Genomic DNA, 72,089 nt, shown 5'->3' on the forward strand with positions numbered 1-72,089 from the left:
TCTGTTTTTTCCCCCCATAGACCAAGATTGCAAAATCAAAACATAGCTTGACATTTTCTGTGGATGAGAGGATTTTTCCAGGATCAGCAGTCACTCACAGACACAAAAGGGTTGCCATAGAAATAAAGTCAGGGTTTAACAGATAGTGGCTGTGACACTGTGGGATTAACAGTTTAAACTCTGGAACTGTAAGATTCCAAACCAAGAAAATAAATAATATGCATATTTGGGATAAAAAACAATTGGTTAATTAACAATGAGATAGTTAAGACTGTGTCCTTAATTTATTGGATAGTATATAATATCCCTTATGAGGTAATTGGTATACACATATGAAGCAGTGGACTTTAATTTGGAATGTTGTTTTTATAGAGAAGCTCACCAGGAACAGATAGTACAGATACCAACAGAACTGCAACCATGCACAGAGGCAGAATCAAGTTCAGCTCTAACTAAAATATGCCAACTAATATGGGAAACAAAGCAATGGTCCATGGACTGGAAATGATCAATATACATTCCTGTACACAAAAAAGGAGACACAAATAATTGCAATACCTTTAGGACCATTGCACTAATTTCCCATGCAACCAAAGTCATGCTCAAAATTCTACAGCAAAGGCTCATACCATATATGGAGTGGGAAATTCCAGAGATGCAAGATGGTTTTAGGAAAAGAAGAGGCAGTAGGGATCACATTACATACATATGATGGATAATGGAACTCACCAGGGATTTTGAAAAGAAATCTGCATGTGCTTAATTGACTACAGCAAAGCCATTTACTGCATAGAACATGAATAGCTATGGAATACTGTCAAAGATATGAGAGTACCACTATATTTGGTTATCCTGATGCATAACCTATATTCAGGAGAAGAAGCCGCCATCAGACCTGAGAATGGAGAAAGAGAATGATTTCCAGTCAGCAAAGGGGTCAGGCAAGGCTGCATACAATCATCCTATCTATTCAACGTATATGCAGAAAACATTGTATGGAGAGCAGGCTTGCCTGACCCCTTTGCTGACTGGAAATCATTCTCTTTCTCCATTCTCAGGTCAAACAGCTGCCTGGAATCAGAATGAAGGGCTGCAGATCTTCCAGGAAGACCCATAGCAAACAGGGATGGATCTTAATGCATAGTAAGAGGGGTATGGCCTGGCTCTGGTACTGAATGTGCTGATGTTATCCAGTTTGTCTGCACCATAACAACGGTTTGGGTGATGTGTCATCCAGTCTGCCACAGAATCCAGTCCCTTGCTCAATGCAGTATCTCCAGCTAAAGCATCCCTAACAAGTAACTGTCTAGCCTCTTTTTGAAGATGTCCAAGGAAGGAGATATCCACAATCTCTCTAGGCTTCATGGTTCCATTGTTGAACTGCTTTAACTGTCAAAAAGTTCCTTCTAATGTTTAATCGAAATCTTTTCTCCTGTAACTTCAAACCATTAGACCTGGTCCTACCCTCTAAGGAAGAAGAAAACCAGCCTGTACCCTTCTCTCTGTGGAAGCTCTTGGGATATTCAGGGTGTATTTATTTATTTATTTAGCGCTGTAGATTTGCACAGCGCTATACATAAAAACAATAAATAATTGTGCCATCTCTCAGTTTTCACTAATTAGAACATGCCTAGCTCCTTCAACTTTTCCTCATATGTTTTTGTTCACCACACCTCTTATTCTCATTGCCCTTAAAATGAGGTACCCAGAACTGAGCACAGTACTCCAGATGAGATCTGATCAGCACAGAATATAATGTAACTATTATTTCCCTTGATTTGGAAACTATACTTGTATTATCGCAGGCTAAAATAGAATTAGCCTTCTTTGCTGTAGCATCACACCACTGGCTCATGTTCAGTTTCTGTTCAAATATTATCCCATGGTCCTTTTTGCCTGTGGTCCTGCTGTACCAAGTATCCCCCTTTGTATGCATTTTTGTAGCCTAAGTGTAGACTTTTGCATTTGTCTTTATTGAATTACATTTTATTAATTTCTGCTCAGTTTTCTAGTTTACCTATAAACCTCCGTTCTGTTCCTTTCTTCAAATTAGCCACCCTTTCCAGTTTTGTGTCATCTGCATACTTGATAGGGATACTCTGCATCTCATCATCTAAGTAACTGATAAAAATGTTGATGATTATTGGCTCTAGGACAGACTCCCAAGGCACTTCACTTGAGATTTCATTCCACTCTGAATTGCAGCATGGTTTTCCAACCAAGTATGGACCCATCTGACATTATTCTCACCTACTCCACATTTAATCAATTTGTTAATCAAAATATTACAGGAGGCCTCGTGAAATGCTTTGCTGAAACCAGATAAATGGCATCCACAACATTCCTGCCATCTAAACTGGTGACCAAATCTTGAAATTTCACTAACAATTACTCCAAAACAGAGACTTCAATACAAGTAATTGTTAAATAATGACAAAACATTTTGGTTCTTCCTTTTGTAGAAACAGAGAATATAGGGTTCAGTGATAAGGCTTGCATTATAATTTGTCTAGACTCTTTTACAAAAAACAAGCAAACCAACCAACACAAACCAAAATAGTTTTTCTTTTATCAACATAGTTTTGTACATCACGGCTCATTTCTAAACAAAACTCATTTTTATTGGTGACAGCCCAGTATAACTGACCTTTATAGCTGGCTAGAAGGAATACTATATGATTGCTAAATCCAAATTAATAGAGATGCAGCAGCCAGATAAAGAGATCAATGAAACTGCTTACAAGGCACACAACTGCAAAATATATAGCATAAATCAATGTAACTACAACAACATGATTATAGAAAGAAAACGTGGAACTGAATATCCAGGCTGCTGAGAATCTATTCTAAATGTATGTAAAAGCAAAATGGATAAAAAGGTACAAACATGAAGTTATTTACAACAATGTGAGGAGTAAATCAATATTTTACAGAAACATCATGTGGAATGCTGAACCTAATATCGAAAAGAAAGATAGTGAAACATCAAAAGTAAACCACAAAATGTATGCAAAACTTCTAGATGATATCCTGTTTTCATATATATTTCTCAGTAAACTTCCTGTTACAATCATAATAGTGAGAAAAACCTGCCAATGCTTTGAAACATTAAACAGTACAAGTAGGAGTCAGGAATGATTAGTCCTAAAGATCTTGGGGCAGGGAAGTAAATCAACTGAAACACTGAACAACTTTGTCTGCCAAAATGACTGGCTGGGTATTCTATTGTCATGAACTGAGTTTTCTTTTTACAATTATGTTTTTGCAATTACATTGATTTATGTTACAGATTTTTACAGCTGTGTGGTTTTTAAGCATTTGTTTTGGTTTGGCTAGCAAGTCCACCCAGCCACAATTTGCTGACCTCTGTCAAAATATTCACATCTTCAAATGAATTAAAGCTGATTCCAGTATGTTTAAACTCACAAATCACACATTGTAAGAAGCCAGGCAGCTTCTCCATAATAAAATAATGCTATTACAGCGATTTTCCATGTCTTAAACAAATGCAGGGAGGCTGTGATTCCAAAGAAGAGAGTTTTAGGCAGTACTGGAGAACTGAAATGTTATGGCCCTTTTTTCTTGACCCTGGTCCATAACACACTGCAGAAATAATCCAGTTTGAGACCGTTGTAACTGCCCTGGCTCAATGCTAGGGAATTCTGGGAACGGTACTTTTAGCTATTCCTGTCAGAGAGCTCAGGTGCCACAATAAACCACAGTTCCCAGGATTCCATAGCATTGAGCCAGTGCACTTAAAGTGATCTCAAACTGGATTATTTCTGCAGTGTGTTTTGGACCTCTGTTTTTGTCACTTCTCAGCCTTTTGAATTATAACTGTCTTTATGTAACACTGAAAGAAACAAAATACCTGTGACCTCAACATCATATTCCTTTTCCTGCATCAACTCTGTACCATCTTTATCTGAAGAAGAAGCCAGTGAGCTTAGACAGCTTAGAAAACTACCCCCCCCCACTCCTACCTTCAAGTTGGACTAATAAAAGTATTACCAACGTGAATTCTTAAGTGAGATTCATTTTAGCCTGCTCTACTCTTAACCATACCATATCACCATATTATGGCATATGTGCACATCATAACGTTATTACAGCACTCTGCTGGTTCTCTACTCCACAACCGCCTGAAGTGAAGATCGGCTTTTTGTATCGGCATCTAAAAAAATAATCATTCAATTATACAAATATTTTTCCTTCCTTTACTTGTCACAAGCCCAATTTTCATGACTTTTCCAGAGTGTGGCATCCCTGAATTAGGATCTTTTATTATTTATAAATTCTCTCCTTTATATTGTTATATGCAACATGCTATACTTTAATACAATTGTCACCAAACTTTGACCTATAAGAGATTTTGAACTTCAGCTTCCAGAAGCCTCAGCCATGTTGGCCAATAGTCTGGGATTCTGAGCGCTGAAGTCCAAAATCCCTTAAAGAGCACAGTTTCAGGACCACTGCTTTAATACCTAATAAACCAAGTTATTTTAATATTATATTTCGTTATATTTAGAGTAAGTGGTGTCCCTGTCCGGTGTGTCACCCAGTGTGGAGAGGCAGGGCTTCTGGGGGCAGGTCTAAAATGTACTCCCCCACCTTGCTGCCATGGTGCATAAAATGGCATCATGGCAGTGAGGTGGGAAGTGTGTTCAGACCTTGCAGCAGCCCCCTTGGCCTTCTGAGTCCCATGTGGTCATGGGCATGTGGGACCTGGAATGCAGCTGCGTGCTCTCCCTAAGATGTACTACCTCACTGGGTGACACCCCCCTCTGGGGTGTCACGGAGTGCACTCCTCACCACCACACTCACCCTTAGTGATACCATTGTTTAGAGTAATATCAAATTTATTATTAAAGCTCAGCATTAAGCATTTCTCACTAACTACTGTTTATTCCATTTGGATATTGTGAAATTGAGAATGTTGCTGAGTGCAGAAAAGGCAGGAAAACATTTTTCTAATTGTAGGGTAGGAGATTTTATTTCCTGTGTGTCTCCGGGCAGTACATTGCTTCCAGCAAAGCAAGGGGTTGTTTGTGCAGTTAAGCTGGTTGCTATTAAATCTGCACAAGTAATCAGTCCAGCTAATAACCCTTAGGGATTGTCTACACTAACAAGCAACCCTGTACTCACCCCATAGCAGCTGTGACCTTGGCATGCAATGTTCCTTAGGATTTGTAGGCTATGCAGGGCTTTTCTCTGAAAATCTGGAGAAAAAGGAACTGCCTTTTACACCCTGCATTTGCCTGGGAAATCTGGATTGATGGCAAGGACATAGCCATGTTGCTGGAAATATTGTGCACTGTAGGAGACATGATTATCATAGAGCTGCCCTTTTCTTCTGGGTTACTCTGGTCTTGTCATGGTGAGTTTGGTGTTATCAGATTCACTGTGGAATGGGAAACTGCACTGCAGATACAGGATCAGTACAGGGTTTCCTGCTGGTGTAAGCAAGTCCTTAGTTTTGTATGATCTGTTTTTAAAGAAAATGTGAGTTAGGTTTTCTGCTCAAATCTCCCAGAGTTATTGTGTATAAAAGTGTAGGTTGGCTATATTGTTTTCTGTAGTGTTTGTCATTATTTTACTGCTCTAATATATAGAAATATGTTGAAAACTTTCCCATACGAATATAAGCTGTGTGAAAAGTTTCACATCCTAAATCTGATCTCAGTCCTGGGATATTTTCAAAACCATTGTGTGATTCCTAGAATTTAAAAGTGGGATAGAAATATCTCCAATGATAAACATGAGAAATACCAGCACAAATGTTAAGTGCCTACAGGACAAATTTTGTGAAGGTCTTAGAAGACATGGGACATTTTTACATTGCACAGTCCTAACACTATGAGAATGACAGGAGGATAGATGTAGATGTAGCTGAAATAGATGACAACACTTCCTGGTTTTCCATTTCCTTTTTATTCCATTTCCACCTATTATCAATTGTCCCCCTTCCATAGCAGGGGCATTGTGGGACAGTGGGAAAGGACAACAGTACTCTATGATCCTATTTTTTAAAATATCTTTTATGGTCTAAGATACCTAATTCATTCAATGTGGCTAACTTTAAAAGTGTTCATCATTTTCCTTTTCTTTGTCACAGCAACAGAATGGGAATGTCCCACAGCAAGGCTGTAACCATGGTTTCCACACAATGTTGCTGAGAGACATCTGCTCTGGGACAGGAGTGAGGGTGCTGCGGTGCTCCTCCAATGCTTTCTCTATTATTTTTAGAACCACATGGAACAGTGGCTCAGTATCTGGGGTCAGAGGCACTGCCTCTGATGGGTCTCTTGAGAGCTCAAAAAGCAAAGGAGGGTTGTGATGTTTTACACCTTTTCCAGAACAGGCACAGAATACAGTTTCATAGCAACCACCAGCTCCTTCTGGTTGAAAAACTGGTGTCACATAATGAGCCTTCCACACATTTCCACCTGGTGAGAAAGAAAGCATAAGGTTAAGACAGGGACAGACTATGCAAAAATGTGATAAGTTTCTACCTAGGAAACCCAGTTGTGTAGATCTGGTATAGCTATGAAAGAGCATAGAGAAGTTTTAATCAATGTAGCTACTACATTCTGTGCTTCGCACATAGTTCTTTGTTGCCTATTTGTTGCAATCCAATTTTATTTCTTTAAAACTAATTATGTCATCAGATCCCCATTTTTATGTAGGGCCACAGACCTTCATTATCTCATTCCCACACACATGAACAGAAAAACTCAAAAGTTTTCTCCCTGCTGAGTGAGACTGCAAGAGTTTTTGCACATGGTCAATTTTTTTTTAAATGGGAATTCCCACTGAAAATTTTCTGAATGTTTTTTTTGTGTGTGTATAATACACTGATTTTGTGCAAGAAACACTACATTTTGCTCAAAACAGAACACCACACTAAAAGTAAGAAAAACAAAACAAAAGTAGTGAAAAATCTCAGTGATCAACTATTTTTCCAATTGTTTTTTTCTTCAAGAAAAGAAATTGTGACTGTTCCTTGTATTTCCACTTCTGTATCTTTGGCCCTAAGCAGACAGGCAGGATAGCATGGGCTTGTCCTGACCTGTGCCAGTCCCTGGCTGACATGGCAATGGGTGGGTATTTACATGCCCACCTGCCCACCACTGCATCACAGACAACCTACCTCTATGTACCTGCCTCCACCTCATATCTGCTGAGAAAGACCCCATTGTAGCTCTTAAGGGTAGAAACAGGGCATCTGCGTACACCCACATGGCCTGGGACCCTCATCTGACGGGGATCTTCTCAGCAGAAGTAATGAAGGAGGCAGGTATTGGGCACACAGGGCTGTCCAGTCTCCTAGAAACTCCATGGCAAACAGCTGGCCATTTTAGACTGGGTTAAAGCCCTTTGGGTTGGGCTTGAGCCATATACACTTAATCCATGTCCAGTCTGCCTGGTCCCAGCCTTGGGTTAATGGCCTGCATCATCTGGACTGGATGACACAAGGCTGGGGAAAGGCTGGGACTTTTGGCCAGTGTGTACAGGCTCTTTGTTATATTCTAGTTAGTACAGCTGGAACAAAACAAAAGACAATATATTCAGCTGTTCATAGTGTTGCTTCAGTTTTTCCTCTTATTCCTTTTTTTCTTGGACCATGCTGAGACTTCATTTTATCTACCATCCTCATTTCTTACATTTTGCTTACATTTGTTTATAATGTGGGTATAACTTTAGCCTAAACAGCTCTTCTTACATTTTTAAATGAAATTTCAAAACATAGGCAGTGGGACATAAGATGCAGATCTATCTTAAATACAAATCAAATAGGAAGAAAGAAACCACAGTTTCAAATGCTGAGATCAAGACTAAGTACTATGCAAAAAGAAGTCACTTAATTAAGATTTGGTTCTGAAAAATGCTATCAAGAAGTGATTGCATCCTTCATAATTTGAAGGTAATGTATTCTGGAATAATGATCCATATACTCATGATGTCGTGGGTATCCTACCCTTCCTCTAAAGGGCATAGTGTGGTATACTTTCAGCAATCCCATATTACTTGCAGTTATCCCACATTATTCTGTAAGGTAAAGAGTGACTTTGAGTCACATCCTCTTCATTTATTTCTGGAACCTGGAAGATAATAAAACCTTCAGAAAGTATATTATGTGAGGTGATGCTGCAGTTCTGTTAATGGTTATACTTACTGTCCATTTGGTGCCAGCGCACGGCATGTAAATATATTCCACAGTAGTGAAACATGAATTCATGACCTGAGTGCTGAACCAATCCCCGCAGTAAAGGCATCAGGTCCTGACCATCAATTGTCCTGAAGGCCAAAAAGACAGTTTGGATAACCTGTATAACCTATATTTATCTGCAATCATCACTGAGCATTTGTTACACAACAAATGGAAATAGATATCTGATTTAATGTCTAAAATAAAATTGTGAAGTATTGCTTTGTTTGAAAGTTTTAAGATGCTGTGTAAGTTCTTGAGAGATGATTGTAGGCCCTAAGTATATACTGTATTTATCCAGATTATTTTCTAAAATACATCTGTCAGTATATTTCTCTGATTCTCAATCCTTGCATGTGTAGAAAGTTCTGACATGCACACAGTGCTCTCTCTGTGTGTTCTGATACACTCTGACAGAAACATTTATCTGAATGTAAAACAAAACATTCACTGGAAAAGAGTGATGCAAACGGCATTTAGGTTGCCAATTTACAGAGCAACCCTACATGAGAGGGACATAATCTGTTTTGGATGAGCTTCTTCTCCCTATGATCCACGTATTTGTACATTCCAGGGCAGAAAACAGAATATTTGAGTTTATAGGGAATTCAGGTTTTGAAGAATTCTAGATCCCAGTTCTTGCTTAGGTTGTCTAGAAAGATTGGCCATATTTATGAAACAGCATCTAAACATTAATCAATTATTATACAATACTGTCAATTTGGAATTGATTTCAACAGTATCTATACCTGTCCTGAGGTACTTTTCCACCAGCCAGATAAACTAATGTGGGAAAAATGTCCATTAGACTTGTGGGTTCATCAATAACCTTGTCCTCAGGCAGCATTCCTGTCCATCTGAATAATCCAGGGACACGGATTCCTCCTTCCCACCCTGCCATGGCCTTTCCACCTAGAATTATGAAACAATATCAGTTTTAGAACAGTAAATCGTTTCAGCACAAAATCTTCTATGTCCATGATGATGTACGCGTGGCACAGCACCACATGTATGTCACTGAAATGTGCAAGGGCACCAATGGCATCCCGGGCGTGTCCCAGAAAGAACCCACTTCAAACTGGTACTTTTTACACCTCATGGAGGCCACACTGTTTGGTTGGTGCGGCCTCCATTCAGGGTAAAATTGAGCAGCTGCAGACTGCCCTTTTGGGGTGATCTGTCCAGCCCTTTACTAATTGTGGTTGGTACTAACTGCAAGAAGCAGCAGTTTTGTCACCAAGTCTGCTGATATTTTTCATCAGGAAGCCAGCAAGGGGGCCTAATCTGGATCATAAGGTTATTCTTGATCAAAATCCTGTGGCTTGCTTTTTCTCCAAAATCACAGTGGCAATGCCCAGCAAGCTTAAATACTGTATATGATTACGCTTATGTTTCATTCACCCAAGGATCAGATGTAAAGAAGAACTTACAGTTATCAAGATATTAATGTGAAGACTACATATAACAACTTTCTAAAGGATGAGGGATAATCTTACATTATTAACTTCTGGAATCAGTTCATCATGTATAAAGTGAACCGTTGAAATGCTGCTACTATGAATTCCAACCCACACAGCCAATTCAGAAGGTATTGAGAGCAAGACAATCCCTGTTTTTCTCCCATCTGTATCCCTTAGATTTATGGATTTAGGACTACTGGTTCCTACTACTTCTTTATTTCATCTCCACTTTCTTTGAGAAGATAGCCTCTTTGTTTCTTTCTTTCTTTTTTGTGTCTGAGTAAGAAGCAACCAGCCAACACATGAGATCTAGCTTAAATGGTTTTGCAACCAAATACTATTAGGGTTTGAGTCAAGAAATATGTTTTCTTTTATCTTAATACTTTACCTAACTAGTGCATTCTGAATTTTGCCATAAACCTCTTGATTTCATTTTACATAATAAAAATGTTAAATATGCCTTCAGATGCATAGTTGATGATATCAAAGGTTACTAAGAGATCCAAGAGGATTAAGAAAGTCACACTTGCCCATTTTTCTCCCACTTAGTATGTGATTAGCCTTACATCTCACTTTCAAATTTTCTGTTTAAACTTTAAACTTCTTTTACATAGAGATTCCTAGTAACCATTGGAATAATTTTTTCAGTTGCTTCCTGTTACTTTAAACAATGTATGCATGAACATTGTCTGATTAGTTGGCACCTCTTTTGCTCAGGTTTATGTTTTGTATTTCAAATATTTCAAACATAGTTAATACTGTGCTTCCTCCACATTTGCTAGGGTTAGGAGTGAAGGACCCCTGTGAACGTGGAAAAACCGCAAATAAAAAAAAATGCTATTCTTTTTACTTAAGAGTACACCTGTAGGAATCTTCAGGTCCTTCAATGTATCTGCCAGACATTGATCATAGAATCATGCTGGAGGACATACAAGTGCCTAGAAAAGTCTTTCTCTATGAACTTGCAGGTTCTCCAGTACAACTCCATGGTCAACTTCTGGCAAAGTTGCAGTAGAGGACCTAGAGATTTCTAGAGAGAACATATCAGTCAAAACTACAAATAATCAAATCCACAAAAGTCAAAGCTATAAATGTGGAGGGCCAACTGTATTTCAAAAAGTAATATATCCAGGAGTAGCCACATTGGCCATATAGCAAAGTACAGTATCATCCAAAATCCACAAGATTTTGAAGTACCTTTATTGGGCCAACCAAAATGCACTTTATAAATATTGCAAGCTTTCAAAGCTCCACTGTCTTCTTCATCAGGCAAACATGTTAAAATGATACAGGAGGGGAAAAATGATGATGTTAGTCATAGCCCTGCATTTGGTCAAGATGTTGTAGATGTTGTCCTCAGTTCAGATGTTACGGAAAGGTATTTATGCAGGTGGGCCCCTCCTCCTCCTGGCCATGTGGGTGCTAGGAGAGCCAGTCCAGGAAACAAACTTTAAATTCCATTTGAAAGACAAAAAACTATTGCCCAAAGGTAATTTTTGATGGGCTACGGAATACAAAAGACTTTAGGAAGAAAAGTGGAGGACTTGGGAATCTCACCTTTGTAAATGCCATTCCAACCACCACGCTGAATATTTCCTTCTCGAGCCTCTAAGTGTCCACCATTATCAGACGTAAAATATATGAGTGTGCTCTTCTTTAAATTATTACTGTCAAGTTCATCCAGAATTCTTCCTGTAAACCAACAGTGATACATCTGTATTACCAAATCACAAGAGTTGTAATATCCCCTTACCCCAAACCCTGAAACATTTTCTTGTTATATCCCAGGCTGTTTTTTATATAAACAATTTTTAATGTATAAGCAAACAACCACTGCACCTATCCATATACTCCAAGTTTAGATCAGATATATTTTTAAAAACTTTGCATTTCATGAAACTCCTGAGAATGTAAAGCTATGGCATAAAGCACGGATGGGAAACTGAGGATGAGTCCAGGGTCCAATTTTCTGCCAAAGCGAAGGGAGAGAGAAAAACTGAAAGTAGCCAGAAGTACAGTTCTGGTTTTGAAAAACAGGTATTTTATGATGTTAAGTAAATGACATAATATGTAAATAAGATTCCAGAAAAGCTACTCACTATCTCTTATTTTGGGCCAGAAAAAGTGTAATCCCAAGAATCTGCAGGAATTTAAGGATGTAAAAACAGCCTATCAGAGCTTTAGAGCTACACCCTTGCATAAAGTAAACCCAAACATTCATTGCAGCAGATAATTTATTTTAAAATAATTTAGGTTACCAGTTATTCCATGCTTACAGAAGGGCCAGTAAGCAGTGCAGAAGCACTGTTCTTTTCATTTGAAGATTATTGGTGAACTGAATAAATACCTTTGAAGAGGAATCTAAAATGACTTCACATGTGCTAATACCCCAAATGCTTGAATTTTGTTATTTAAAGCCCATGGCTTGGGTTCAGGCTACCCTCAGGATCACCTCCTCCCATATAATCCACCCCATTAACTCAGGTCTTCTGGCAGACATTTACTATTGTCATCCAGGAGTAAATTCACAACTGTCAGCCAGAGGTCTTTTTCTTCAACTGCTCCTAGACTGTAGAATGACCTGCCAGAAGAGTTTTGTCAGATGAATACACTATCTGAATTTAAAAGAGCACTGAAGACCATTCTCTTCTGGGAGACTTATCTGGATGATTTTTAAATTGTGATTTTAAATGATGAATTTTAGATGTGGATTGTTTTAATATGTATGTCTTATTTGTCCTTTTAAACTGATGTCTGTTTTAACTGATGTTGTTTGTTAATTGTTGTTTCCTGCCTCAGGATGGGTAAGAAATAACAACAACAACAACAACAACAACAATAATTTGTGTATTCTGGTACTAGGGAAATTCTTCTAAAAGAACAAGCAGATATTTCTTACATCGCATGTTTTGTTCCCTACAGTGCCAATGGGAATAGGAAATGGGCTATGTGGCTAGGAGAGAGAATGGTTGTTTACTTTAGAGGAGGTTGCACATAATTGATTCCTAGAAGTTTTGATCTCTAGACTCAGGGCTCCCATTCTCTCCAGATTCTGTTTAGAGTGGGAGACAGAAATGCATTTCTTTCCCTAAATAATGTTGGATCCTTGATTCACCAAGCCTTGTCTTCTAATTTCTTCTAGAAGTATTGGGGGAAAGAGAGACCCCTTGAAGATAGGCATTGCTGATATATATTTGATCAAAAGCTTAATGTATAACCCCAATCACTTCAATATATTACTCCCATTGTGCCATAGGCTTGCTTAGCCATGTGGTATGTAATTAGGGTTGCCATAATTGTCCACTTTTACCAGGGACAAAATGTGGAACAAATTCGAGACCAAACTGTAGGACAACTGCAGGGCAAAACTCAGCCCAAAATGTAGGACATTGGAGAAAAATGGTGGACCTTAAATGTCCTACATTTTGGGCTGAGTTTTGTCCTGCAGTTGTCCTACAGTTTGGTCTCAATTTTGTCCTACATTTTGTCCCTGGTAAAAGTGGACAATTGTAATCCACCAATAACACAATCTTGAAAACATTTACTGTACTTGGGATTAAATCCCTTGCTTTTCCCACATGATTGTAACCTACTTATACTCTCTCACATGCTCCCTTGAAATGAATGAAGATAGCAAAATAGTGCAGGAAATGAGGAACTTGCATTTTTGATCCAGAGCTCAAATCCTTTACACAAGGAGAAGTGATAGGAAAGAGCCACATGCTCACTAATGCTAACGTTGACTTGGAATTAGTTTACATGTTAGATTTTTCTAATCTAATTATGCTAATAATGGTCTCACATATTAAAATCTACTTACCTACAATCCAATCCATCTCTTCTACATTATCACAATACAGTCCATATTTGCTCTTGCCAACAAATTTTTCCGTGGTAACCAATGGTGTATGAACATGCAAGAATGAAAAGAAGAGGAGGAATGGTCCTTGTTTGTTTCTAAAAACAACAACCATATGTTGCAATTAATAAGCTTCCAATGGGTTAAAAATGTATGCATAATAATTTTTGTGTCATTGCTTTGTAAAGAATCTACACTGATAGCCACTGATTCATCATAGATTTCTTCTATCAGCTTTGTGCATAACCAGTATCATATTACCTTAAAACCTGTTCAAAGATATTTTCCCCAGATAAGAGGACAAAGTCATCTCAAACAGAGGTGATAAAAACTGATGTTTTCAGTAAAATACAATCCTACTGATTATGTAAGTAACTTTTATCTCTGGAACCTATAGTTGTAAGTTATTTATATGAAGCAGAGGTGCTCTCTCTCTCTGTGTATTGTGTGCCTTCAAATCAGTTCTGACTGATGGTGACTCTAAGGTGAATCTATCATGGGGTTTCTGCTCCAAGAATTTAAAGAACTCTAAAGACAAGGTTGCATAATGAAAACAGAAGCTCTTGTCTCTGCTGTGTATCATATGATTCAGTGCATTCTTAAACAATCAACATGCCACTTCATTTCCTCTCACACATTTGTGTGTTCAGATAATGTTTACACAATGATTTATTATTATTATTTTTTACCTTTCAATAAAAGATATGGCCTCCTTTAGCATAAGAGGTGCAGCTCTCTCTACCTTCATTGGCTGTTCTGTAATTTCATAATTTCTCATCACAATACAGTTCCAGTATCTTATGAATCCATAGCTTGAGAACCAAGAAATAAAGAATAAGAAACCAAACAAAGCGAAGAGGAAGATCACTTTCCAGCTGATGGATACCAGGTGAATAAGTTTTGCTACTACAAGAGTGAAGATAGCAAGAGCAATCATCTGAGTGTAAGACCAAAGTTTTATTCGCAGGGCCCTATCCATCTCTGGGGGCTGTGTTATTTGACAATCACCCATTAGGGAAAGTGGCATGCCATAATAATAATCAAATCCATGACTTAAAGGGTGATGGCAGTAGTCATTACGATGTTCACAGTTCACACCTTGATGCCATTTCCCTGAAAGACAGAAGTGAAAGTTGTTTTCAAAGAGACAGACCTTTAATCTGTTTCAAAAGAAAACAAAAAATATTTTACCATTTTCATTTATTATGTGCTTTTGTGGATTACAATGTCTTTCATCACATGCATGGAATACAATATTAGAGCTTCAGATATATATGCAGGTAATACATGCTATTTGAGATATATATATACACACAATATGCAGTAAGAGGTTCAGAGCAAAATTAAATGCAGAAAATGACAATCATATCATTGGCATAATTGAAGTAACTGAATTGAATTGGGGCAAAAGAGTGACAATATTGTCAATATTGGATTTATTAACAAACCATTTCTAGGTTTTCCAACTCATTTTGAACATAAAATATCTCTTCCCACCAGAATCTAGTCACTCATTAAGTCAGAAACCTTTCTCTATTATGTCTCATTTTCTTGTTCTTGATTTTGTTTTTGGCCATTTTTCAGACTGCTTTTTACAAAGTCTCTAAGTGGTTTGTACTTCTAAATAAAAGCAGTAAACACTAACCAAATAAAAAGTCATACATGTAACAGATCACAAACCATTCAGCTTTTACATGGTAAAAAACAACACTTTGAATTTGGAAATACAGTTGGAAACTCTTACATAGGTGGGGAAAAAGAAACAGTGGGGTCTTTGGTTGTAAACAGAAACCTAGTGATATCATTTTTTACCAGGTACAATGTCCAATAAGGTAGCCATATTGCAGATTGAAAACAGAGGCCCTTTGCTCCTATCTCTGCTATGTATCACACTATTCAGTGCATTTTTGAAACAATCAACATGCTGCTTCATTTCCTCTCACACATTTGTGTTTTCAGATAATGTTTGTACAATGAATTTTGTTTTACCTTTCAGTAAAAGATGTGGCCTCCTAAGAGATGCAGCTCTCTTTACCTTGACTGGCTGTCCATTGTTTGCTAAGGTGCTATTATACTTTTTATATTTTTACAGGCCACTGAGGAAGATGTAGGTCGAAACGCATCTGGCCTTTTGTTTTATAAATAATTTAGTGTATAATTTCCAAGTATTTTGGATATTTTATTCACCCTTAGCATTTTAAATCTTTCAGTGGGGTATTTTTACCCTTTTAGACATTACATTGTTTTTCTGCTCCAGGGTGTTGTCATTCTTTTTTAGTTTTTACCAGAACCCTTTGGTGGTTGTGTTTTGTTATTTCTTTGGGTTTTTTTTTTTGGTTACAGGGACTTTGGTTTGTTTGGCTGTCCATTGGTGACCAGCTGTACACCAGTGATCACAAACTGACTTTCACTTAGGAGTTTATCACACGAAGGAGAGTGGGAGTTTATACTGTGAATATCCCAGAAAAATCACATAATTACACGAAATGATTTCACATGATGTTGCACAAAACCCACCATTAAAGTGGTCAAAAAGAAGCATTAACATGCATCTTTTTACTTTTGGGATTTCAGCGACAATGCATTTTCATTATCACTTTATTTACGCAATTGCATGTGAAAGTCATTCACACAATTACTCACCATTTTTGCTTTATTTACAGGATGCTTTAAATGCACTTTAATCTCATTTTAGTGCTGAAATTAGCCCCAGTGTGATAAACCCCTCAGAGAGAGATCCCAAACTCCAGCTTCACTAATTGATCTACACAAATTGATAACAGCAATGACACCTGATAACCTGAGATAATTTGCCCTTGGTTGACACATGAAGTGAAACTGAAGTGCTTAGCTGAGCTGTATGTTAATGGAATGCTTTATTAAGTTATATTCTGAAGTGTTAATTAAAACTTGTTTGGTAAAAGGTATGTTTTTAATGAGTATTGTGAAATACTACCAATCCTTACAAACTCAAATATTTCAGATAGGTGGATTTTCATTCATGGAAATGTTACACAGCAGTTGTCCTACCTATTAAACCAGTGGCGTAGCCTTGCTTCTGCAATATCTTGGCAAAAGTAGTCTCATTGGGAGGAAGACCACCGGAACCCCCAAGCCAATGAAGAACAAGAAAATCTTCTGAATCAACCATACCTGAAATTTAATGTGTAAACATAAAATGTACTATGACTATGAACATTATCCAGTCAGCCAAATAAAGTTCTAATGATAGGGCCAAGACTATTGTCCTTGTTTCTGTTGTAATCAGCAGAAAATAAATGAAAATGTGGAGCAGACCCAGTCCAACCATTATATAGGGTGAGGCAAATTGTCTCAGGCACCTGATGCTGGGAGTGACAGCAAGAGAGCTGTGTGCTATGTGCCCTGCTTTCTAACCAACTCCTAAGTGAGTTTGTTACCTTTAGGTACTGAGGAAATCACTAGCACATAGTAAGTATTGGGAAAAAGATTCATCTACCAGTCCAGTTGGCTTTCTTATTTATACTCTGAAGCAGCAACATGGCTTGGAGTGTCCCTGATGCTATACTATACTTTGTGCAAGCTGAACAGCGATACATTTCTACCTCTAGTTATATAGTCCAGCTCCTATCCTACCTAGTGACATCCAAAAGCCCAGGACAAATCTTTCATTTCTAATGCAGGAGAGTGGTATTAAATCCAATTGTGAACTAGACAAGACCCAGTGAATCAATGATGCATAAGTGTTTATATACCATGTTTTCATTAATTGATTGGTCTACTCTGGTTGGGACAAACATTTGGATTTTAACCTATATTGTCTTGCCAAACAAACCTGATCTGATGGGATATCTGCCAGTGAGGAAAGCTGCTCTGCTTGGCGTACAAACAGAAGCTGCAGAAATATGCTGAGTAAGTTTCACTCCTTCCTTTGCAAGCTGGTCAATATTAGGAGTCCTGAGAAAAACAGCAGCACAGTGTGTTTCAGACGAGTAGTTTGAAAGCAAACAGAGGATGCCTGAAAAAGTATGGAAGCTGACTAAACAAGTCAAAATTGATTAAGCTGGTGCAACAATGGCAGAGAGCAATTCAAAATACATATAAGAAGCTTTCTCCCCTAATTCATTTTATGTCTGCAATTCTGTGTGGTCCACTATAGGTCAGTGATTCTACAGCTGTCCATTCATTGACTTCTGGATCTACCATAGGTTCTTGCAGCACCCCTTGGCCATTCTGTGAGACCGAAATGAGTAACAATTGTGGATAAAAGATAAAATAAAAGAGGGAGAGAACGGGCTGGCCTCAAGAGACAGTGCCCTCCCTCCATAACTGTCATGCTTAGGCCTAAGAGGGAGAGAACGGGCTGGCCTGAAGACACAGTATTCTTGACTGTATTATATTGTAACATGTTTAAAATGTATATTCCCTTTCAACTTGGAAACTGCTTTGATCTCCCAGGAAAAGCGGTATAGAAATAAATATTTTATTATTATTATTATTATTATTATTAACAACTAACTCAGCCCTCTTCAGGTGTAATGCTTCTGTTCTATGACTAGGGTCCTGTCTGCACTGGCCAGGATACTCTGGAGGCAGCCTGGAATATCCTGTCCCTGACGCTACCCTGACCACAGATTGTCCAGGCTTGAACATAAATGCTATAGGGAAATTAATTGAAAACAGAAGCAAAAGGCCTAAATCCAGTTAGCACAATGCTGGAGAGTAAGTTCCTGCCAGCAAAGAGTAAGGTTGGTGGTAACGTATGGTTTTGCCGCCCCCCCCCCCCATTGATCTCCTCCCATACCACATCACACGGAATCATTAGTAATTATTTTTTTTACTAATATTACTCATAATTTTTAATTCTCATATATCCCTGAATGTAATGGTAACAGCTATGACATAAACAACTAGCAAATTTAAAATTATACAATTGTTCTAAAGTTAGGTGGCTGTTTAAAACACATCCTGTTGAACCATCCAGTGCTGCTGCTGCCGCCACCGCCAGTTGTTTGCTGTGACATCAGAACAAGGTGATCAAGGTTGAGCACCTCATTCTAATCTCAGAGTAAAGCAACCCATGGTGACAGTACTGGGTGGATTAGCAGGATGCATGTGTGAATAGCCAACCAGTGTTGGAGTGGAGGGTCTTTTGTAATGTGGGAGAGTTGGAGCAGATCTGAGGCCAGGATACTCCTGGATGCCCTGGAGTATCATGGCCAATGCAGACAGTACAATATTTAAATAGTGATATTTGCTACCACAAAAATAATGATGGCTACCAATTGGGATAGCTATAAAGTGGGATTGAGAAAATTCATGCAAGATGGAGCCATCAATGGCTATAAGTCAAAAAGGGTACTTAATTTCTTAAGTGCAAGAGGCAGCAGAGCTCTACCAGTTGCTCTAGAGTATGAACAGGAGGCCCTGCACATGGGCTCCCCATATGAAATTGTCTAACCATGGTGTAATTTCCCCCCCACAAGGATCTTCTTATGTTCCTAAATTTTCTGGTTTGCATCTAGCATTTAATATAATGTAGATGTATGGAGCTTGGGCACACTAGTGCAAGAACACCCCTTCCATATGAACAGAAGCCTGGCTTACTTTCCAGGTTATTTTGTGCATCTAGGTATGATAGAATACAGTACTTTTGTTGAAGTCTTTTACCTGATTGTATCATTTCCATAGCAGCCTAAATCCCCAATGCCAAGGTCATCAGCAAAAAGGATGACAATGTTGGGCTTGTAGCTGACTGAAATGGCTTTTGCACTGGGTGGTATTAATAGTAGGCACCAGGCTAGAAGTAAGCCTGGACAAGTGCTAGAGAGAACAGAAATGTTTAACTGTTAGTACCTAATTCATTACAACCACAATACAGTTTCAAGAGTCCCCCCTATTATCAAATAAAGAGAGAAAAGCCATGTGATCCATTAATAAAAACAAAAATCAGAGTGGAGTATCACTTTTATAGGGATGATTAACATGGTACAGGTTCGTGGGGTCTTCAGAATTCATTCAAGATGCTATTAGAAATAGGGAATGGGGAAAAAATTAACATTACAAAAATATGGGCCAGTCTGTTGTCCATTGTGTCTCTCTGCCCCTTCAAGATGGAGACTACGGGAATGGTGAAAAGGAAGGGGTGTTTAAGTTTCAACTTAAAGCTCAGTGGAATAAACATTTTTTGGTTCCCTTTCATCTCCACTGACTAAAAGGCTGATTATGTGATCCAGAGGATTATCCCTTGCCTTTTTGAAATCCAAGAGACAAGCCATGGAATAAGAGGGCAAAGTAAAATTAATTGCTCTGCTCAAGGAAAGAAAATTTCTCAGGCATTCTCTGCAGATAACCCTCTGTTCAGTCACTGGTAGCTTCATTTAGAGGGATCTCCAGTAACCAGACAATGGCTTTTAACTGGACCAGACATCACTGCACAAGATACAGCAAAGGGCTACTTCAGTATGAGACTACCCCATAGGTATCTTATTGCTGAATAATATCTCCCCCCTCCACCTATCATATTTCAGATTCAAAGCCAAGTGAAAGTGGAGTGAATGGAAGGGGATTATGAAATACAGACTCATGCCTGAAATTATTTCTCAGGTAATTTCTCAATATTTCTAAGTCTTGATTTTTGGAAAAGAAATATTTGAATGCAATTCCTGATCAGTTGTCTAGATGCCTATTTTTTATATTTAAACTTGTCTTTCTGCCTAAAACAAACACATATAGGCTGAAATTCTGCAGGACTCTTCATAGTGTATTAGTCCTCCATGTGGAATTACATTGCACTGAGCCATTCACCACCATCTCAGACCTATCATAGAGTCGCTGAAAGCCCCCGCAACTGGCCATCATGCCCGGAGGAGGTGGGATTGCAGAAGCATAGGCCTATGGCAGTTAACAACAACAGTTTGAAGGTTTGGTGTTTGCACTTCAACCTATTCTTACACATTTTCCACAAAACATAGGGGTGAAATGGACCACCCCAAAAAGGGGTGGCATGAAGCTGCCCCTGAGAGAGCCAGATTGGGGCCATGGCAACTGCCCACCATGGTCCCAATCTGCCTTTTTGCCAGCCCTCAAAGAAGTAGCAAATAACCTCTCCTTTTACGCCGGCAAAAAGCCAGCTTTCCCACCCCACCATGGATGGAAGCTGGCTATCAGGTGCTCCAGAAGCATGCAATGTGTAAACGCTGCGCTGTCGGAACACCCAGAAGCTGCCCCATGTGTGGGCAGCTGGGCAACATGAAGCCAGCTTATGGGCAACTTCAAAGCATGTGGCATCAAAACAAAGGAGTGGTCTGTTTCACCCCTTAGTGTCTTTTTTAAAGAAGACATAATTCTTTTTTTAATTAAATTTTAATACAAACAATACAAATATATACAGTCCGACAAACATACACAAACATGGCATCCACCCCTACCCTTCCCCTCCCAAGTCATTTATTCTACGTATTCCTCCCCCCCCTTTCCCTCCCCCCGACCCCCTATACCTACTAACTAGAATAAAAAAGAAAAAAAAAAGAAAGAAAAGAAAAGAAAAAGGAACTCAATTTACCATCTTATCATCTACTATCGCCTAATTACATCTACATCTAAACTATCATCTATCATACAACTCTAACTCATTCTCACACATCCTGAGACTTCCATCCTCTTTGCTCGAATTGTAATGTTCTTGTATCTCTTATATATGTTCTATTTGATCTATTCTATACTAAGAGTTTTCCTAAGTACATTCTCCATCTTTAAATACTTCACTTTCTCTATCTTATTACAATTACTTCATTGTGTATACTACGCTTCTTCAGCAGATAATCAACATACAAATTATTAACAAATCAGTACAATCTATCATCAAATTGATCGATATCACTATTTTACAGTATTATTTCTTTACATTGTTTCCTCATATATTCAAACACCAATTGCCATTCATCATTAATTTTCTTCTCAACACCCACCATGGCTGTATCCCTTATTACCTGTGTTAATTTGTCCATTTCTATAATTTCCATCAATTTTATTATCCATTGTTCTTTTTTTGGAATATCCTTTGATTTCCATTTCTGAGCCAATAAGATTCTTGCTATCGCCATCATATAAAATAATTGTTTTCCAAATTTTATTTCTATTTCATTATCGAAAAGTCCTAATAAAAAGCTCTCTGGTTTTAGTTCTAATTTGATGTGTAATATTTCCCCTATTAAATCTCTGATTTGTTTCCAAAAATTATTTATTTTCTTGCAACTCCACCAGCAGTGGATAAACGTCCCAGTTGTGTCTCCACATTTCCAGCATTGATTGTTTTTATTTTTATATATTTTAGCTAATCTCTCAGGGGTTAAATACCATTGATAGAACATTTTAAACCAGTTTTTTTTTATGTTTTGCGATGCTGTGTGTTTCAGTCCTTTAATCCACATAAATTCCCACTGATCCAATTGTATATTATGTCCCACATAATTTGCCCATTTGATCATAGTCTCTTTAACCACTTCTCCCTCCATTTCCCATTCTAGTAGTTTTTTATATATTTTCCCAATTTCCTTTTCTTGATTATTGATTAATGCCTCCAAATCTGTCTTATTTTCTTCATCTCCAATTTCTTTTAGGTCTTTCATCATTCTTTTGTATATCCTTCTGTATGCATACCATCCCATATCAAATCCTTCTTGTTCCAGTTCTACTTGTGATTTTATTATTATTTTATCCATATATTTTTTTGTCAATTCACTATATTTGAACCATTTTTCCCTTCTGATCATTTCTTTTCTATATATAGCCTCATGGGGTGATAGCCACATCAGGAGTTTAATAATAATCCGCCTTTTGTATTTGTTCCATACCGCTAATAAATTCCTTCTCACGCAATGATTACTGATTATTTTGTTAACTTTTTCTTTATTATACATTAAATAGGCATGAAAGCCATAACTAAGCCCTTCTCCTTCTAGTTCCAAAAGTTTCCTCTCCTCTAAACTCATCCACTCTTTTAGCCAAATAAGGCTACAAGCTTCTGAGTATAATTGCAGGTTCGGTAATCCCATTCCTCCTCTTTCTTTGGCATCCTGCAATAGCTTCAATCTAATTCTTGGTCTTTTATTCTGCCAAATGAATCTTGATATATCTCTTTCCCAATTTACGAATGGTTTCTTCGAATTAATAATAGGAATCATCTGAAACAAAAAGAGAATTCTGGGGAGAACAGACATTTTTATTGTAGCTATTCTACCCATAAACGATAGTTTTAACTTATTCCAATTCGATAAGTCTTTCTTAATATCCAACCACAGTTTGACATAATTGTTTTCAAATAATTCATTAGTTTTTTTTGATAACCAAATTCCCAAATATTTTACTTTTTTCTTTATTGCAATTCCCGATTTCTCCTCTAACCACTTCTCTTCTTCTTTTCTAACATTTTTTGTTATTAGTGCTGATTTATTTTTGTTAATTTTACATCCCGAAAATGCTCCGAATTCTTCAATTAGATCCAGTAATGGTTCCATACTAGTTTGCGGCTCTTCCAAATTTATCACAACGTCGTCTGCGAAAGCCAGGATTTTATATTCAAATTGTTTAATTTTCACACCTTTAATTGTGTCATTATTTTTTATCCTAATCATCAAGGTTTCCATTATTAACAAGAAGAGAAGTGGTGAGAGAGGGCACCCCTGTCTTGTACCCCTCTCAATCTCAACTAACTTTGATAGGTCTCCATTGATGTTAATTTTTGCCTTTTGTATTGTATAAATTTGCGAAATCCAATTTCTATAATTTAATCCACAATTAATCTTTTCCAAAATTTCTAGCAATGCCACCCATTCGACAGAGTCGAAGGCTTTCTCCATATCCACAAATACCAGACCCAACTTTCTATCACTATATCTTTCATAATATTCTATGATGTTTAATATATATCTAATATTGTTTCTCATATATCTTTTTGGTAAAAATCACATTGATCCGGGTCTATCAATACTTCTAAACAATTCTTAGGTCTGTAGGCCATAATCGTTGCAAAGATTTTATAATCCAAATTAAGAAGTGAAATTGGTCTATAATTTGAAATCTCTAATTTGTCCTTGCCTTTTTTTGGAATTAAAATTATTTCTGATTCTTTCCATGATTCCGGTATTTTCCCTATCAAGATATTATTCATAGTCAATCTTAAAGGTTCGGTTATTTCTTTTTTGAATACTTTATAAAATTCTATAGGGAAGCCGTCTGGGCCAGGTGATTTGCCATTTTTGTTTTTCTCAATTGCCCTATCTACTTCATCTTGTGTAATTTCTGCTTCTAAATTTGCTTTTTGAAGTTCGTTAAATTTGAATAATTTCCCTTCTTTCAGGAATTCTCCTAGTGTGATTGGATGGTCTTGTCTTTTTGAGTATAATTTATTATAATATTCCCTAAAATGTTCTATGATCTCCTCTTGCTTGGTAACTATCTTATCATTTATTTTTATCTTTGCTATCGTTCTTTCCTCCTTTCTTTTTCTTAATCTGTACGCTAACCATTTCCCTGGTTTATTTGCATTCTCAAAATACTGTTGCTTAGCCTTTCTTAGTTCGTTTCCTACCTCCTCTGCCAGCTCTAAGGATATCTGATTTTTCAATAATTTACTTTCCATACGTGCTTGTTCATTTTTGGGATTTCTAATTAGTAAACTTTCTTTTTCTTTCAAACTTTTACTTAATTGCTCAATTTTTGTATTTTTCTTTTGCCTAAAAATTATATTTTGTTGTATTAAATGACCCCTAAACACTGCTTTCCCAGCGTCCCATACTATATCTGGTGCCGTTTCTTTATTTGAATTCTTTTTGAAATAATTTGTTATTACTCTTTTAGTATTCAATACTATATCTTCGTTTCATAATAAGTCAAGATTCAATCTCCATTTAAAGAAAGGTTTCTTATTTGTAAAATCCTTTAATTCCAGTACTTGTGGGTTATGATCCGAAAGGATCCTAGGCATAATTTCCATCCCTTTAACAAATTTTGCTAATGTTTGTGTAATTAAGATTAGGTCAGTTCTAGCCAGGGAATTGTGTCTTGATGAGTAATGAGTATATTCTCTTGCTGAATCATACAAGTATCTCCAGGTATCTAATAGGTTTATGTTGTCCATTAGCCTAAAAAGTGATTTTGGTAGCTTCCCCTGTTTCTCTTTTATAATTTTACTTGAATTTCTGTCCCGTTCTGGGTTTATCACCCCATTGAAATCTCCTAACACAATTATCTCTTCATATTTTTGTTCTAATAATATGTCTTGTAATTCTTCAAAAAAATTTGCTTTTTTTTCTTGGGGTGTGTAAATTCCCATTAATAAATTTTTTTTCCCACTAGTGCAAATTTCAATACCCAACAGATAACCTTTATTATCATTATAAATTTCCTTAGATTTTACGTAGTCCTTTACATAAATTATTACTCCCTTTTTCCTTTTTTGGTTAGTTGATATGTAACATTTCCCTAGTCTTTTGTCTTCAATATATTTTTTTCTCCCTTTTTTATATGAGACTCTTGTAAGCATATTATTTCACATTTTTGTTTTGCCAAAAAGTGGAATACTTTCCTTCTTTTACCTGCTGAATTCAAGCCATTTACATTTCAACTTAAAATTTTCATTATTTATTAGCTTACGCCTTTATTTAATCAGTATAATCGAATAAATGAGGAAACAATTTGAGATCACCCCACAATACAAAAGGAAAACAGTACAGCCCAGTAAATATTCACTCTTTCCACAACTTCTCCACTAAATCTTCCTTAACCCAGCATCTTATCAAGGTCTGGATCCTTTCCTTTGTCTGGATTTTTATTTTCCCCCAATGTCTTTACTTGTTCCTTCTTGTTTTGTTCTAAATCCAGGAGCCTTGCCGTCATCCCTCTTGTTCGCACCCCTTGTTCGTGTTCTGAATGGTTTTGGTCTCTTGCTTTTTCAATTTCTTTCCTATTTCTTTTCCAAAAATCAGTTGCTTTGTCCATTAAGTCAATCTTGTATCTTTTTTGTTTCCACGTTAATCTCAGTCCTTCAACCTCATCCCATCTGAATGGTACTCCATAAATCTTTAGCTGATCTGATAAAAAACTATAGTCTCTCCTCGATTTTAGGACAGCAGCTGGAATGTCTTTAAAGATCTGGATCAAACATCCTCCTATTATCAATTCTGTTTTGAAACTTTGCTGTATAATTAGGTCCCGAGTCTGTTTTCGTACACAGTACACCACAATGTCCCTGGGAAGTTTCTTCTGTCTTGCTGCTTTCGAACTGATGTGATACATCGTATCTATCTCCCACGGGAACTGTTCTGCTGGTTCTTCAACAAAGTCAGCTAGTAGTGGGATCAAAAATTGATGAAGGTTCTCCTCCTCCTGCTCTGGTACTCCACGAAGTTTGATACAATTTTGTCTCACTTTCGTTTCTAGTCTTATTATTGTTTGTTTATCAATCTTTCTCTCTTCTTCCATCTTTTTGACCTTTTCTTCCATCTGTGTAGCATTGCTTTCCATTTGCTTCACACTGAGTTCCAGATCTTCTACTTTGTTAGCAATTTTCTCCATGTCCTTATTAATCTTTTCCAAAGAGTCTTTAATTTCTCCCATTTCTCTATGAATCTCATTCCTTATCTCCAGTTTCAAATCATCTCTCAATTTTTTATTATCGTCCTTCAGTTCATCTTTCAATTGTTGGTTATCTCCTTTTAAATCAGCTCTCAAATTCCTTATTTCATCCAGCATTGTTAAGTCACTAATTTCATTAGGTTTATTAATTAATTCCACAGATGGTCTTTTTTGGGGTGGAAATGAGGGAAGTGCTGTTACTTTTTTATTTGCTGACATTTCTTTTCCAAAGCTTGGCCACACAAAAATGAAATCCACTGGAATACAACCAAACATACACAGCTTCCTAATCTAATACATACTCAAATAGATTCAATTATACTAATCTTTAACAGGGAAGGAGAAAAAACAAAAAAAGAAGCTATACCCAATTATTGCCTTTTAAATTATTATACAATGTTGTTACAATTTAATTACTTCCTCACTTTCCTTCCCTGGTTCTCCTTAATGACAGCAGATGGCACTCTTACCCTTTTTAAAGCACTTTGTTAGCCTATGCCTTGTTGACTTTCCTTTTTTTTTTCTTTCTCTGTCTCCAGGGAGTTAGTTTAGTCTTGCACCAGCAAGTTCTTATCTATACTTTACAGGTGTTCTCAAGGACGTTTACAAAGTGCCAGTTGCTACCCGTAGGCTTCTTACAAACTTACTCTGAATATATGTTTTAATCCCACTTAATAACCAACTATTAAGCCAAGAAGTTTATACCCCAGACAAAGTCAGTGAGGCAAAGGAAATAATAGAGAGACCATAGAGACAAAGCACAAAATTGTCCTCTTCATCAAACCAACCAAAACAATGACAGTAATAATAAACCCCAAATCCCGAGTTTAGCACTTTTCAGTCACAACTTGTTGCCAAGCTATATTTCAAACTCCAGCACTGGTGTCTCCACTGTATTCTTTCACTTCACAAGGGGCTCGAAATCACACAGGTAAGAGGAAATGGTTTTAGGATGCAGCTTATTTTTGTAGCTAGCTAAGTGGATTTTCTCTTGTAATCCTTAGCGTAATAGAGTCAATAAGTACATTTATGTATCCATGAGATGCCTATCTTCCAGTGTATCAGATCTTCCAAACCCCTGAGGTATTTTGTCCTACTTTTTCGGAGTTCTTTCCTGCAATCTCCACTCTTCCCCTCCACTCCTTCTCAGAAAGACACTCCTTTCTTATATCCCTCACACTCCTCAGCAAAGTTGCAATTAAACTGTCACAATGAAGGATGGTGTAGAGATTATTTCAAAGAGGAGAGTGTTTTCTTTCAGTTTCTTTCTTCTTGTTGCTTAAGAGTAATAAAGTGGTAGGTTCGCTTACACCAAAAGGCTGGCTGCTGGTTCCGAGCTCACCCACGCACCCCTGGGCTCCTTTCCATACCGGTCTCCCAGATCTCATCCAGACTTCTCTCCGTCCTTTCCTCCTTTCAGCCTTGGGGATCGGATGTCAGAAGTTCACAGGGATGCAAAGTGGGCGCCTCTGGTTCCCCTTATCGAGGGGCTACTTCAGCTTTGCTTGGATGCCTCGCGCAAAGCCTGGTCCCCAGCAGCTGTCGCTTTGAGTGATGAGCCTCACTCACAAGTGGCCACCGCGATTGGCCATACCACCGGAAGTCCCAAAGAAGACATAATTCTAAGCCTTATTTTTGCTATAGTTGCGATGAAGTCACATTGATCTAATGGGTGTTGCTTATCACTATGTAGATGCTTATAAAATTGCTTTGTGAATGTAATTAATCAACACACCATTTTTGCACTCTAACTTTTTAAGGAAATTATACTTGCAGTGCCTTAATGGTAATACTTTCATTGGTTTACAAATCAGTTAATAGCTGGAAGATTATGAACTAAATTTTTTTATTATTTTATCATTACTGTGCATTAGCTCTAAGAAATATTTTATAAACAAATAAAAAACCATTCGATTATTCTAGTTAATACTTACCAAGAGTGTGCTAGACAAACCATGACTGCTTTCATGGGATGCCAAGTTATCAATTCAGTCTGCAAATGACCCAATGACAAGACAAAATTTTAGAGATCTGGATAACTGTAAGAACGACATGCTACAGATGTTAAATCCTTGATAAGAAGAATCTTGGACTGATAGAATCATAGGGTTGGTACAGACCACAAGGGCCATCCAGTCCAACCCCCTGTGATGCAGGAAATCTCAATCAAAGCATACCCGACTGGTGAGAATCTTTGCAGTTTGGATTTATTCTATGCAAGAATGCAACCAATAGTTTCTGTGCAGGAAACAACATTTTCTGTATAGAAAAATTGTATCTGTATTTGTATTGTTTTAAATATATTTTAGTCATCCTGAGTCCATTTATTAGGATGCGTGAATTATAAATGAAAACCATCATCATCATCATCATCATGAATTATTATTTTATGCACAGAAAATTCTGTTTCCCATACAAAAATATCACGTGTAAAGTCCTGAACTGTGAGTAGTCTTTGAAAACTGTTCAAAACTGAAGACTTTCTCACAGTAAGATTTACTGATTACCTCTTTAAAGAAATATGTACAGAAGACATTTTGTGGTCTGGAAGCTGATTCCTCTTCTCTCTCCTTTTCCTGCTCCTTCTTCTTTCTCTCACAAGGGGAATGAGTTTCTTGTCACGTTACCATTCTGTTTATGAGCTTCCCATAGAAAGAATCCTGTTGCTCCACTAAATTTTTGGTGTGGCAAGAGTATATTTCTTTCTGAAACTTAATTAGGGATTGCTATGTTTATTTTTCTTTTACTACTTATTGCTCAATACCCTACTGGAAAGAATGCACTTTTGTGAAGAGAATCTTGTCAAAGTCTAGGACTTAGTCTGTCTTGTGGACAAACAAATAATTTCTAACTCTCCAGGCAGGAGGAGGACTGTAAGTTCTTCTTTCCTTCCTTTCCTTCTATGTTTGGGTTTCTATCCATGCTATTATAAATTTCCATTTCCGTTCCTGTTTTCAGTGTGTCAGTTCTCCTATTTTAGCTGCATACCTGTCAGTTTCCCTGCTGCACAAATTGGTTTCACTAACACATTTATGTTTATAAAAACAAAACAAAAAAACAACCCTGCTGGAGATGGGAGTTTCCTGAAGAAACCACCCAGTTTTATTTTATTCTTTGTAATAGCACAATGACATCACTTTCTGTGGTTTTGAGAGATTTTTTTAAAAAAAACCTTTATGCATGGTGGCTCTAAATTAAGTCCCACTGATTAAAATGAGGCTTCCTACCAAGTATGTGTGAAGGGAATATTTAAAAGATGAGATATTTCTCCAACTCACTGAAAGCTCTTACAAACTCCAGCAGTTTGGTGATATTATTCAGGTTGCAGCTTTATATGACAAAGCAGTTATTCATTTCTAGAGTGCAAGATTTGGGTGAGATATTAAAGTAAATCTTTACCATGCTAACAACTGTTTACGACTTAGTGAACTTATGACAAATGATATATTTCTGTGAGTGAAAATGATGAGATCTATAGATCTATTCAGCAGTGGCTCATATGTGTCAGGGGTGCAGTGAGTTGAGCCTGCATTTTTAAAAAAAGCTATCCAACGTGCAGAATACTGTCCCCCCAAACATGCTTACCATCAAGGATTGCTGATGTAAAGTTCCAGCTAAAAACAAAAGTAGATTCACTGGCCCACTGACATGGAAGGCACCATGTCCAAGCTTCAATAGCAATAAGGGTTATATCATACAATATGATATGATATACACAGTGTAAAGGTTTGTCTACTACTTTTTTTACTTACACATAAGCATGCTGTGAGTCTTTGATGCTAAAATTATGTTCTCTTTGTTGTTGTGTGCCTTCAAGTCATTTCCAACTTATGGAGATGCTAAGGCAACCCTATCCCAAGGCTTTCTTGGCAAGGTTTGCCTTGAGTCCAACTTTGGGAGAAAGTCACCATATAAATGAAGTAAATAAATAAAGATTTGTTTAGAGAGAGTTTGCCTTTGCCTTTTTCTGATGCTGAGAGAATGTAACTTGCTCAAGATCACCCATTGGGTTTTCTATTTCTAGTTTCTAGAGTCATAATCCAAAACTCAAACCACTACACCACACTAGCTGTCTTTGTCCTCTACCACTGAGCTAAGGCCATTCACTCAAAATGGCAAAGTTTTCACATTCTTCATTTTTCAACTGCAAATTGGAAATACAGTTTACCATATCAACCTATCTAGGTGTTAATATTTTCAGAGAAGACTTTTCTCATGGGTAAATAGACCTTGGAAAAGTTATTCCTGCTCTGAGATTCCCAGAAGCTTCCAGTTAGTTATGGCCAGTCTAAAAAAGTAATGAGTGAGATATTACATCATGGGTTGTGATGCATAGCTTTACAGTGATAGAACTATATCACTGGCATGATATAAACTGCAGGATATGTCATTCCAAATAGAGACTTACACTGCATAATGGGGAAAAGCACCAATGGAACATAATTAAAACTGGAGACTTTTTTTTTTGGCTGGGTGCATGACATCTATAACTTTCCACTGCCCTCTATTCTGGATTACTAGTGCCCTATGACTCTGATGGGGGTCATTGCCCCTCCTCTCATGTACTTTTATTGTGGAATGGTACCTGTCCCACAAAGTGCCATACTATTGCACATTATTACCATGTTGCAATGACCATGCTACACACTCTGCTTGTACAATAGTCCCAGTGGCACAGCTATGACCATGTTCCACTACTGGGAATATGAACATTATACAGTTTTGTAGTTCTAAAATGCAAAATTGTAAATTGGTTTACAACATTTTAAATTCCCAGCAGGGTGCCAGCCAATGTCTCCAAACTCCAAACATGTCTGCTCAGAAGTGAGTTACATTGGGGTTATTAGGGCTTACACCTTGGCTACTTTGGAAAGACTACGCTCTCATGTCTTTTTCAAGTTTTCATATATGTAATTATATACTTCATGCAGTTCAAAGCAGCATACGTGGATATTTTTCAGTTCACTATGCATTCCACAACACAGCAGTTCACTTTTGCATTACTTAAAGACAAGGAACAAATGATCTCAATGTCAAGTATCAGGACACAAGTCAAAACAGTAGCTATGTGATGTATAAATAGCTTGTACTTTTCTTCAGCTATTAAATGTAGTTGGATCACATTTTTTATAGAAAGTTAAATCCCTGCACAAACTCTTCTGCTAGAGAAGAGTCCTCTCAAGAAATACTATCAAGAGTGCCTGGACCTCAGGCTACCCATGCTCTTTTGTATGCCAGCTGTATAACATCTGTATTCTTTTCTAACAAAATGGTTTCTGTATTTAACCAGAGAAAAAGACTTACACATTACCTGGGGGAGTCTCACTGAAGCCCAGGAGGCTACACAACAGTAGGAAAAAGGAATGCAAATTCAGGTTAGATTTCAATCCTAGCTTTCCTTAGTGGAGCTTAACCCCTGCCATGAACCCAACATTTTTCATCAGTCTCTGACGGAGGCTAATGAGGAAGTCATCATATCTCTTGCATCTGCTCATGCGCACAGCTGCTGAGCAGTTTCTGTGAGGGAGAAAATCCTTTGCTTTATATTATTCTGGAGACTTCACGGGCAGCTCTCTCTTGCCTGTAGTCAGGATTGAGTATGCTAGTCTGCTGCTACAGCTTTCCCTATACTGTATTTCTCTTTTGATACCAACAGCATGTTAACATTCAGCTGCACATGTGGGACTGATCAGAGAACAGTAGGGTCTTTCATTAGAGCTCTGGCTCAGTTTATTAAACGGATACTCCTTGAGTGTGTGTGTGAAGGTTGTAGAGTCCTTTCACTGAAGTCTTACTCAAACAGTCCTTTGCCCATTTACAGAAGTTTTAGAAGACCTTTGTTTTTAAATACAGGGATTTTACAGGGATCAAGCATAGCTAATGTGACAGAAACTGGGAAATTAACTGCATTTCTTTAAGAAAGGCAGATAAAGAAAGATGTGGAATACATCCAGAGGAGCTGTTGTTGTGTTTTTTAAAATACCCTTTTGCCATTCAAAGCAGAATGCCAGGATATATTTTGATTCACTATGTGTGATACAACAGAGTTATTCACTTTGACATTACAATTTTGTTTCAGTTGAAATTTTGTTTTTTTATAGATATAGTATCAGGTTTTTCATCCCATGGTTAAAAAAAAAAGGCCACGATGTTGCAAAGGAATGGGCAGTTTTTCTTTTCTTGTCAAAGAACATTTTGCTGCCAAAGACCACATTCCCACAAAGGAAGTCTGTCAGACCTACATGCCCACCGAGTGAGCTGGGACCTCAACTGCCACTTGCAATGGGTTTTTGAGATTAGGCAATAAGAATAAAATTAAACTGAAGCCTGCATGTGGCACTAGGGATGTGGATATCCACCCTTCCCAGTTCAACATTATTACTGCATTTGAGTTAACCATAATTAAAGCAGATTCCCCCTTAGGCAATGCTTTGCAAACCTGCCTAAACTCTAGTTACTGGGAAGGGTTTTTCCCCATTTAGGTATGATGTTAGCTCAAGGTTAAATCACAAATATATGTGAGTTAAATATTCTGTGAGTTCTGCAAAGCCTCATTGTCAGGCTTTGCAAAAATCTGTCATGGATGCTTAACTTTTCCATGATTTGTGCATCTGAGCTGTGCATCTCTGTTTATGTCAGGAGAGAGATGTTTGCAATTAGCACTGCAGCCTGAGAAACATTTCTTCCCACAAAGTTTGGCCAGGTGCAAAAGGAGGCAGAGCTTCTGCAGTTCCACATCAAATGGTGGTGGATGGGGAACCTCCTAAAATCCTTTCTTTTAAACTATTCAACTATACAAGGTACAAGTCCTCTATTGTATCTGGTCACATTTTCTATAGTATAATCCTGGCAAAACCATCCACCAAAGGAATGATTGGGAGGTAGGTTGCAGGAGTGGTCATAGAAACCCACTGGGTGACCTTGACAAGGTCAGGCTCTCAGTCTTGGAGGAAAGCAATATCAACCCCCTTCTAAAGAAATCTTTCAAGAAAACCCTATGACACCACCATAAAGTAGAGTCAATGTAAAGGTACATAACAACAACAACATGGAAGGCAGTAGAAAAAGAGTAAGAATGCAATTCAGATGAAATGACTCAATCAAGATAGCCCACAAAACCTGAGCAAGACTGTTTATGGCTGGGGTTTTTGGACTTCTCTAATTCATAGGGATACCATAAGTTAAAAGTGATTTGATGACAAATACCAGAAACAAGAAATAACAAGAAATAACACAATATCTATTAGGGGTTATACACTGAAGTACTTTTAAGATTGTTGCCAATATTGCTAACTCACAAACAAGAGGAAATTTTGGCCAACTGAGATGAACCCAACTGTTCAGAAACTGTATAGTACAGAATGCTCAAGCCTTCCAGTTGTCAAAACACAAGAATCTCATAAGTGTTCTGGAAAGACAGTCACACATATTGTGTGCTTCTTTAAGGCAGCATAGATCAGAAATTTTTAAAGCATATACTGCAGATGACGCTTTAAGCAGTTATCAGTCATTTCTCCCTAAAATACATTTTTCTGGTTCCAGGAAAACTAACCATGCTCATAGTTTTTTGTGTGGTTTTTTTGGGGGGGCTATGTGGTCATGTTCTAGAAGATTTTCTTCCTGACGTTTCGCCAGATGCTGGTGAAACGTCAGGAAGAAAATCTTCTAGAACATGGCCACATAGTCCGAAAAAAACACAAAAAACTATGGATGCCGGCCATGAAAGTCTTCGACTAACCATGTTCATTTTGCTTACATCAGGTTTGAACAATTGTAAATAGCACCTTTCCACATTCATTCTATAATCTGTGTGCCTGGGTAGCCATATTTTCTATCAACCTATGCCAACTTGTAGCACTGTCTTTCATCCATAAGCTCCTTCCATTTCTACATTAATTGATTTTCCTTCCAGAAGAATACAGACCAAAATCTGCTTTTGCAGATCCATTTTAAATGTAATTAAGGGTTCATCTACATTGTAGAAATAATGCAGTTTGACACCACTTTAAGTGCTGTAGCTCCATTTTATGGAATCCTGGGATTTGTAGTTTTACAAGATCTTTAATCTCTGCTGAAGAGTGCCGGTTCCTCACAAAACTACTAATCCCAGGATTCTGTAGGATGGAGCCATGGAAGCTGGTGTTAAATTACATTGTAGATGCACCCTAAGAAAGCTAGTGGATGGCTAAGTTTGAATCTTCACATTAGTCCAGAAAGTTCAAGTTACTTTATACCACAATTTGCAAAGATGGAATTCTCCAAGTACCTCTAAATCTTAGAGATTTTCATGCACATGCACACACAAACATCTAGGAAATTCACACCTATAGCCTTCCACCCTTTTCCACATCCACATCCAGTCTATACTCACTTCTATTGTAATTTTTTTCCTTTATGGGATAATGGAAACATATCCACAAGAAAGTGGATCCACATCCAGTCTATACCCACTTCGATTGTCATTTTTCCCCCTTTATTGGATAAAAACCATTCGAGGGGGGGCATATTTCCCCCAAAATGTGTGCATTTTTGTGTATGGCTTTAAAACTGTACACATTGTTTTCATTTCCTCATTGATTAAAGTGTGTTTATGTAGTACTTTGAGCACATTTAAATTTTTTATGGACACTTTTCCAAGATGCACATTTTATTTGGAAGGATCTGCACTCATTTGTAAATGTCTGGATTCTGGAGTGCAAATTGCCTTCAGCCTGCAGCCTGTACAGGAAATGAGAAAAGCAGATTCCTCACACATCCTTATTATTATTATTATTATTATTATTATTATGCACCATTTGATTTTTGAAAAGAGAGATATTGGCACCCTCTGGTGGATATGTTTCTTATAACACAGAGAAGGATTTAACATTTCTCACAGTCATTTCCATCCAACATCAGTTTATTCATCACACATGAACTGAAAAAGGACAGAAAAGTTCTTATTGGCACAGTAATAGATCAATGGCATAAACATGGTAGAAGTCAGAAGCTGGGGGACTGTTGGTCCAATTCCCACAGTCTCTGTACTTTGGCTACGTAGGGTGAGGCAAAATGGGCTAGTCGACCAAAATATATGGAGGGCCAAATAACCACCATTTTCTGTCATATTGCCCTTATTACCATAGTTATATTAATAGTGAATTCATCATTTGGGTTCCATTTTTCATGTTTCATTCTCATGGATACTATGTATTTGTGCCAACCAAGTTGTTATCTATGAGCAAAGTTTGGAAAGAATGCAAGAGTTCCCATTGACATTTGTGATTGAGAACAATACTTAGCAAAGCATTCTTCTCTGTGTCCCAGTGTGATTAGAGTCTTGACAAACAGTTGGATCCTCTGTTTCTATTGACTCAAGATGGTGCTTGGTTTTTTGAAATTTCACTGCTGAGTGTTTTTATGAATATTACTTGCATATGTCTCTGTTTTTTTTCACAGCTTGTCCTTATTTCATGAAGGGACTTTGGGGGAAAAGAATATGTAGTTTCATAGCCAGGAATGTCAGTCAAATGTCTGCTACTTTTGGCAGCCTATGGAAACAACCCTTTATTACTATATCTGAAGAGAAGGGTAATACACTGGAGTCCTTCTAGAATTTTTCCTCACTTATATATCCCATTGAACTATGAAATACTCTGAATAAATATCCAACATAACATTTCCAGTATTTTTAACTGTCTTGCCCAGTGTCTCTTACCTTAATTCTCACAGCCAAATAGCTGTTGATTCTCAGTTATTGATTTAACACTTCACAAATTCCCCCTCTTCTCTTTGGTTTGTTTCTAGTGTTGCTTTAGACAGGCTGCTGCTGCTTCCTTTAAAGGAGCACATAGTATTTAGAAACTTACAGCTGATTCCAATGGATAGTGATTGCTGTGTAATGGTAAACTCATTTGTCTTCCTTGCTTTGTTCCTAGCTTTTGGGTGCGCCGATGTTACAGCAGTGCAACAAACAGGAAAACACTTTCATGCTGAGCCAGAGAACTCTGGAGCCAGCCAGGCATGGGTGGAAATGAATGTCAAGGCTTTAAAGCCAACTCTCCTCACACTTGCTTCTCCTCAAATGCTGTTTTCCTTCAGATTTGCTTTTCTGCCTATGGACCTGAAGAAGCACAGTCATTCTCAGACTTCAGCTGGTATCCTGAGTCTGGGCAAATGGATTTTTTTTTTTAAAAAAAATCAATTTGATTTCCCCCTCTCAAATTTCTTCATATTTAGGGGGGGGGGAGATTCTTTTTAAACAACCGGCTGCATTTATCATATGTTCAGAAAATAATATTTAAAAGTGATGGTAACTAATCATTTTACTCCTTTAATAGGTATAAGATTAGTTAACAAGCCAGAAATATCTTCTCTTATCCTAGTAGTTATGTTGGAATAGAGTTCCTTAATTAAAACAATAAGCAGTTATCTATATTAGCATTGGACAGTTTATTCCACAACAAGTTTCTGTCAGTTCAGTCAAATTTGCTGCTAAGTTGACAAAGGAAACAAATAGATGTTTGGTAGGACTAGGATACACTCAATGTCATTGGCCTACTTCCAGCTGTTAGTTCCAATTGGAGCAAAGGGACTCACATAATGTTAACTTGCCAAGTTCTCCTTGATTCAGTGTATCTATTTTAGCTGGCACTAACAAATGGATTTAGGCCATAAAATGATGACATTGTAGTCTAGTACTATATGGATTTTGCATTAAAAAGTGACCCTTAGTGGTGAAAGGGTTAAATATATATGTTCTTGTTGTGTGCCCTCAGGTTATTTCCAACATGATAATCCTAAAGTGAACCTATCACAGGGTTTTCTTGGAAAATATGTTCAGAGGGGGTTTGCCATGGCCTTCCTTTGGTGCTGAAAGAATATGAATTGCCAAGGCCACTCAGTGCGTTTCCATGGTTGAATCGGGATTCAGATGTCGTTGTCATGACATAGGACATGTTTTGCTATGGCACCTATGTAAGATTATATACATCTTCCATCAGAACTTGCAATCCTTTGTTTTTTTGAATCACCAACTCTATTTCTTCCACATTTGAATCCCATTGTGGGAGAAAGGTGAGATATAAATCTTTGAAATAAATAAATAAATACATTTCTTTTAGACCTAGCAAAAATATTTTTTTGGATGACAGCTGCTAATCCCCAAAGCCAGTATGGGTTGACTCAGGGATTCTGGAATTTGCAACCATAATATAAGTTTTCTCAGCTGTGATGCATTGCCTGGTCACCTGACATGACAACAGAATGTATCAGATACCAAACAATTGAATTGGTTAGCAATAAAATTAGCTTACTTGCTAATTAGCTTACTTGCTGTTCACCGCTATGATCTTTGGAATAGCGGTATATAAATAAAAAAAACCAAAAAACCAAAAAATATATTTTAATTGAAATTTATTTAGACACTTGATCAATCAATCAATCAATCAATCAATCAATCAAATAGAAACAACTAATTATTTTGTTTATTGTAATGTTCCATTTGGTCTTGATGGAAATCAACTCATATTACACAATTTGGCCAGTACAAGTTCTTTTGAAAGAGAGAACAAATATAGAGAAATACATCTTACATTTATTTATAAGATTCTTTCACCACTAGAGGGCAGGAGAAACCATACTGTGCAACATGGAGATGCATAAAAACAGAAAAAGCTCAGTTTATTCAGTTGTTGTTGTTGTTGTTTTGCACAGATCATTATTTGAATTAAATTTTCTTGTAAAACTGTTTAACAGAATCAAGCCTTCCAGTGGTGTGGCACAGAGTACCTAATAATGCCAGTCCTTTGTAATGTTAAAATTGTTGGGCAGGTAAAGAGTTCACAGAAGGAATTCATCTTAAAGGAACATTGTTTCTAACAAACATAGTACAGCTTTTCCATTTAACCAACATATTAACCTCTTTTTCATTGTGCATTTTCTCCATTATGTATTGGAGACCCTCATTTCTTCTAGTTTCTACTGTACACCACAGGGCCCCCAAGTATGGGCTAGTCAAGTATATTTATGCAAATCGCGTGGATTTTTGCACATTCACACCTATGCTTAATTGTCTTCACTTTCCTGTGCAAACTCCTATCTATGTGCCCTGAAAATGTGCAGCCATGAGAATCCATGTGAACCAAAATCGACGGCCACATGTCCAATAATGCGCATTCTCATGGATACTCCAAGATACTTAGGTAAAAATTGCAATTCTTTTTCTGTGAGTTTGAGAAGTTTTTGCTACCCCTGAAAGCCTGGATTCCTCTGAATCACATGTGAAGGGATCAAATTCTATTCAAATAGAATGAGAAGAATTTTAATTGTGTAAATAAGCCCTAAGTTCTTTTCGGTTTTGCCAGGTAATTCAACTCCCCACTAAATTGTTAGCTCTCCTCACTAAACTGTTAGCTCAGGATTATCCGATATATGTGTGTGTGTGTTGTGTGCCTTCAAATAATTTTTTATTTACCAGACCACAGTCCTTAAGCAATGGACTGAACAAAGATAATGATTTCCTGGCACACTACACACATTTAAACACTATCTGACCTCATGGAAACACCCTAAACTCATCTATTCTCTTCACCTACAGGCTAATTTTCAATGCCAAACTGGACTTGCCACTTCATTTCTACACATAAAGGCTAGTTCCCAATGCCTTTGTTCATAAACGACCATAGTTACAATTGGACTTGCTACTTCATATCTATACCCAAACGGTTTTGATTTTGGATTTGAATTTATATTCTCACACACCAATGGCATATATATGCATAGGCCTGGTTCACTCCACCAAATGCATCTGAGTAAGTAGACTTTAGCCTACGAAACCTCATGCGGTTAACTTCTTTCTTTCAGTTTGTCTCAAAGGTTCTAAAAGATCTCTCTACCTACTACGTCTTCCAGTGTGGCCACCCATGTGAAAGTGTCCATGAAATCATCCTGAATAACACCCTTAGGCTCTCAGGAAGGTGATTCTGGGTAAGTGAAACAAACTGGTTCCAAAGGGGACCCCAGACTGCCAAGCTCTACATTCCTGAGCAGCTCATCTCTAGGACACCCCTTCACCTTTAAGGTATCTCTGGGTCCTCAACATACCCCTACTTACAATGTCTTTCTCTGCACACCATATTTGTCAATATAAATAATCCTAAACCACATTTAAACTGAGCCTACCACTCTAAATGTCATTTTTGTTACCTTCCTATAACATAGTAGGCAAACCACAGCAACCTTGCCCAATTTGTTTCACATATTACTTGTTTCAAAAATTCTGCTTGGCCCTTCACAATGACAACATACCTTAGATTGTACTATACAGCAAGCATAATGCAAGAATAAGAAGAGACCCAGCCTTAGACTGGAGAGGTTTATACACATCCTTAAGGCCGGATTTAAGATGGCATCAATTCAGCATGCAGCTGGTTTACATTCTCTGCCCCCTAACAAGCTATGGAGTTTATCAGACAAGGGAAATTGGAAGTATAATCCAGTGGCAATCTGAATGCAATCATGGGATTTAACATTATTGCATGATAAACCACCACACACAAATTCGGGCAATGGGAAGTCAGTCCAAGCGCAATCATGGTTTCATGTTATTGCGTGATAGACTACCACACACAAATTCGGGCAATGGCATGCTATTTTCAGGCAGTGGGAAGCCAGTTCGAATGTGAATGCATTCTAGCCCCACTTTCTTTTCATTCAAAATTAAGGGGTTGTTCTTACTTGCGATTTACAACGGTTTAAAATACACTGGTATTGGTTAAACCAATTCAAAATACAACGGGTGTTATCCCACGTTCCAAATCGCTTTTTTTCCCCGTGCTCATTTACCAACTGATTCGCTGTAAATGACCTGCTTTTGTTCCTATTCATGAATGAATCGGTGTATATTTAAACAGGTTCTGTTACTTTTTCGTTCACATTCCCTTGTTTCGGCTGTCAATCAAAGTGATGTCATCATGACTTCACAATAATTCGCAGTAACATGCACCAATGTATCTTGTACCTGCGTTCCCACTACCTGACCGTTTTAAATTTCGCGGTTTTTTTTAAAGAGCCAATGAGGAGGCGCTTAAAGTGCCTATGAGCCTATGAGCCTAAGCTCTGAGTCCTGTAATTTCCTGTCTCTTGGCTGCCGCCCCTCATCGCTCCCCAAATCTCCAAGCCAGAAGGATGACTGCTTTGCTGATATATATAAGGATGACTGCTTTGCTTTGTGTGTGTGTGTATATTCCACTTTATCTCTATCCCTGGAGACTTCTGCCCTCTCCTCTTCTGTATTGTGTCCTCCTTTCTATCCTGGACGTCTCGCTCTTGCTTTATTCGGCTTTCACTCTCTCCTCTCTCTTAGGTCTTACTTTTGTTATTCGTGGGGAAGGATGGTTGAGGAAGAGAGAAAAATGCCTCCCAAAAGCACTTCTGCTTGGCTGCCTTGGAAGAAAGACCCCAGAGAGGCTGGGGGAAGTTCCTCCAGAGAAGCAGTCATCCTTCTGGCTTGGAGATTTGGGGAGTGATTTTTTTGGAGGGGCGGCAGCCAATGAAAATCGTCTGCATCCGAGGCTCTTCTGTTGCGTCTCCCCAGACAAGAAGGAGCCTTATTCATCCTCTTCTGCGTCTCCCAATATTAACTGCCATAACTCAGTGCTAGGGAATCCTGGGAATGGTAGTTTATTATGGCACCAGCAGTCTCTGGCAGAGGAGGATAAATGTCTCACAAACACAACAGTTCCCATAATTCCTTAATACTGAGCCAGGGCAGGTTAAGGGGTCTCAAACTGTATTATTTCTACAGTGGGTTTTGAACTACAGATGAGGGTTTTTTCAGAAATTAAAAAAGTTGTTACTTTATAATTACCATATATATATATATATATATACACACACACACATACACACATTCATATGCATATATATATATATATATATATATACATGTGTGCAAACACACACACACAAATATGTATGTGTATATATACCTATATGCTTGTGTGTGTATGCATTTATATATATATATATATGCATGTGTGTGTGTGAGTATTCATATATAATCGTGTGTGTGTCTGTCTGTCTGTCTGTCTGTCTGTCTGTCTATCTTTAGTGTGTGTGTGTGTGAGTGTGTGAGTGTGTTTGCCAAATCGGATGAAGAAGGAGAAGGCAGTGGGTTTCAGTGGGTAGAGACTCTTCTGCATCCAAAGCCCAGGGTTGGAAAATGGGATCAAGGAGGAGAAGGCAGTGGGTTTCAGTGGGTAGAGACTCTTCTGCATCCAAAGCCCAGGGTTGGAAAATGGGATCAAGGAGGAGAAGGCAGTGGGTTTCAGTGGGTAGAGACTCTTCTGCATTCAAAGCCCAGGGTTGGAAAATGGGATCAAGGAGGAGAAGGCAGTGGGTTTCAGTGGGATAGAGACACAAGACAGAAAAGGGGAAAAGAGAACGATCCCAGAGGCAAGAGGCTGCAGACCTAAGAGAGAGGAGAGAGTGAAAGCCAAATAAAGCAAGAGCAAGAGACGTCCAGAATAGAAAGGAGGACACAATACAAAAGAGGAGAGGGCAGAAGTCTCCAGGGATAGAGATAAAGTGGAATGCACACACACACACACACACACACATATCCAGGGTTTCCTATGTCTCCCCAGATTCCGTTTGGGAAAGAGAGAAGGAAAGGCTCTATTTCCCCCCCGATTGCTGTGCATCCAGCCTTTCCCCGTTACAAATGGTTTTCAGCGGTTCTCCTCAAACAGAGGGGAGGTTGCAATCCACGGGGGGGGGGGGGGGAGTCTATGCGAATGGAAGAAAATGGCGCTGGCGATGCAGAAAGAGACCAAAGAAGGTGACACCCCCAGGTCAGTCCATCGCGCTCCGCTCCTCCCATCCAGTTAACCCGATTTCAGAGGCTGAACCTTCCTATTTAAAAACTCTGATTCCTGTCCCGAATCAAGGAAAAAATGTAGGTTCGACCCTTCTATTTTTTTAACCCATGTTAAATGACGATAACACGGATCAAATAAAAACCCGCTTTACGATTCGATTTTAAGTGGGAACGATTGCGGGTTACTCTAGAACAGTTCTAGAGTTAATTCGGTTTCCAATAGGAACGCCATTCCTTGGATTTGATTGGTAACCCGGCATAAAGGCCAGTGAGAACCAGCCCAAAGATAAATTCCTCAGGTGTGATAAAGTCCTATGTAAAACTGCACCATACTTCTTTGAGGCAGGCAAGTGAGTGGACTTCTGTTCCTTTTGCACTGTAGTAAGACAGACATACGATTAAGAGACAGGGTTTCAGACCCCAGAAGGTTTCATTTAGCGAACATTTAGAGAAATTCTACTTAAAATCTTAGTCTTTTAAAAAAACAAATTCATTTAAAAATTGGTAAAAGAGCAACTGTCATAACATCACGTGAAACATTCATCAACAAATCTATATATTGGGATGGGAATTTAAAAAATTAAAAGGTTGATTATTATTGTGAAATGATATAGTCAAGACAGCATTTCTTGTCAGTGCTGTAGATATTGCAGTTGTCACAAGAGGGGAATGTAATTTGCATAGCTCACAGAACATTTTGGCAGCCCTTAAAATAAGTTTAAAAGGTAACCTCTTTGGAAAGATAATCAAGGTTGTAATGAACTCCTCCACACCTGAACACCCCAGGAGATAATGCAATGTGACCACACAGTTTTCTTTGCATACCTTTTGCAGTATAGATTATGTTTTTAAAAAGTAAGGTCAGATTTACTACACCATTGACAGATTGGTGAAGCTGAAGGACCTGATCCTTGGCTCCCACAGGGGGAATAGAGAAACTTTAGAACCAGCAGAATCATCTCCATCCTGCTTCTTCTCCCAGAATGACGTTTTATGGGCTGCCAATAATAAATATATTCTTATGGAGCTTTCTGTGGGTGTAACTGGCACCTGAAAGTGGAACATGGATCTTCCTTCCACCAATGACACTCCTTTCTGCTGGCAGAGAGGCACTTCCATCTGCACTTCTGCCAGGCAGCCACCTAGGGGGCTGCAGTTACTTGGTTAATACATTTCCCTGTACTCTTTAATTTCTTAATGATAGCCAGGTGTTGAGATGGGTACAGTACTCTTTTCTTCTCAGACTGCAGTAGGATAATGTTTCTGCTTGGAAACCTGAACTTGCTACCTCAGAGTTAATTCACCCCATTATGACTGCTATTGGCCTTAGAGGGTGTTGTATTGTTTCAAAAGTCTGTATAAGTGATGTCATAAGGAAAAATAAAATGAGCGTATAAAGTCTGAGAGCCAATTCAGTAGACTTGCCAGCTTCCCAGGAAAGGAGCCTAATTCCTGCCTTTGACTTTTACAGAGGCTTGATATGCAGGCCTCTGGCCTGCAGTTAGACATTATCACCTTCTCTAATGGCTAGGGATCAAAACTGGTGTTCAGAGGATAGCTACAAGGGTCAGTTCAACAGAAAATGGAAAAATTGATCTCAGATTCTGGTGCACCATCATATTTTCCTTCTTTTAATCTACACTGCTTTCCCATAGGGGATTTATTCCACACACATGTCAAGAGTTATAGCTATAGTTATTGGCACTCTGTAATTAAATACTTTTATTTAAAAATGTGGAGGTGACTGAGAGGAAAATTATTTAGATAAGACTAGATAATTTACTAAGATGTGGGATTAAACCTGTTTTTTATTTAGTAGAAAGCCAACATGGTGTAATGGTTTGACTATTGAGCGATGTCTCTGGAGAGCAGGGCTTGACTCTGCTGTCGGCCACAGACACTCACTGGGTGACTTTCGACAATGGCAAACCCCCTCTGAAGAAACTTGTCCTCCCTTTCCTCTTACGGGCAAAACAGAAGGTCAAATTAAGCAGATCTCCAGCTGGCTTCGAGGAAGGTCATTTAGATGATCCACACCTTGAAGACAGCTGGAAAGTGAACCCAAGGCACGTTACAGAGTGCCCAAATACGGCGCTCTGCTGGTGCTGCTAGCTGCTGCGTCTGGGAACTGTAGCGGTCAAACCACGCGGTTCCCGGAAGCAACAAAAAGAAATGCCAAAATGGCGCTTCTTTTTGCACCCCGGAAGTGGCACCGCGAGTCGCTAGTCATGCACTCGCGGAGTCACTACTGCTGTGTGATGTGCGGACGCTATGCGTCCACGACGTGAAGATGGCGGCACCTGTGCAGAACGGGCGCCGCCATTTTGTACGTCCTGAGGATGTACTTTACGCCCGTTTGTAACGGGCCCAAGCCACGCTACAGGGAGAAAAGCTGGACTGAAAAGGAGCTGGATTTTTTGCTTATTCCCAGAAAGTGCATACCTTTTCATGAACATATAAATGCACCTACACCAGGGTAGTTCTAAAAGGGTGCTCTTTCCAAACCCTAACCCTAATTGTGCATGTAAACACCCCATTACAGGAATTCATTTAAAAGGGTTGGAGCTGCCATACCCAAGTGGTGGGGGTGGCAATGCCCAAGAGAGAAACCGTGACACCTCTCATGGATGTGAGTACAACATACATAAAACAGTCAGTCAAAGAAGGAGCATGGGGTAAGGGGGGGGGGGGATTGGCAGGGAATTATTGTACCTTGCCAGCATCTGAATGGGCACATCTCTGCTCCAATGCCCTGTCCTGGTGAAGCCTGCACATGCAAATGTGTGCAGATTCACAGGGATGGCCATCTAACAGGATGGCAGTCGCTAGTGGTTTGCTCCCACAATGGTGTACAGGGATGGTGGGGGGGAACAGTAAAAAAAAGTACCCAGTGGTCTGGCTTGAACCTGACCATGTGGTCATGACATGCATACTCCAGCCACTTTGGGAGTGGGTGGAGCGGTGGGGTTTCAATGTGGCTTCAGAAAAGGCATCTTCAAGCCATTTTTTCTTGCCTGTCTGTTTCATCCTTTAGTGAACCTTTTTCTAAGTGTTCAATACACTTCACCTATAGTGGACAAAAATCCAGTCCTTTTCTCTTCTGAATGAGCCAAAAAGACAACTACCTATAGCTGGGTGGAGGGATATTTTGCATAAAGTTTTGCACTAGGGGATGAGTAGGGTGGTTTTTTTCTTTGCACAAAACATTTGTAAAATTCTGAGACAAAAAAGTTACTTTTTTGCAAAAAAAGAGAAAACTCTTCTCATTTGTTTTGCGAAGAAACATCAAAATTTGGAAAATCATCAAAAACCTTTGGAATTTTAAATACTACGTGCAACTGAATAAAAAACCCACCAAAGATTTACATTGCTACATTTCAGATATAATGAATTCAGTCCCAAGACCCCTATTATTATTTTTCACATTGATTTGTATCATGTTGTTTGGTTTAAACAGATATAAAAGCCACTGCAGGGAACAGAGTGGTTAATCATCATTGCTGCTTACAACACGGTATGCACCAGTAATTGTGAAATTGTCGAGCAGTATGATAGCTATAAATTGTCTCCTTATTTTCTCTTTTGCATTTTAACATTAGAGGACTTTGGATGCTTAAAGTATGCCATATTAACCAATTTTAAGACAGCTTAATGAAAAGCATAGTTTGAACACATGCTGGTTTTATTAACTTTAATGGGAGCAGCTTTCAGTCTCACATCACTATCTAATTAATATAATTCCAGTGTCACAATAGGACTCACATGCTCACTTATCCATATGCGATTAAATAAAACAGCAATTGTCCATTAAAAAGTTATATAGAGGAAAAATATCATAACATGAAAGGATATATCATAGCTGAAAAGAAGACTGTCTTTTAATATTTTAAAAAGCTAACAGAGAAATCTCTTTTAAAAATGTAGCTCTGTCTGTCCCTTGCATATTTTCTTCTTGGAAGTTCATTCATTTTATGCTGTGGTGGTGTGGACCTAGCTGTATATAGGGTATGGAATTATCCAACTTGTTTTTACTGAAAGCTGGGAAGCAATTTATATCTCTGGAAAATCTTTTGCTTATAAGACCAGTTAATGTAATGTGTGTGTTCTTAGGTTCTGTGTTTTGCTCCATTTTCCTAGCTGCACCATAAAGAATAGCTCTGGGGCCAAGCATATTGATTTAGAATTCCACTTTGGGAAAAGTCATCTTAGAAGTCTGGGAGCTGCTGTTATGTTTTTGGTTTTTAAAAACTCTATTGTTAAATGCCTTCCCATAAAATCCTGAAATGGTGATACTTCTTTTCCCCCTGCATTTATTTCTTTTAGAACTTTGAGGTCTGCTGTTAATACTCTGCAAAATGTTCCATCATTGAGGCCAAATCAAGACAGTTTGATGCCCTTGACAAAGACTCTGTTAATGTTTCCCCACCACCATCAAGTAGATGTACATTGTTCCCTATGTCAATCATGTTATTATGATATCTGGGGCATAGATTCTCCTTCCCTGAAAGAAACAGAAGCAGCAGTAGTAGCAAGAACACCAACCTTTTGTTATTCTTCTTTGATTGCTAGAATCTTCTGACCAAGGTGGCCACCTGTCTCATAGTAGAGCCAGCTTTGCTACCATCTGAGAGACCATGTGTTGGGATGTTATCTTTAAAAAAGAAAGTGTTACTCCGAAAAAGAAATGCCTGGTATTCACTGTTGCAGTTATGAATTCATAACTTAGATTTATGGATCTGTCACTGCTCTATATTCAGACTGGAAACCTACATAAATGCCACCCCAGTCCACTTTAAGAGCCAGCTGCTTCATCATGTGAAGGAGGTTTGTTTAGCTTCCGATCAAGGCACAAGGACCACATGTCATTAGTCACATGTCACATGTCACAGGACCATTGTCATTAGTCCTTGTTGCAGCCTCACTTGCTGGTGGGATGGGAGTAGAAACATATTTCTCCTAGTTTCCTGACTGGAAGGTGAATGGATCTCCTTCACTTGATCTGGCAGCTTAATGTGGGAGGGGGCAGTTGATTCTGGAGATATTATGTTGTTTCATAACTATAACAAAGTAGCCAATCTAGGACTCTGACATATCTAGTTAGTATTGGCCTGTTACAGACAGTCAAAATAAAGCTGCTTCGAGTCACAGTGGAAATATGGTGTTTCAATGATGCATGTGTCCTTAGGGCTGGAGCGTGGCTTTGGTGCAACTTCTGGACTCTTAGGACACATGCATCATTGAAACACCATACCTCCACTGTGACTCGAAGCAGCTTTATTTTGGCTGTCTGTAACAGGCCATTGTTTGCTCCTCATTATTTAAGGTGTTATACATTACCAACACATTACATTTAGCTACTTTAAAAAAAATGGTCTCAAATTCTTCAAAACAACTCCCAGAAAGCAACAGTTTAGGAGTAATGGGCAAAAGTAATGACATTATAATCTGTTACTGTATTTACTCATGTATAAGTCTAGAAATTTAGGTAAAAATAAGTCAACTTATCCATGGGTACTGTACTTTAACTCTCATTTAAAAAAACTAACCACCCCCTGGTGAAAGGTAAGAGTGTCGTCTGCCCTGGAATCACTGAACCTCCTCTATTTTCTCATCTATCCAGCCTTTAGTATGAGTACAAACAGTTATGCCTGCTGGGTTTTTGTAAATTCCTTGGCATTGTTTTCCTTTGCTTCATCCTTTACATCCTTTGTTAGATGCCCCTAAGTTTTACCCTTGATTTATCCATGGGTCATATCAAAATCCATAATTTTGGTCCCAAAACTTGCTCTCAACCTATACAGGAGGTTGACTTATACTTGAGTATATATGTTATATTATTTTGAAAGAAATGACATTATTATGACCTTGTTGATCCCTAATTTAATAACCCCAAGATAGCATCATTACTTGTAATGCATTAATTCCAGGTTCTGAGAAGGACTGTGAAGGATTTGGCAGAGGCCTTGCTCCTTAGTGAAAAAACATCAGAGGCACAGCAAAAAAGCACATGAACACTATATAATAATAATAATAATAATAATAATAATAATAATATTTATTTATATCCTGCCCAATCACTGGGAATCTGGGTGGCTTACAACAGTAGGGATAATACAAAGCAATAGCAATAAACAATAACAATAAACATAAAATAATAAACAAATGTAACATAGCAATACATAGCAAAAATATAATAATAATGATAATAATAATAATAATAATAATATCATAACAATTCAATAATGACAAAAGCCTAACACAGAAGATTACATTCAAATCAATAATTATCAAAAAGAAATCCCCTTTTCCAACCCCTCATTCCAAATAAAAATAAATAAAAAAATAACAAAGCACAATGAAATAATAAAGGAAATACAGCACAAGTTACAACATTACAGTTAAGAAATTACAATAAAAGATTACAATCTATCACCCTGAAAAAGAGGAGACTAAAAATTAGCAACAAGATAATGTTCTTCTTAGTATTGCCTGAGGTTTTATGGGCTGATGCCCATGCTGAGCTGGTCTGGGGCTGGATGAGGGGGCAAGATGTTAAAGGGGCCTCCCTCCCTCAGTCCTCCATTCTTCTCCTGGAAGTCCAGTGCTTGCAAACTAGAACCTTGCTCTTGACAATGACATGACTTTACACCAGCCCCATGTGTGGAGTAAGAAATTTTCTTCTTATTCATTTCAGTGGGAGGGCATTTTTTTAAATGGTTTTATCGAGCTGATGGTGGGGAAGTAGAGTTCTTCATGAAGAAGCATCAAGCATGCATTCAGAGAACAGTGTGCAAATGTGCAGTGTGGAACACAGTAAAATCCATGTGCATTGACTTGCAAGCCTCACTTCTTCTGCTACATTGCTATCCAGTATAGGGATTGCATGATGGAAGCAGAAGTTAACAGGCTCTGGCAACTATTTATGCTACACAACTCTGGTATAGGGCCTTTGGAGGAGTGCATGAGGGTATTACAGCCACATAGGCTAGCCCCATAAACATTTCACACAGGGACCATATTCCTAAATGTGCAAAGGTGTGTTGCATACATTGCCATTGGAGGAAAGGAGCAGTTCCTGCAAGTCAATCAGTCTCCTTATATCATTAATTTATTGGACTCTTCTGTCTGGGTGTCATGCACACACACACACACACCCACACACACACCCACTTGCTGATAATAGCCCCTGGATGGCCATTATAGTGTTTCCAAGGAAATTGACATTTCTGCCTTGTTTTAAGCATGGGTGACATTTTTGGGCTTATTTTCTGACTGCATTTCCCCCCTCCCTTACTCTTTCAGGGATATGTATATATCAGTTGCAGTGGTTGTCCCATTGGTGGAGTTATCACATAATTTCCCTACCACTCCCTGGCATAGTTAGAGGACAGGATTGCTTTTTCTGGTATCAAAAAAACTATGGTACTAGTACACAGCAACTGGTGTTGCAACTATCTTTGGCCCAGAGTGCTGTACTCGGTTTTATTTAGACAGAGACAGAATTAAACAGTGACCTTAGCTAATGCACATACCATACTTTGCAACTGATGAAGCTGTTAGATTCCTTGGTGTATTTTTCTGGTAACATTAAATGGAAAAGTTCATTAAGGGATAGAAAATTCCCAGCTCAGCTAAATTGAGTGCCAAATGGCTCTGCTCACTTCCTGCAGAAGGTGGGATGAAGCTGAGTTGTCCAACACAAGTCAACTTTTCTGGGACCAAAATATACTAGTCACTTGATAATTCATTCACTGTTAATATTGGTGCAGGGAGACCCCACATGTGTTGAAACAGGCAAAAGAATTTTGAAATTTCAGAGTAGTTAAAGGGCAATTCCAGATGACCATAGTTTGCATGCAATAAATGCCTGATTGTATTACTTGTTTCTTATGTTGAATGTGGATGTCTTCCTTTAAAGCCATTGGGAAATAATACAAGGACACCAGACAGGAGATAAATAACCCATAAATACCAAAGTATGCAATTTAATCAAAACTCGGATATGCAGTGGAATATAATAGAATAGTTTATCATATACATAAACATCTAAAAATCCAAGCTAATTTCATAAATCCATCAAAATCCCTCTTTAATTCATCAATGTTTGCCCATGTATGAAACTGATAATACAAATAGATAATAAATACAGCAACAGAAATCTATATATAGCTGGTTCTAAAAGAATAATATCTATGCTGAATTTTTTTTTAAAAGGCTCTAATGAATTCTAACATGAACCTGGCACACAAGATGTGAACTATGGCCCTCTTCAAGTGGTCTAAATGTCACTTAACAAGACAAAAAGAGAGGTTTTCAGAAGAAATGAGATGACCTGCTGCCTGTGACTCTACTCCTTCTTCTGATGTTCGAGCAGGGAGACTCTTCTATGCATGGCAGGTCTTTATGTGATGCAGAACACTGGAAAGTACACTTCTGAAGACTCAATGCCCTTAATACCTGAAAAGATCTTTATTTTTGTGCCCTTTTAGAAATATAAGGAACTAAATTATAAAGGTAGTCTCTATTGGGGCAGACAACACTTTTCAAAGCAGTGCTTTCACTCTGAGCTTCCTCCTGGTTCCCCTGAAAACTGGAGAAGAGGATGTAGGCCCTGAAATCTGTAAACCCAAGTAGTACATGTATGATGCCACACCACTACAGCATAGCAGGTGCACTGCTATAATGTCACCATGTGAGGGTGGCATTGCAGTAATATTGGGTTGTGGTTGACCTGCTCTCTGCCAGTACCAGGCTACTCTGTACAAGGAGAAAAGAGGGTCTTGTCTAGACCCATTTCACTTAGTTGCTCTTGGTTTATTGTTCTTTCCTTTCTCACCTTGTACATTGGTCCATAATCGTCTCAGTAAAGAACTAGACAACAGTGGAAATAGATTTTGATGGGACACTTTAGTTTAATGATAGCAAGGTAATCTGAATTTGTTCAAAATACATCAAAAGAGAAAAGTCAGATACTATGATATACTGAAAAAGATTTAAATATTAAACATATGCTATCATACTTTAGCACATTACTTTTTAAGAGACTAGGACATACCTCCCACACAATCATTCCTCTGGGAGGAAACTAGGCCACAGTCCTAACCCCCGCTTGTATATACTATTTCATTTCATTTGGCTTGAATGATTTCAATGGTATGTATGTTTCTGGAATATGCTGAAGATTCAGGCTGTCAGTTTTAATATATTAGATTATATAATATAATGGAGTGTGCTCTGATGTGGAAACTAAAATTAAACAACACCTTCAACCCCTTTATAGGAACACCTTTTGGAATAGATAAAGCTTTGCATTTTGATAAAAACACCTCTGAACACTGGGAAATGTGACAGTTATATAAACTGAGAAACAGAAAGTCAATTATCCTGCTTAAAATATATGTGTTAGTCTCATCACAGATTCACACAATGGTGGCTGCCCAACTTCACTTTTTTAGACATGACAATCTCTAGCAAGCTTGTGTAAGGCCCAGCGTTTGACGTAGGCCTGGTACATACCTCTGAAAAAGGCCGGACTGGATGTGGCCTGTTTCCCTCTGGGGAGATGCCACAGCAGCCAAACCTCATGGCGTCTCTCCGGAGTAAAAAGAACCCGTTTTTTCTGGGTTCTTTTTATGGCACCTGGCACACATCACGAGTGCACCATTGGTCTGCTGATGACATATGCGATGCGCAGCGATGTGTATATGCTGCGCGTCCGTTATGTCAAGATGGTGGCACCCATGTGGACCATATTGAGACCCACTGTCTCCTGCCTTTTATATCTGCTCCTTCCCTGCAGCCCCTGCCTCACAGTCACCCCAAACCATGCTTGGCTGTCAGGAAACCAAGTCTGCCCAGTGGCCCCATCACATATGCAATACTATTAAAATATTTTAAAATAGTTGAAAATACAGTCTGCCCTACCCATATGCGGGGGATCCATTCTGGACCCACACACCCACCCCGCATATGGGGAAAAGCGTGTATGCTCAAGCACCATAGAAAATAATGGGGTGCGTGCTCACAGCAGTGCACAGGCATGGGGCATATGTTCGCGCCCCATTTCTGTACATTTAAAAACTCAATAGCGATAAAAGTGTCACATACCCCATTGAACATTCATGCCTTGCTACACTATGAGATGGATGGGAGAAATCCAGAATTTTAAACAGTTTACTAACTGCATTTATATCCTGCCTTTCCTTTAGGGAGCAAAATGTGTTGATACATCGTTTATTTTTCTTCCTCTACAATGTCCTTATGGCAAGACTGTGAGGTAGGTTATGTGACTATAAGTCAATGGGCTTGAACCTGAATCTCCTAAAACCCAGTCTAGTCTCTACATTCTTTCTCCTTGCATACGTCCATGGTTCCCATGACTTCCTTTCTATTCCCAAGGTATAAACGATATGAGATGTCTAAGTTTTTCCAGTGTAAAAATAGGTTTGGGGGAATCTCAAAGAGGAAAAACTGGATACAGAGGCTGTCATGAAGCTCAGTTGTAATTTGCTTATACTCTGTTAAAAAAAAAGATTTAATTATATTCCTATTACAAAACTGAACTAATTTGGATGATTGATATACCAATAGAAGAAAAAGAAGAAAACTATGCTGTGAAATAATTAGGTAAGTGGTTTTAAATTAAGTTGGGTGAAATTTGAGACCATCAGCACATGGAAATAAGTAAAATAAAATGATACCTTATTTGGAATTAGTATTTTTTAAAATACAAAATGGTATTGCCACAAGCACTTCAGGAATGGTTATTAACAGGGGCTGATCAAGGTGTCAGGTATTACTAGTGTTTCATAATAAGCAGTTCTGCTTTGCAGCCAATGACCTATACAGTTGCTCAAGTATTATATGAAAACCACAGTTAAATTGCTCTAATCCTAAAGCAATATTTCTTTCCACCCCAAATAATTTAACATTTCAGAACTCACTGCAAAGGTAGTAACAACTAGTTTCAAATTGCAGTCTCAGTCTTATTGGTCTAGATGGTGTGGACAGGGAGATATATATATTCATGGTCTCCATGGGTAACATGTGGTTTCATACTTTGAAAATGTGGGCTGCTTTTCTGCCTGATAAAAAGCTTTGAGGAGCCGAGATTGCTATCTTCTTAATCATTGTGATTAATGTGCATGACATGCCACTGGAAGTAGAGGTTCTACAAACTTCTTTTCTTAATTTCCAATAGATGCTTTCACCATTGTTGTAGAGGCAAATTGTGAAGTGCAAGTAGTCATCATGGCATTCACTAGGGGTGGTATCACCTGGTGTAGTAACCCCCCTCCCCCAGTGTCCTACTTGCATACCACTCTGTACAGTGTGTAATTTTTTTTAACCGGTGTTAATCATCAGTCTTAATTCCTGTATATCACTGGGTGTTTCTGCCACAGAGAGGAGAAGGAGAGAAGTAGCTGGGTGGCCATTTTGAGTGGAGAGTGTGCTTGTTGCTGAGGGGGTGGAGCTTCTGTGAGTCATATCTGTGAGTCACTAGGGGGCGGAGCTAGCAGACTAGCTCTATATAACTCCTCTCAGAGCCTTTCCAGAGCAGTTCCTGCCATAGAGAGGAGAAGGAGAGAAGTAGCTGGGTGGCCATTTTGAGTGGTGAGTGTTTGAGATACTGGAGTGTGTCCAAAGGAGGGCGACTAAAATGGTGAAGGGTCTGGAAACCATGTACTATGAGCAACAACTTAGGGAGCTGGGAATGTTTAGCCTGGAGAAGAGAAGGTTAAGAGGTGATATGATAGCCCTGCTTAAATATTTGAAGGGTTGTCATATTGAGGAGGGAACAAGTTTGTTTTCTGCAGTTTGAGTTCCTGCATGGCAGAGGGCTGGACTTGATGGCCCTTGTGGTCTCTTCCAGCTCTACAATTCTATGATTCTATAATAATGGCAATATTTGTTACTAAATAACTAGCAAACTTAAAATTATATCTTTAAGTTATAGTATAAGCACGGACTCAGTATATTTATATGTACATTGTTTCATGTGGTTAAAGTGAAACTTTGGGAAGATGTGATGTTTTTAAAGGTAAAATTTAAAATATTTTTTTTAATTTTTATATTAAAATGTGATATATTTTTTTAAAAAGTTAGGACGTCTCCTTTCTCTTCCCACTGAGCCTCATCTCATTCACACCATCTTTTCAGCATTTTAAAGGGATGCAAATGAACACCAGAGGTTGTTTCTGCCAAAAGGCAGATGTTTGGGGGACAATGGTATTACTTCCCCGCTTAGGGTGTCACCTGGTATGGCCCACACTTCCTAGTTGATACTCCTGCCTGCAGACACCTCACCAGAGGATCGCTGCCTTAAGTCATACCAACAAATTATTTTTTAGCAATTTTCATCCTCACAAGGAACAGTATTTTTGTACAGCTGATATACAATTACCCATTTCAGACCACGATTTCCTGCTCCTCATACAGTATACAGTTGTCCCTCCCAATTCAAAGGGGATCCATTCTGGACCTCTCCGCTAATAAGAAAACTGCAGATATTCAAGCTTTCATTGAAAATGATGGTGGTGTGCTCCCGTGCATGGACGTGCATCCCATTTTGTCTCTCCTGGGTTCTGGTCCGCAGAAATTCAAGATCGTGAACAGGAAGTCAGTGAATCTGGAGGGATGACTGTATTCTGTGTTTGTTGTTGTTGTTGTTGTTGTTGTTGTATGCCTTCACCCATTCCCAACTAATGGCAACTCTAAGGTGAGTCTTTCATGGGGTTTTCTTGACAAGATTTATTCAGATTCGTTCATTGACTTCTCTATACTTTACAAATAACAGAGATAGCTCAGTACACATCCTTTTGTTCTGCATACTGTGTGGATTGCTCAGAGGAGTAGAGAAGAGTTGAGTGGCATTGTCTTGCTAACGAAAAACTTGCAGCATGTCAAGCCTGTATCGGTTTCACTATACCACTCTGGACTTGGGGACACTGTTGTTGTTGCTGCTTTGCTGCCGCCGTTGCGGCCCCTTTGGACAATAAGACTGCGCATTTCGCGTCTGGCAGAACTGTTCAGGGTAGTGAGGGAGCTTACTCAACTACCCCCCTCCCTGAACCCCATTTTGGAACCATCTAAAGCCTGCTGTGATAACTTTAACAACTTCTTCGCAGATAAAATCTCTCGGATAAGGGCTGATCTCGACGCCAGTATTTCTTCAGAACCCAGAGTAGAGGCATCCAGAGCATCCGTGGACTTTGTTAAACTGGATCAGTTTGAGTCTGTGAGTACTGAGGAAGTGGACAAGATTCTTTGAAGCATTAGGAAGAAGACATGCTCTCTTGATCCCTGTCCTTCATGGTTGGCAGCCCAGGGGGAAACGGCTGTAACTATCATGTTACGCTGTATAATTAATTCATCTTTCGGGGAAGGGCGGTTTCCATCTAGCTTAAAATTGGGCGTTGTAAAACCATTGCTAAAAAAGCCCTCCCTAGACAACTTGATTCGGAATAATTATCGGCCTGTTTCGTTGCTGCCTTTTTTGGGGAAGGTGATCGAGAGAGCGGTTGCTTTCCAGCTTCAAGCGATCTTGGACGAAACGGATTTTCTAGACCCATTTCAAACTGGCTTCCGGGTGGGCTACGGAGTTGAGACTGCCATGGTCGCCTTAGTCGATGATCTCCGTCTGGGCATGGACAGGGGTAGTGTGTCCCTGTTAGTGCTTTTAGACATCTCAGCGGCTTTCGATACCATTGACCATGGTATCCTTCTGGAACGCCTGAGAGAGTTGGGAATTGGGGGCACTGTGCTTCAGTGGTTCTGTTCCTACCTCTCGGGTAGATTCCAGATGGTGCAGCTGGGGGACTGTTGTTCCGATAAGAGGGAACTAACATCTGGTGACCCTCAAGGAGTGATTTTGTCTCCCATGCTATTTAACATTTACATGAAACCGATGGGCGAGATCATCTGGAGACACGGGGTGCGGTATTATCAGTATGCTGATGACACCCAAATATGTTTCTCTGTGCCTCTGACTGATGCAGTGACTAGGGATGGCATCTCTCCTCTAAATGCCTGGAGTCGGTAATGGGCTGGATGAGGGAAAACAGACTCAGTCTGAATCCAGAGAAAACGGAAGTACTTGTGATTGGTTCCCCTGGCCCGGGGAAGGAAATTTGACCACCTGTCCTGAATGGGGTCACGCTTCCCCTGAAGGACTCAGTTCGCAGTCTGGGGGTGCTTCTGGACTCGTCGCTCCTCCTGACATCTCAGGTGGATGCAACGGTCAGAGGCGCCTGTTACCAGCTTCGGCTGATACGCCAGCTGCAACCCTATCTGGGCCGGAGGGACCTTGAAACGGTTGTACATGCTCTGGTAACCTCTCGGTTGGATTTCTGTAATGCGCTCTACATGGGACAACCCTTGTACCAAACCCGGAAGCTTCAGTTAGTACAAAATATGGCAGCAAGGTTGGTTACTGGATGCTCCAGGACTAGCCATATAACACCTATTTTACAAGACCTACATTGGCTGCCTATTCGCTACTGGGCGCAATACAAGCTGTTGGTTATTACCTATAAAGCCCTAAATGGCTTGGGCCCAGGGTACTTAGAGGACCGCCTCTCCCCATATAATCCGCCCCGCATTCTCAGATCGGTCGGGAAGCATTTGTTGAGGGTTCCGAAGACAAGATACTCCTTGTCTTCACATAGGGCATTTTCTACCTTGGTCCCACAGATCTGGAACTCCCTTCCTGACGAGCTCTGCTCTATCTCTTTCCTTGACATGTTTAAGAAGAATCTTAAGACCTTTCTTTTTCGACAAGCTTTCCCCCAGGTGTCTTGATTCCATTCTGTTCTTGCCTTGATATACAATTGGGTGATCCAGCTAGTTTGTTTTTCTGGGTTTTAATATTTGTAAACTTTTTAATATAATTTTAGTTGATGATATGTGTTATTGATTTGTTTTATTGTCTCACATTTTTGTTTTGTGTTGTACACCGCTTTGATCAAATTTGGAAAAGCGGTTTATAAATAATAATAATAATAATAATAATAATAGTACCAGAATTAGCCACCAGAGTATATATGAGGACTTTGAATCTTTCATCTATTATTTATTAGCATCAGTAGTATGCTAAGTTTCTTCTGTATAGAAGGACATGAGAGTCAGCGAAGGAAACTGATAAAGAGCACTGGACTGAGATTTGGGAGTTCCACGTTCATGTTGCCATTAAGCACTCAAACTCTCTAGGCAACTTCAGACCAGTCGCTCACTTGCAGCGTGACTTAACCCATAGGACTCCTGTGAGATTAAAATGTGAGGAAGGGAGCCATTTGTACCATCTTGGAGGAAATTTAACTAATTAATGAAACAAAATCAATGCCTGGACATTTAAAATGGCTGTTAGTAGGGTAGGTGAATTGGATTGATACTGAATTTCCAAATATGTTTGGGAAGACAGAGGAGATTCAAGGGACAATAGCCCAAAGTGAGACTTGTAGGTAATATCAGGCACTGAGCCTTTCATAAATGTTTCTAGCTCTCAAAAGTCATGTTTACTAATTTAAAACATAGCCACATTTCTCTTAGCATGGTTGATACTTTATACTGTGTGAATAACTGAAACTTGAATGTAAAATTAATTGGGTATCCCAGAACGTCTCCAAACCAAGTATATGATATATGGATTACTGATGAGTGAAGAATTCCATTCCAATTCATTTTTGATAAGAATTTGCCAAAATGTACGTTATGTATATTACTAATGGGAAGAAATGGAGAATGGGAAAAAATATGAAAGGTGGCAGATTTATCCATCCATGTGCAGGTCTTCATGTGATTAACTTAAAAACAGAATTTGAATATCTGTCTGTTCCAATGTTAGTCCTGAATTCAGTTTGTCACCACTTTGTTTTTCCTGAAAAGCTCCCTCTCTTCAGAGATAGGAAACTTTGTAGAAAGTTCACTGTTAGTGAAATGTTTTTGGCAGATACTGGCCTTGCTAGATAACTGGGCTTGCTCTCCTATCTTTTCTCTTCTTTAATACATCTATGTAGTAGGCCAGTTTATCACAATTTTCTTCATGACAGGAGAACTGTACCAATTGAATTACAGCATTGTAAATGGAGACATTCACTTCAGTTTGTTTTGGTATAACTTACCAAATTTCACAAATGGTTTGAAATTTAGGATGGAAAGCACTTGAGATTTAAATATTTGAATGTAGGAGAAAACAAAACAGGCAAGTTTTCTTCAACCCTGATGTGGGTTGCTCTTTGTTACATATTGAAGACATTTATGATTTGTAGTGTGCCTATCATGGGGTGTTCTTGGCAAGATTTGTACAAAAGGAGTTTCCCTTTGCCTTTTTCAGAGGCTGAGACAGTGTGATTTTCCCAAGATCATCCAGTGGGTTTCCATGGCTGAGGGGAGATTTGAACCTGGTCTCCAGAGTTGTAGTTTAAACGGTCAAACCATTATACCACACTGGTTCTCTACCTCTCTGTTATATAGAGCAGCATAAATAATATTGAAGCGTTGCTTGCTTGAGTATGATTATATGACATTCATTGGGGTGGGGTTAGGGAAATGTGGCTTAAACGTGGTTCTCATTAGATCACAAGCAGATAGGATTTCTTAAGAATAATATGAAATTATGTTTCAGTCTATTTTTTAGTGTAGCATTACCTTATGGTCTCTAAATTGTATTGTGGTCATTAGGGCTCTGGCACACACACACAAAAAGTAGCAGTGAGGAAGTCAACTCTATGTTTCCTCTTTATGCTTATTGTCTCTTGTTCCCTATGTAAAATCCAGGTGTATTTGTTTTCTCCTGAGTTACCTTGGAATACAGTGACTGTTAATGAATCTGCATATGTTGGGCTGTATTCCAGTGAAACCCCTGGGAAATCCAAATTCCATTACCTCAGATGCAGTAAAGGTTTAGAAAAACCGTTAAGTGTTGAGCATACCAACAATTCATGATGGCAAAATGTATTCATTCTTCTCAGAAACTGGTTCTAATGTGGCTTCCACATGCCCTATATTTATCACAGTAGTCAAGTGAAATAAAGCTCTTGATAGCAAGGAGGGATGCCCTTCCATACAGAAGTCTGACAGATCCAGCTTAAGGGAAGGATAGAGAAAACACTTAAAAGTAGCAAATGATATCAGTACTGGGCAGCAGGACTTTGATACAAGGCTGGTTTAAGACATTCTGTTGCCTGAAGCAAAGGACAAGTCAGTGCCTCCCCTCCACTGTACAGAAGCTGACTAGATGGGCCATTGAATTTTACTTCACTACATGTGACATGATCCTGTCTTCTGCCATGCTTGAGCATACTAGCATAGGTTGTGCAGAGCAGACCATTTGTCCTCCAATGCTTCACCACCACTCCCTGCCTCTAGCACCTGAGGCAGCAAGCTCACTCTGTCTAAGGGAACGGCTGGCACTGTATGGGCTCCGGGGATGACATTTAAGCAGCAAAATTACATAATGCTTCCCAATGGACACATCTGAGCTGCTGATAAACCATCAGAGGTCTTCTCATTAATTTTTCATTGTTTCAGAATACGTATGTCTTATTTGTCCTTTTAAATTGTTGCATGCTTTAATTTATTTGTTTTGATTGATGCTGTGCATTGTTTATTTGTTCTTGTTCATCACCTTGATCCATGGGGGGAGGCAGAAAAGAAATGAATACTACCACCACCACCACTACTACTACTGAGTCTTTCTTAGCTCTGAAAAATTAATCTTTCATTGATTCAATAAAAGGCATTTGCTCTCTGGACACAAAGCTGCCCACAATTCCACTTATTACCTGGGCACTCTGAATTGACTCCAGGTGACTGTCTACACACACATCCCACTTTGCTGCTCAGGACATCCATAGCTGGTGTGAGTCACTTCCTCTGAAACAGAAAACAAGGCATCCAGCATTGATCACACAGCTGGGTATCTTGCTGTGATGTTAGAGGGAACAACTCATGCCAGTGGAAGCAGTGCTGGGCAGCACAGTGGGACACACATGTAGACAGCCACCCAGAATTGCTCCAGACTGCTCTGGATTTTTGGAGCAAGTGTTGTGGCCTTTTTAAAATATTGTTTAAGGCAAGGATGGTCCACATTTGATGAGGAACTGGCCTTCTCTCTTGAAGACAGTCTGCAATCAAGTGCCTCATGTGGAAAAAGCGACATCAGGGTAGGGAGAAACTATTGTAAATGGCCCATGTAAACATCCCCAAAGTCTGAACCTGTATAGCAAGCATTTAATGACAGCTATTCAACAGGGAGTAACAGTTTTATCTGAATAATTTATCTGTATAATCTATAGAAATAAAGTCTAACGTGCTTGAGGAGAAAGAAGATGTATCGATGTTCCACATATACAGTTCATTACTGTCATTCATCTGAAGTATGAACAATAGTGGAACACTTGACATTTTTAGTACATAAAATGAAAAATTGTTAGTCCATGAAATGAATGTTATAATCCACAAAATGTATAGTAGTGTCTTCAGTCATTGAGGATGCTGATCTTCTCATGTTTGTATTAATCAAAAGTCAGGCATGTAGTTTCAAATTTGGTGTTCTTGGGCATATTATATATTTTTTGCATTGTGGATCTTTACCTTCTCTTCCAGAGACAAAGAAAAAGTTTGGTTGTTGATTTCAAAACCAGTTCAGAATGAAAGATAATGAGCTAGATGGACAAACAGTTTTACTTGGTCTAAGACAGCTTCATATGTCTTGACCAAAGTTGTTTTTACCCCCCTGTTGTTATTGTTACGGTTGTCAACTGTGTATTTCCTAAATATATTTATTTAAAACATTGCATACTACCCTTGATTCTGCCTAGAATTATACAATGAATTTTTAGAATGAGAATTTAGTAAGTACTATCCTTTAAATCAAGCCAGCATAGTGCAGTGATTTGAGTATTGATCCTGGAGATCAGGATTTGATTGCTCACTCAGCCATGGAAGCCTACTGGGTGACCTTGGGTGAGTCACATATTCTCAGTCCCAGAAAGCCCCATAGGTTCACCTTAAGATCACCATAAATCAGAAATGACTTGAAGGAACACAACAACAAACTAACTTTTAAATTACAGAATAAAATACAATGATAAAGCAACAACTAAAACCTCTAATTTTTCTTGGATAAAAAAATACAATATGAAATGTTTGATTGGCTAAGTAGTATTGTAACACTGTCCTGGTCATTATATGTCTCCTGATTGACTGGAATTACTGATATGATTCAGGAAAAAATCATATTTTATTCAGTTTTATAAAAAGGTACCCAAACAGCAGCAGAGCAGGGAAAAAGTGGACATGAAATTATTTGTGAAGATTAATGTGATTAATATATACCTGATTAAAAAGATTAATATGTACTTGTATCTGGGCAGCAAACGGTGCTGTGGGGGAAGGTATGATTTTGATGGCCTCCATGTATAGATACCAGGGATGGTTGTGAGTGGTACTGTACAGTGGATCCTTGTTATACGCTGGGGTTTGGTTCCAAGATCCCCCGTGTATAACAAAATCCGTGTATGCTCAAGTCCCATTAAGTATAATGACATAGCAAAATGGTGTCCCTAATAAAAAATGGAACATCAAGGTAAATTTATACTTTTTTGGAACATTTTCAAACTGTGTATGCTTAAATCCGTGTATAAAAAATCCATGTATAAGAAGGGCCAACTGTATGTCAAGTTGTTGTACATGACAGGGGCAGAACAGGAGGGTATTTAGGATCCTGCTATCTTTGGATTTTTGATTAATGGACACCAGCTTCTGATAGCTGCTCCTGGTATTTGTCTTCTAAGACTTTTGCTCATTGCCTTTATCTCTCTAGCTTGCTTCCTTTTCTTCCTTCATTTAAGCTTTTGTCTTTATAGCTTTTGTGTTGCTTTCTTTAAAGGATTTGATTTATTTTCTTGGTCACCCATTTATTTGTACTGTTGTCTTTACAGTTAACATTTTTGTGGGAGAAAATTTAACAGTGTCATACTTAAAACAACATTATTCACAGCAGCCTGGTGAGAAAAGAAAATGTTATCACAGCCATCTTAAAAGGGAAAACAAAATCTGAGTAATCTTCAGTGTGGAGGGGCCACCAGCTTTGAAACTCTGATGTTTATCACACTATGCTCTTAAAGTGCTACTATTCTAGTTTGACTCCTCTAGCTGCCTCCTGTTGCATTCTGGGATTGGCAGTTTTAAGGAGGAGTATTTAGAATTCTCAGGCAGAGAATAAGAGTATAGTGTGATAAACATCTCTGTTTGTCATGATAGCTGACGTTTCCAGAAAAAGTTGCTTTAAAAAAAAAACCCTCAGAAAAGTGTGTAAGAACTCAGATCACAGGGAGACACTTATGGGGAAAGATCACCCTTCAGATATCGCAGACCTAGGGTAAAGAAGTATAGTGTCTGAGTATATTTCTGATGTTCTAGGCTGATGAATCTCAGTTCCAAATCTTTCTTCCCCAGAGGATTTTATTTCCACTAAGTAATGCTATAGACCACTGAAAATAGATCTTTATAATGGAAAACCTGATAAAATCCAAGCTGAACTGAAGACCTGCCAGTGCAACACTAGACTGCTGCAATTACCAATCTTCAGAACCTTAATAATTGGAAACAGAAATAGAGAAGTCAAAGGAGTTTTTTTACACCACCAGGAGCCCTGGTGGCGCAGTGGTTAAATGCCTGTACTGCAGCCATTCACTCAAAACCATAAGGTTGCGAGTTCAATACCAGCAAAAGGGCTCAAGCTTGACTCAGCCTTACATCCTTCTGAGGTTGCTAAAATGAGTACCCAAATTGTTGGGGGCAATTAGCTTACACTTTGTAAACCACTTAGGGAGTGCTTAAGTGTACTGATAAGCGGTATACTTGCTATTGCAATTGCACAACAAAAACCCCTGACTTACCTTTCCCAGTTTGAATCCTGTTCCGGGATACAGCCAGATGTTATCACACCAAATGAACTCCAAATTCGCTGCTGATGCTACATGAATGCAGCCCGGATTCCAGGCATACTTCAGCAGCCATTTTTCAAAATAGGGAGCTTTCTGGCTTTGAAAAGTGGTGCTTGGGAGCTGGGTTGTAGCTGGCTGCACTCAGCCAGTGGCATTGAAGGCAAAATTGGAGTTCCTTTGGTGTTATAATACCCGGCTGCATCCCGGAAGAGGATTCAAACTGGGAAAGGTAAGTTGTGTTTTTTTGCTGTGCAAAAAAACTCCAAAGCTAATGGTTGTGCTGATCCTAAATCACAAGTGCTTTTGACTAAATGTATACTGGGGTGAAAATGGCTATATTTCTATAGTTCTATGGTTTGATCCAGACACATTTCACTTACAAATGAAGCATCTCCTTTGAGAAGCTTGCCTGGCCCAATCCTTGGGTTCCCTATTGGAAAGACATGTGCTATCATCTGAAGTTCATTCTTTTAAAAACTGTTTTTTTTTTTTTTTTTTTAAAGCAGTATTGTCTTGTCATTTTAGCACTATTTCCGCCAATCTTCCAATACAACGTGGGTGTACAAGGAGTTAAATGGTAACTGTAACACAATTGTATTTGTTTGTTTGTTGTTGTGAGCCTTCAAGCCATTTGTGATTTATGGTGACCCTATCATGGAGTTTTCTTGGCAAGATTTGTTCAGAGGAGGTTTGCCATTGCCTTCCCCTGAAGCTTAGAGCATGTGATTTGCCGAAGGTCACCCACTGGGATTCATGGCTGAGCTGAGAATCAAACCCTGGTCCCCAGAGTCACAGTCGAACATTCAAACCACTACACCACACTGGCTCTACAGTTTGGCAAAAACAGGGAAGTGAACAGCAATTTGTTAATTAAGCTGAAGAAGTAGAACAGGTTGACTAATTTGATATATTTTTGCATTGCTGTCTTTAAATAAATAGAAGGGTACCTGCAGAGATGTCTCATAGATGAATGAGCAAGCTTCTTTTCTGCTGTTACAGAGACTAAGAACCTTATTGCACTCACAGTTTTCCCGTTCCGTTCCTGTTGACAAGGCGGACAGATCAGGAAACGGGCTGACAACGAACGCTATCACATTAAGTCTTCTTAGCATTATGTGAACGCGAAAAGAACGATCGCTATCGCACACTGCTAACGGAGAAAACAACCTGTTGTCATTTTTGGACCTCGCTGTGAACGGATATCACTGCACAGCCAGGTCCCATCCTGATGACGCCCCGACCATCCCCTGTCTTTGCGCATGCGCAGTTTATAAAGAAAATTGTGTGCGGTTTTCAAAGCCAATACTAGAACAAAACTTTTCAATTCATGTTCCTACATTTTCTGACAATGAACTACATTTTGGCCAGAAGTTTGCCCTTCCATTTATTCCTGGGTTTAGTGGATAATTAAGGCATACCTACCTTTGTGTTGCCATAATTGTCCTCTATTACCAGGGGTAAAATGTAGGACAAACTGTAGGACGAATACAGCACAAAACTAAGCCCAAAATGTAGGACGTTCCAGAAAAAGGTCCAACATTTTTGGCTTACTTTTGTCCTACATTTGTCCTACAGTTTGGTCTAAAATTTGTCCTACATTTTCTCAATGGTAAAAGAGGACAGTTATTCCAAACCTACCACACCTACCTGAAATCTCTTTGTGGTATCAAACACTGTTTCCTGCTTTATTTTTCATATAGAGACATGTCTAGATGTTCTATAATTTTGAGGAATGAAAGTCATTAAAACATCTTGAAAGGGAACCTGGTAAAGGAAAGATATCATGATGGCCCGTCATAACTGTAGGGATCGGACGGGCATGCAATTGGAACGCCTAGGATATCGCACACAGAGGATTTTCCGTTCTCATAAAGTTTACTGGTGAGGGAGGACAGAAGAGAATCGTCGGGGACATTTTACGCGAATGGAAAGGAACGGGAACCCATTGCAAACATCTCAGTAATGAGGCTATGCGATAAAATCTGTTCCATTCCATTACCATTGAGACCTCAGAACGTTTACAAACATGTGTGCGATAAACTCCTAAAACATGGATCAATGGGTTATGGAGATCCTACATAAACATTAGCACGAATTTCTTGCTGTTCAATAGCAGAATAGATTGCCTCAGAGGGTAGTGGAGATCTTTACACAGTAGTTGGATGGAAATCTTTTAGGAAGTCTTTAGTTGTGTATTCCTGCAAGGCACTTAGAATAGACCCCTGTTTTGGTTCCTTCAGTGTGTTGGCATTGAAATGTAGAAGGGGTCCTCTGAACACATTAGGTAATGTTTTTATTTCTCTACCATTATCTACTAAGCCATTCCCAACCTGACAGCCTCCAGATGTTTTAATTAACAGTGGCCCATTAACATGATAAATTATCAGGGACCAAAATATCTCGTGAGAGTCGTGTTGAGGGAGGTTTTACTAGATAAATCACTACAGAGCCTGGAAAGCTACTTTAAAAAACCTAGTTACAATTACACTTCAAAGCTCCCAAAGTAGTTATCAGAATAGCTATAATTTAAGAAGTAACTTTACTTTCTCATTATTTAGGACTAACTAGTTACCTTTATTTACTTTGCAAACTCAGAATGCTATAAGATGCTAGCATGTGGGACAAATTTCACCTAACCAGTAAAGCCACATGACTTGTAAGTATAGAAGTAACTAAAATTAGTCATAGTCACAGCACTAAGGGAATAGTATGAGTCTTTGTTGAATTGTTTTTGTTCTTGCAAAAAGGATATAATTACAGATAAATTATTATTTGTTAGATCTTACTTCCAGACTCTGACCCATTATTCCAGTGAAAGCCTTCAGACAACAAATAAGATAACAATTATGGTAAAACAGCCTTTTTGTTAACATTACATATTATTATTTTTTTCTTCATGTCTTTAAGAGTACAATGAAAAATGGGATCCTTTGTGCTAGAATCCGGCAGTTCCTAGGCAGATTATATAGAGGATAAAGATTTAGTAGCCTTTCTTGACTGTGTTAATTGTTATCCTAGTCGCCCAGGAAGGGAATTTTAAACATGCAGAAGTCTTGCAAAAATAAGCTCCTGCACATTTATGACTATCTCAACAATATCCTAGCTTTCCGGCTAGATGGGTGTTCGCTTCAGAGGAAAGTTGACTTTGCTTTAGCATAGCAAATAAAGAATTCCCACAGATAGATATCCAGGGAAAAACTCAAGACAAATACCCAGTTATGAAATTCAACAAAAGTTGAATGAATAAGAATGGGTCAGAGGCCCCACATTATACTGTTTTAGGAAAGCATATATAAGCTAGAAATTGTTGGCAAGAATGCAAACCATTAGCTAGGATAAGTTTGATATAAGTCTAAACACATTTCATGAAGGGAAAGATCTGGAGAAGGAATTTTTCTTTGCTGTCAGAAGTTTAGTTTATAGCATGAACCTAAATTCTTTTTCATGAGAGTAAATACAGCTAATTCAATTTATGGGCACAAATGCATGCTCTTAGGATCTTTGCCACACTGAGAAATGGAATGTGTGGATGATGGGCTTTAGGAAAGTGTTGACCTGCTGGGATAAAAGATAACTTTAGCCTCTGAGTGACTTGAAGTAGCGAGAGGAAAATTTAATTGTTAGAGATCCAAAGAGGGCTTCACTGCCTTTCTATGTTTGAGAAAAAGGAAAATTTTACCAGGTGCTGCTTGATTTAAAGTGCTTTGTTAAAGATCTCAATCCATATTTTGAACCAAGATACTCCTAGAACAATAAAACTGAAAAGCTGATAACATATACACCCTTTGTTCCAAACATTTTGCAAAGATCATTAAAGGAGAATTGTAAAACTGGCCCCAGCAAAATTAAGAGCAAATTGCAGGGACTACAGTCACATCTGTAATGTAGTATACTGTGATTAAAATCCTGACTATTGGAATTAATGTTATTTCCTATGAGGGGAAAATCCCTTGACTGCTGGTACTGAAAATCTCCAAAAGCTTTTTTGTCCCAAGTCCAACACGAACATAAGGAAATGTTGTGGCCTCCAATTGCAATATCAGTTAAGGATTCTATATAAATTAACAGTGTTTTTTGAGAGTAAGGCCTTAAGGGTCAAACAAAGAGTTAGAGGAAAGTATGAAGTTCTAAAACCTGTAATTTTCTTATAATGCTCCTACAGAGGTTGAGAGGGAACTTGCAGGGGACTTTTTCGGGGAAAAATTTCTAGCTGTGGAAAAGGTACAGCAATACTCTGTCTTAATCTGCCTAACCTCCTCAGTATTTTGGGAGCATGCATTTGCTGAGATAATGTCTGGTTCTACGCTAAGCTTCTGTAACTCGATAAATATTTCATACTAAATTTGTGAGGTGAGAAATAAGCAAACACACACACACATGCATATGGATACAATACCTCAGAGAATGAAGGTTTATGCACAAATAATTCATCATTTGAGGGCATTTAATATCCAAAAGTGTGTGATTTCATTGCAGTCCAGCATCTGGTCTCTTTCTCAGGGAACTAGTCATCATTTATTTCTGCTAGGAACAGCATACACAGACTGTGGAAGAGTTATAAGTCTATATGTAAACCAAACATGTTCAAAAGCCTTGTTAAGTAAAAGCTACACAGAAGACACTTCTCCATGGTTGTATATCAGTTTCATGTCATTTTAATGGCCATGAACCCATCATATGTTATGCTGACATATGTAATCTCGTGAGGTACATGGTAATCTCTGAAATAGATACCAGAGCTCTCTAAAAGAGAATTTGAAGGTCTTCACACAATTATAAATCCCAGGATTTTGTAGGAGAAAGCTATGATAACAGTATAAAACTTATGTAATGATGTAGTGCAAATGGCACTCCTCCCACAGCTGCTCCAGGTTGTAGAGCAGTTCTTCTAATGGTGGATCTCTGTCAGGAATAACATATAGAACCTGGATGACTTCCCTGAAACCTATATATCCTATGCCTAGACAGTGAGTCAAGCCAGCTCAGTCATACATGTGTAGTCTAGCAAGTCCTCCAAAGATAAAGAAGGATGTAGTTTTAAAAAAATCCCACTGTGAAGATGACAATGTGGCACTGACATAATCTCTCAAAACCTTTAACTTCATTTTACTGTATCCCACTACTGCCACAACTTTGTGATGGTGAGACTCACTCACCCAACTATTATTTTCCAATTGCATCACAATGAGTCTTTTTATCCCACTGCTGCCACCAGTATGTGATGGTTACCTCCCTACCTGCTGCCAAATTGCATGATGAGATGCCTGAACTCAGATCCCTGGCTTGAGTGACTCCCACAATTTTCTTTTACCTCTGGGCCACTCTGTAGAAAGATAGGGCACTCACTATTTTGAGTGTTTTGAACAATAAAAGTATTATTAATCCCTGGTAGCATTTGATTTGTAGTTTCTTAAAATACCTCAAGTGACCACACGTTGAACTAAAATAAAATAAAACTTTAATTATAAGATGGTTACAGTATTTCTCTTTTGGTGGATTCAGAGTTGATACGGTGTTTATGTGCTTAAACAGAGTTTCACATATGACTTTTGACTAAACTCAGTACTTCAAAACTTTGTTGCTACTGTAGCTTTTTGTGGGTTTTTTGGGCTATGTGACCATGTTCCAGAAAAGTTTCTTCCTGACGTTTCGCCAGCATCTGTGGCTGGCATCTTCAGAGAATGATTTGCCTGTTAAAATTGGGTGTATATATACTGTGTGAGCCTGGGAATGCAGGAGTGATTTGCATGTGTATTGTTCTGTGCTGATGGCCACAGAACAATACACATGCAAATCACTCCTGCATTCCCAGGCTCACACAGTATATATACACTCAACTTTTTCCAGGCAAAGCATTCCCTGAAGATGCCAGCCACAGATGCTGGTGAAACGTCAGGAAGAAACTTTTCTGGAACATGGCCACATAACCCGAAAAACCCACAAAAAACTATGGATGCCGGCCATGAAAGCCTTCAACTTTACTTTGTTGCTACTTTATGCCTTTTCTAGCTACATCAATTCACTTTCCACACTTGACCTCTTTTTAGCCCAACCTGGGTATTCGAACCCCTTCCAACTGACCCCTTCAGCAGTGTATCTCAGCCACCTTGGCTATCACCCCCCCCCCGGGTCTAATAGACCTCTGACTCACAACTCTATCCCTATCCACCTCATAATTCCTCCTGGTGGGAGTAGCCCCACCTTTCCTTGGCTAAGCTCCCATTGATTGATCTCAGGCTCACTCTGATTAGATGTTGCCAGCACTCTAAATACCCTTTCTCTCCACCCAGCTATTCTGAAATCAGCCAAGAGAAGCCAGTAGTTGCATTAAATAAAGCCAAAGGAACAGACACCAAGGTCCAGAGATTAGAAATCCAAATGTATCCAAGAACACAAAGAACATATACCAGGTAAACAAAGGGTTGCATGCAACAAAAACTCCACATAGCTGCTGGGAGATTTATAGCTACTTGACCTTGAGATGTCAGGTGGTTAATTGCTTAGCATTTTTCATTTATTTGCCTCTAAACAAAGAGAACAAAGTGATAGGATGTGCAGAAAACTTGCCATCTCTATCTCACATCTTGAAGTCAGAACATGGAAAAGTTCCTTTTTGGTTTAACATTCTTAGAATCTGCCAGCCAGCAATATGAAGTCAAATCCTTAAAATGATTTGATCTTCTGCAGCCAGAAGGACTGAAGTTCTTTTCAGAAAATAATATTTTTCCCATGGGAGTCCTGACCTGTTTGCACCAGTGAATGTCAAGTATGGATTTCAAGTTTGGGGTGACAGATCTGGAACATACAGGGGCTTGTCAGATAAAATGAAGAGAGACAGCTTTCTGTTAAATGGGAACAATTCACAAGGCTGCAAATAATTCAGTACTGCACAGCTAGAGGAAGGTGGAAATGTTTTTGCCAGTGTCCAGCTTTGTGGATTATATTCTATGAAAGAAAACTATGTTATAAACAAAATTGGCCATTGGCAAAATGACACTGAGTCTCTGGAGCCTTCACTCAGAAATGCAAACAGGAAAAAAAATGAGCACAAGCATGAGCGAGAGCACACTGAAGGATTTCATGGGCATTATATGCCAATGTGTATGAAGTCATTATTGAATGGTTTTACTGTTGAAACCATGGACATAATCCTGAAGAAACTTTCATTCAACCATCAGAGTCTGTATCAGGATGTGCAAGAGGAGGATGGTGGGTATGCAAATCTTCATCAGGCTCATGTTCCCAAAGAACCAATTGGATGAATGTGAGTGGGCAGTCAAAAGGGCATCCCATATGCTTCACCCTAAAAACTCAGAATGTCCGATCTTCCAAGGAAAGCAACTCAGAAATTTACAGAAGACAAACAGACCAGATAAAAACTGTAAGAACACTGAGACATTGGGATAAAAAACCAATCCCCTGATTGTTTTTTTAATATGCTGTAACATGGCAAGAGTATAATATCTTCAGGAACATTTAGAATGGGCAGGAATACTACTAAAGTAGTTGAAGTAGGACTGAAACAATGAACTTTACTATTATTTTAAGGAAATCCTTGGTCAAACAGTCCCAGGCAATGCCCGATATATATTCATGGTAAGTATGTTATGGCTGAAATCATAAAGAGGCACAAATGAAAAATAAAAGGGAGAAAAATTTAAAATAGAATAATGCATTAAAAATGAAATAGCACCTGTTAAACTTGAGTTTTGGATCTCAGGATGTCTTAATCTGACCCTAGTCCTACAGATAATCCAAGCAAAGTTAAATTGAAGTTCTTTTTTTACACAGGTTCAGTGGATGCAATCTTGGTGCCTGCTTGTCTTGTATTATTGAATAAGTTTCAGTTTGTGCAGCTTGAAAATGTGGACAAGATCTTTGGAGAGGAGAGGGCCACCACTGGATCCTTGCTTCTGAAAACAGTTAGAGTGGCACTGGCTGGGTGAATAAGGGGAGAGGTGAATGCCTCACAGAAGCAACATGATAATCTTATTTAAAGTCAGCTTTCTGGCTGTGGCATTTTGCACACCCTGAAGTTTCCAAACAGTTTTCAAAGGTAGCCCCACGTAGAGTGCATTGTAGTAATCCAAGCAGGATGTAATAAAGGCATGTGTCACTGTAGCCAGATCTGACATCTCAAGGAATGGGCACAGTTGGTACACAAGTTTTAACTGTGCAAATGCACTTCTGGCCACTGATTAAACTTGGGCATCCAGGCTCAGAGTTGAGTCCAGTAGCACACCAAAGCTGCAAGCCTGAGATTTCAGGGAGAGTTTAACCCCATCCAGCACAGGCGATGCCCCTATTCCCTGATCTGCCTTCCAATTGACCAGGAGCACATTTGTTTTATCTGGATTAAATTTCAATTTGTTTGCTCTCATCCAGTCCATTACTGATGGCAGACACTGTTTCAGTACTGAGATAGCTTCCTTGGACTCAAATAGAAAGGAGAAATAGAGTTGTGTGTCATCCACATATTGATGACACCTCACCCCAAAACTCTGGATGACCTCTCAGCCTCTCTGCCCCCCAGGATTCTCCTGCTGCTGTATGGAGAACCCAGGTGGGCAAAGCTGGGAGAGATTAACATCCCCCCAGCTTCATCCACCCAGGTCTCCATAATACAAGCCAGGTTGGCATCCTCATCCAGGATCCAGTCCTGGAGCAGAGATGTTTTCTCATTCACTGACTGGCATTGAACAGCAGCATTTTCAGCCTAGAGAGCCTGTTGCCAAGGCTATCCAGATTATTTGAAATGGGGGACACTTTGAGAGAAACTAACACCTGTGAGAAGTTGAAGGCTTTCATGGCCGGCATCCATAGTTTTTTGTGGGTTTTTCAGGCTATGTGGCCATGTTCTAGAAAAGTTTCTTCCTGACATTTTGCCAGCATGTGTAGCTGGCATCTTCAGAGAATGTTTGCCTGGAAAGGACTTGGGTATATATAATGTGAGACCTGGAAAGGCAGGAGTGATTTGCATGTATATTGTTTGTTGCTAATGGCAGGCCTCAGGATGTGAGGGTCGGCAAAAGAGGATTAATCTCTGCTTGATAGTGCCCATTGTCTGCTGGGAGATTTCTCATTTGCATTTGTTGAGTCTTTGTCTTGCTCTCTTTCAGGACTGGTAGCCAAACCTTGT

General features: G+C 38.8%; 1 protein-coding gene across 1 annotated transcript; it reads right to left on the reverse strand.

Moving 5' to 3' along the window:
- Positions 1-5,831: 5,831 nt before the first annotated feature.
- Positions 5,832-31,663, reverse strand: LOC149319372 (arylsulfatase H-like). The gene is made up of 11 exons (XM_089508053.1): positions 31,455-31,663; positions 28,078-28,136; positions 19,178-19,330; positions 17,343-17,464; positions 16,559-16,681; positions 14,218-14,641; positions 13,490-13,626; positions 11,227-11,361; positions 8,959-9,121; positions 8,177-8,298; positions 5,832-6,446 (listed from the first exon to the last, which is right to left on the reverse strand). The coding sequence occupies exons 2-11, from the start codon at positions 28,110-28,112 to the stop codon at positions 6,079-6,081; spliced, it is 1,782 nt and encodes a 593-aa protein (XP_089364179.1). The 5' UTR covers positions 28,113-28,136; positions 31,455-31,663; the 3' UTR covers positions 5,832-6,078.
- Between the last annotated feature and the right edge of the window lie 40,426 nt (positions 31,664-72,089).

Source organism: Sceloporus occidentalis, unplaced genomic scaffold (genome assembly GCF_023333645.1).
Source record: "Sceloporus occidentalis isolate IW3139 unplaced genomic scaffold, rSceOcc1.0.p SCAF_2, whole genome shotgun sequence".
In the NCBI taxonomy this organism is placed as follows: Eukaryota; Metazoa; Chordata; class Lepidosauria; order Squamata; family Phrynosomatidae; genus Sceloporus; species Sceloporus occidentalis.

Coding starts and splice junctions, on each gene's coding strand:
- LOC149319372 (XM_089508053.1), bottom strand. CDS start 28,112: ATGAAAGCAGTCATGGTTTGTCTAGCACACTCTTG. Junction 19,331..28,077: donor GTTTGTCTAGCACACTCTTG/GTAAGTATTAAC, acceptor TGTTCTCTCTAG/CACTTGTCCAGGCTTACTTC. Junction 13,627..14,217: donor GCCATATCTTTTATTGAAAG/GTAAAAAATAAT, acceptor TGTTGTTTTTAG/AAACAAACAAGGACCATTCC.